The 60,948-nt window shown below is 40.2% G+C and overlaps 2 protein-coding genes and 1 long non-coding RNA gene across 5 annotated transcripts in view; 1 reads left to right on the top strand and 2 right to left on the bottom strand.

The window, feature by feature from the left end:
- Positions 1 to 478: 478 nt before the first annotated feature.
- syt2a (synaptotagmin IIa) lies at positions 479 to 45,814 on the bottom strand. 3 transcript variants are annotated; one of them, XM_042098730.1, is made up of 10 exons: positions 45,453 to 45,814; positions 33,191 to 33,233; positions 16,414 to 16,621; positions 15,825 to 15,982; positions 8,589 to 8,729; positions 7,865 to 8,032; positions 7,137 to 7,304; positions 6,632 to 6,749; positions 5,847 to 5,980; positions 479 to 5,613 (listed from the first exon to the last, which is right to left on the bottom strand). In XM_042098730.1, exons 3-10 carry the CDS (start codon positions 16,592 to 16,594, stop codon positions 5,398 to 5,400), a joined length of 1,284 nt encoding a protein of 427 aa, XP_041954664.1. In that variant the 5' UTR covers positions 16,595 to 16,621; positions 33,191 to 33,233; positions 45,453 to 45,814; the 3' UTR covers positions 479 to 5,397. The 3 variants fall into 3 exon arrangements, with proteins under 3 accessions (XP_041954664.1, XP_041954667.1, XP_041954666.1); XM_042098733.1 differs by having other exon boundaries at positions 8,589 to 8,720; positions 45,453 to 45,811; XM_042098732.1 differs by lacking the exons at positions 33,191 to 33,233; positions 45,453 to 45,814 and adding an exon at positions 29,376 to 29,601.
- An 8,591-nt stretch (positions 45,815 to 54,405) lies between these two features.
- The window catches only part of LOC121713618 (basement membrane-specific heparan sulfate proteoglycan core protein), a 32,562-nt gene continuing 26,019 nt past the window's right edge, over positions 54,406 to 60,948 (bottom strand). The window contains exons 9-21 of the mRNA XM_042098323.1: positions 59,785 to 60,045; positions 59,351 to 59,632; positions 58,943 to 59,206; positions 58,555 to 58,833; positions 58,187 to 58,456; positions 57,611 to 57,892; positions 57,215 to 57,487; positions 57,025 to 57,126; positions 56,800 to 56,856; positions 56,599 to 56,667; positions 56,307 to 56,360; positions 55,299 to 55,355; positions 54,406 to 55,179 (exon numbers count right to left, since the gene is read on the bottom strand). Coding sequence (XP_041954257.1) covers positions 55,175 to 55,179; positions 55,299 to 55,355; positions 56,307 to 56,360; positions 56,599 to 56,667; positions 56,800 to 56,856; positions 57,025 to 57,126; positions 57,215 to 57,487; positions 57,611 to 57,892; positions 58,187 to 58,456; positions 58,555 to 58,833; positions 58,943 to 59,206; positions 59,351 to 59,632; positions 59,785 to 60,045 — 2,255 coding nt within the window. The 3' untranslated portion in view covers positions 54,406 to 55,174. The remainder of the gene's footprint in view (positions 55,180 to 55,298; positions 55,356 to 56,306; positions 56,361 to 56,598; positions 56,668 to 56,799; positions 56,857 to 57,024; positions 57,127 to 57,214; positions 57,488 to 57,610; positions 57,893 to 58,186; positions 58,457 to 58,554; positions 58,834 to 58,942; positions 59,207 to 59,350; positions 59,633 to 59,784; positions 60,046 to 60,948) is intronic.
- The window catches only part of LOC121713619, a 23,469-nt gene continuing 22,795 nt past the window's right edge, over positions 60,275 to 60,948 (top strand). The window contains exon 1 of the long non-coding RNA XR_006032893.1: positions 60,275 to 60,342. This is a non-coding gene — a long non-coding RNA (uncharacterized LOC121713619). The remainder of the gene's footprint in view (positions 60,343 to 60,948) is intronic.

Below are 60,948 nucleotides of genomic sequence, written 5' to 3'. Positions count from 1 at the left end.
CAGTAGGTAAGACTTTAGTTAAAGTAGGGGAACTTTGGGGTGATTTTCTTTACTCTTCTCTCTATTGTACCCTGCTGAGAGAAAGCACTCCACATCCCCACTCATTCATTCCGGCTTCATCCGCATCTGGTGGTTTGTTTTCTACACTGTCTTTGTCATCTGTCAAACTGCCATACAGAGATTCATACCACTTCGAAGATCAAGGATGTACTTTTTTCTTCTCTTGAGGAAAACCACCCTTCACAACATCACATCACTGTATAGACAACAAAACATCCGCCTCCGCAAGCGCAAAGACCATGCAAAACTCCCACATACACACAAACTGAGTTCTGTCAGGAAATATATACCCCACCTCTGTTACAAAAAATACAAGTTTTCCAAGTAATCAATGGTTATATACTACCAATATATATGTATATAGGTTGTATGTTATAATACTGTATGAAATCAGTCAATGATCACAGAAAAACCAAAATATTTAAAAGGCCTTTATTTTTTATATTTGTTTAGTACAGAGCTTGTAACAGTTATGTTAGATTTGTGTTGAGATATTTGGCTCCCTTGAGGTCTTTACAAGGATTGCTGATGCTCGTCAACTACACAACCAGGTCATGAGAAGTTTATGAGCAACATTTTTGCAAAGTGTCCAGTCAAGGGCTAAAGCATGCAATCCACACTAGGCACGACATTACCGACATGAAAACACGTACCACAGCACTTCTAGACAGGTAGAAATATGGCCCGAGGACAACGCCGAATAGTCCTCTGCCTCTCAAAAAAAAGCAAAACAACAAACAAACAAACAAACAATCAATCAATCAAACAAACAAATAAACAAACAAACAGAAAAAACCCCACAAGGCAGTATAGCGAGAAGAAAAAAAAACTAAAACTTTTTTAATGTGTTAAGTCTATCAATGGTGATGCAGTGGCAGAAATGTGTTCCCAAGGATGGCAGTTTTCAGCACTTTTTTGCAGTTTGACAGACATTGCAGATCAGGCTAAGCTTTTATGTAATGCAGGCTAATGTAGCTTCTGGTCTAGGTCTCAAATAACTTTTTAGTGTGCACCATGGAAAACTCCGCAAATGTCCCTTTCTTTATTTCTAACAGATGTCTGTTCAACTTTGCAACATTGACATGGTAAAAAAGGAGAAAGCAAGGAGTGTTTAAAGAATGTTTTCATGGGATAGAGTTTCTTCCATTGTTTTATATCCCAACTAACTTGTCACATTACTACTAAACACACTACTACTAAATTAAGACAGACATAAAGCAAAGAGATTAAAATATAAAAAATACACATATTGCTGCTCTGAACCTTTCTTGCCATCTCTGTTCCGTTTATAGTAACACAACCCATGTGATACACATTCCAACTTAACTGTGCATTGTAGACATGGCCACCATGACCAAATATAAATAACGCTTTCTTTTTTTTACAAAAGGTAATTCAGAATTGGCTATGACAGAAACATTTAAAAAATAACATCTAACTTCACAAAGTCACACCACTGAATATCTAGGAATGCTTCACATAAGAGAATCTTGGTCATGCTGACACTGGCAGGTTGAAGTGCTTTCGTACTGCTCTGCAACCATTTGCTGTAAAGGGCCTATGCTTTATTGATTGGAGCTAACACAGACTCACACACATACATACAGAGTCCTACTGGAAGCAAAGCATTTGATGTCACCTGGACTGTTCAGACAACTTGCAACTGACTTATATTGAAATCAAGGGCTCCTTTTAAATAAGCACACACATGGTAAAGATCCTGAATGATCTCTCTTACAGCTAAAGCCACAGCTGAATAGACCACTACTCATGTTACTGTCAGCCAAAATGATAAGCATTTGCACATTTCAACATGGCAAAATAAATATATAAATAATAATAATAATACATAAATAATCCCATATATTAATAAATAGATAAATAAATACATACATAAGAAAACAAAGCCTTTCCATCATTCTTGGAGTCAGAAATGGAAAGGAATCATACTCAGGACAATAATTCATTGCACGTGCGGCCCAAGCTAAATACACACTCAAAATGGAATGTTTACGAAACACACAGGCCTTAGTGAATGGACTTTTCAATTAAATCTACACAACTGAGCTCTCTGTCACTAGTGCTCAAATCTTATGGCTTTATTTTATATTCAACTATTTGTTTTCATGCACACCTGCAAACATACCGCTAAACACACATTATGTGCACACACACACACACGCGCACACACACACACATCAACATTTACACACACACACACACACACACACACACACACACACACACACAGTCACAAAGTTTCATATACATACAAGTTTATGTATGTATATTGGCTAGTAAAATGCTGTAAGTAAAACGTGGTCTGTAGCATAGGAAATTACAACATAAACTTTAGAAAAAAGCTAAAAATAAGGGGACTCCAAGGTTCAAGGTTTTTTTTTTTTCTTATATGGGATGGTCTCCTTGTGCTAACTTGGTAAACTTATTACCAATGTGAAAATCACTATTAACGTTGGTCCAAAAAATCACTTCTTTTAATGACATAATGTCAAAACAATGGCAGTGAACGAGATATATCATTGGCACAGATCATACTATAAGTGATAAATCAACCCCTATTTTCAACATGACAACCAGCCCATACAGTTTAATAAAGTCACTTAAGCAGATGGCAGTAACCAGTGTGCTATCACATATTTCCAAACATACAGTATATATTTTGTTTTCTGCATGAGCTTCATACAGTCAGATCTTGGAGTCCCCTAGACTTTGATCAACATATTCGTCAACATATTTGTCACTTTTAAGAACATATTTGGCAAGAGGACATACAAACATTGACCTGTAAATCATGTTCAATATAAAACAAAAGTAGTTACAAACCAATAAATAAAATGTATACATCAAAAACAGCAAGCATGCGGCTACATCTTCATCCTACATGAAATCACACTTAGTATTTTTAAACAACTTTGCTTATTACTGTACTGGATGTGTAGGCCTGGATAGAAACTGACCATCAGTTTTATTCACATTCTCTCCTAAACCCATCCAATGGAAAATAAATACAGATTTAGTTTCTTTTCTTTTTTTAGAAAATATACAGTGCATTTTCCCCCACTCCAGTTTGCTATTAAAATGACAAATGACATCTACTAACACACAATACATTTTTGCATTGTCTCTACAACATGCTCATTTTATAGTACTTTTATAGAAACATGCAGTTCAACAGGTAGGAACTATGCATATATAGAGGCAAAACTACACACCTATGTGGTTATTTGATTGCATTTTGGTGTTTTCTTTTTATTGTGTTAATTCTGAGAAAAAGACGGGAGACACCCAACTAAACTTAAAGGACTGAGTTGAATCTAAAGAATTGTGGCCCCTTGCCCAAAAAGCAGATGGGGATACTACTATAAACATAACTAGACTATAACAAAAAATAAATAATGGTTGACTAAATTATAAACAAATCTTTCTTATGGTCCCCGAGGATACATACAGTAAACCATCAAAACTGTCTACGTATTAAACTGCACTTATCTACCCATTGATTGCAACTAATTATTCTTGAATTACCTAACTGTCCCTCTCATATTACCACTGAGCAGCGCTTAGCAACATTTTAAATAAATTAATTAATTAACTTCAACTTTGACATCAGAAGACTCATCAAGCACAACGTATAAATTTACTCAGGTGATCAGATATTTGGCGCTTAGTTGGCATTAAAACAGATCTTAACAATTTCACTTTATCAAATATTGAAAAATATTTGTGTATTCCAATTGACACGGATAAACCTCCAAAGCGCAGATGTAAAGTTCACACCTATTAAATTTGGCAAACTGTACATTACACTTTCAGCCATGTATAAATGTCATTATTCCAAGCAACAAATAAAATGCCAAAATGTACTCAGGCTACAAAGTAAAGCCCACAAGCTTGTTCTGGCTTTTTTGTAGCATTATCAGCTGTTTTGTTGTCATTTTGTGACAAATATAAAAACCGTGGACAAAAGACGAGTCGAATTCAGTATGTGTTGGTTATACACAGCTACACAGAATGTTGCAAAACATCAGATACCCGCAGAACATACAGTAGTTACATCCAGTAGTGCAAGTAGATTCAGCAGTTTGGTAATTGGTGTATGCAAGATACACAAGTAACAGTTCCCTACTCCAGTACCTTCCCAGGGAAAAATAAATAAATTCATGAATATTCAAAGTAATGTCAAAACCACTGTATACACAAAAGAGTAGAATCTACAGTATTAGACATAAAAAATTAAACTTCAAATAAGTAGATATCTAGGATTTAGCAGATCTAGCTATTTTGAAACACATGAGTGAGTTCAATTAAGCGCTATAAGCCACCCGAGGTCACTGTAACAGAAATGGCAGTAGATGGTGGACTGATATCCTGATTGAATTCACCCAACAGAATCCTGAATCATAAGGTTTCCAGTGTACTCATAATGTTGAAAAGTATATAATAAGTAAATGACATATTTAAAGTGCTTTAGGAATAAACATGATAATTTCATGTGAAATTAAAGAGTAAAACAACATTAATTTGAAGGCGTCCCTGGCAGTTGAGAATTGCTTTAATGTTACAAGGCTTGTCTCCTTTTTTGTCTTATAGACAGGTACAGGAATTTTTTTGAAGTAGAACTCATAGAAAGTCAAGAACTAGAGGCATTGCTCTTGAGCTTTTTTTTCTGCAAGCATAGAATGTGAGAGGTGGTAGATTGCAGGCAGTGGAATAGACACCTGACGGTTGATGATGCACTTGCTAGAAACATCCAGTTCTCCACATTTCTGTATGATAATGGTCAGGTAAAGCTCAGTGAAATAAAAACTGTGCTATTAACATGTGGTCAGTCTCAGTTAAGGAGTCGCCAGTGGCAGTTTATATGATTATTATTATTTGCTTATTATTAAATTTACTATTATTATCATTATTCTGAATATTGTTCATATTTTTATTATATTGTTTTGCATATAGATATAAATAACTTACAACCTTATATCAATTTGCCTGGAATTATGGGTCTATTTAAAAATGACACAGTGGCCTGTTTACGAAGTGTTGAATCAGTTGACTCTGACTGATCTCCCAACTGAAAGAGATTCATGTAATCAACCTTCTGATTATCCACCACGTGCTCTGTCCATGCTTGTGTTTCTTTCTGCAGGGGCACATCTGAAAAAAGTCTCTACCAATCTATGGGAGCCAGTGGGGAGCTGGAAGGGACTGACTGTTGAGCTTGTGTTTGTGTGTGTGTGTGAGTGAGGTGGAGAGGGTGTGTGTGTGTGTGTGTGTGTGTGTGTGTGTGAGTAAGGGTGTTGAGTGAGAATGTGTGAGTGGTTACTTCTTGGCAGTTATGCCTGCCAGTTCTGCGTCCACCTCTTCCTCAGGCCTGAGCGGGTGCCACTGGGCGATGGGGCGACGGGGGTTGGAGGTCATGTCTGACCAGTGCTTTTGGCCACTGCCCGTGGCCTTGTTGCCCACCCAGATCTTCCCGATGGCGTCGTTCTTGCCAATCTTGTCGTAGTCCAGAACTGTGATCACAGCTTGGATTTTCTGCACCACAACATACCAATTATGCAATCAGTGTGGTCGAACAAGGCTGACATTATAACACAGCTAAATTAAACAAAATTACTGAAATCATTCTGTATGTCTAGGCGGATTATAGTTGTTCAAAATAGGACAGTATTTTATCCAGATAAGCAGTACCAAAATAGACTCCTAAAGAGATGTGATAAGTCAAATCACCACTAATAATACATATTTTAAAAGGAACTGAATTTTACCGGCATCATGTCCTGTGGAATCTCAAAGCTGAAAGATTCGTTGTAATAGGGATTGAGGGTATTCTTCTTCACTGTAGTCTTCTTCTTTTTCAGCCTCTTTCCATTCTGGAGTAGGTGAATCTTCACATAGGGATCTAAACAAAGCCAAAAGGGGTCATGAGTCAGTGCGCTTGGCAATCGAAAAATGGCACCATCGTTTTATGTTCTGTTAGAAGAAATCTCCAGTCCCGCATGTTTTAATACAAACTCAGCCATTCTCTAATGTGACGTCAAACGTAACCTGGCATCCGTTAGCACTGTTAGCGCCGTTTTTAATTAGGACAACCATTTACGCTCGCGCTTGCACTGATGTTATTGCATTATTCAGTATTTTCAGTGCTATCGTTTCTGTATACTGCCAGCTGATGGCGCCCACGTGACCCTAGCTCGTGGGAGGACCGCTGCGGTTGAAGGAAGAGGAGTGGGACTGCGGAGTCAGCACGTGAGTGTAATCATTTCTGCATGGGTAACGGCAAGACTAAAGGGATGTAGTGACGTGTGCGATGCAGCAGAGGACACGGCACTAAGCACATGGACCAGGCTAGGCAATTGTAAGGGACAGGTCAAAATATTTTACCAAACGTTATACATGTATCCTATGCTGTCCATAGGCCTATAGCTTAGCATCAATTTGTGTGGAAATAAAATGTAATATTATGGAAAAGACAGCATGACATGAGGTCGATCGCTCTCTGAGTGAAAAGTGGGTTCGCTCTCTTTCCCTCTCCGAGTGAAAAGTGGGTTACCTGACAATCCTCCCACGTCCATCTTCTTGAGATTCTTAGCCTCCAAGATGCAGATAGTGAGCTTGCCGGCCGTGGGCACATAGCGCAGAGAAACGCAGATGTCACCCAGTTTCTCCGGCTGAGTTTTTGAGTGGGTGGAGGATCCGTGGAGAAAGATATTTTTATATGCACATATTAGTCACTTTAGTCATTTCACATTAAGTAAACGCATAGGCATAGGGACACAAAAGCAGGCAATAAACAGGCCTATAGCCTCTTTATAGGCTAAATGAAATGCCCAGGAGAAACGTATGGGATAATCAATGTTATGCCAATGTTTATATCTGCTATTTTAATAGCTTAAGAGCAATAGCTTCCACTTATTGATTTTCTTGGTTAACTTCAAATAATTCCTTTAGCTGCAGCTAATCTGCAGCTTTGTAAGGAATTATCTTACAGCCAATATAGGCTACTATTTTCATTTTGGAGCAAAAAATGGCATTTGAATGGTGTTTCATGTGTTCACCTCTTCCTTTTCAGCACTGTCAAGATCCCTCCATTGCTCAATGGGCTGAGCCAGGTCCAGGGTGTTCATGGGAATCCTGATTTCTCCAATGATGTCGTGTTTGGAGAAGCGGTCAAAGTCAAACACCTCCATAACTAGAGTCTTGCCACCCATTTCTTGGAAGGGGATCTAACCAGGAGGAAGAATCAGTTGAGCATTATCAGCAAAGCACGGATGTAAGTTGATCTGTCCATGTGTGTGCACACTGTTTCACCCCCTCCAAATCCTGTAACACCTCACTGTCCAGATAATGCTCAAATGGAGAAAGTGCCTGGAAATTGCAACTTGATATTTTCTAGAAAATTCCTGTGAATGCTTGTTCTCAAGATCAGTTCTCAGGTCTGATATAGAATTTAATGTGTCCAGCACAGTTCAGTGGTTAAAGTGTAGGAAAGCGAAATCCAAACCATGGCCTGGGGGTCACATATCCAGCAGTTTCAGAGGTGTGTTTGCTATGTTTGGGGGCCATTGAAACCTTGGATTTCTGAACATAAGGTTGCACAGTATAATGGGAAAGGCTCAACCACTATGCATACATTATATCAGTATGACAGAAGCCCTAATCCCTTAAACTATGAAGCTGCATACAGTATGTTAAGTGCCTTAAAAATGGGAGAGGAGTGAAAGGGAACATTCAGATATTCTTGTTCATGAAATGGTAGGTCTATGTGGGAAACAGTGACTCCTACCTTGAAGGCGAAGGTCTCGTTGAAGACTGGGTTAAGCGTTTTCTTGTGCACCTTGGTGTCATATTTATGCTTCTTGTCAGGGAGGACGAAAACCTTGACGTATGGATCGGAGGTTCCGCCGCTATCCATGGAGAGCAGGTCTGCTGCTTGTAGGATACCTACAGAGAGCTGGAAGAGCAGGAAGAGAATAACCCATTATGGGATGAACAAAAGTGTACAATGTGATTACCCAGAGCGTAGTGGAAAAGCCACCGAGCTGATGCCACACACCCATGAAAAATGGGCCAGCCCTGTGCATCTGCAGTGTTAGATACTGTCTCCCGCTTCCCACTGCTAGCCTATTCCATCTTTCCTTCTTTATTGCTGTCACTTTCCCTCTGTGCTCAGCCAGGGTGAGGGTGCTACAGCATAGAGGAGGCTAGTGATTTTTGGAGTGCTCCTCTATTTCTCAAAAATGGGAAAAGTCACCGAAACATCATGGGGTGGTGGTGCTGTCAGGCGACATTAGAGTCACAGCACTCGCCAGCCATATTCAGCACACTTGGGTTAATGACCGCATAATGTGTCCTGTGGAGGCGAGACAAGGCAAGCCTCAAGAAATATGCCGCACACTTCAATGAACTCCCATCAAATACTACACCCTAACAAACCCTTTGAAATAGTTTATGCAACAGAACGGCCCACATCATGTGTTCTCTTGTTTGTTCTCTACAAAACAACAGACCTTGTTGTCACCGAAGTCGTAGTCCAGGGAGAACTGCAGCTTTCCGAGCTTCTCTTTCTCTTTTGGCTCCTCTTCCTTCTCCTCTCCCATCATCCCTTTCTCAGGAATGTCATCATCGTCGTCATCATCATCCTGATGTTTCTGTTCGGGAAGGGATAAGGAAGGAGAGGAACTATAGGTTAGAGGTCACATAGAGGAATATTGTCTTCCAGTGTCAGTCTAAACTCACCTACTTGGTCCACAGTACCTACCTGGCACTCGTACAACATAACCTAAAACTTACCTGGCAAAAGAGCACCCATACATAAACATATGCCATATGTTCAGCAATGACCTTGTTCGCAACATGACTTGATTTCACTTTTTGTCCTATCATGACACCATTTTTTGGTAACTCAGAATTCTCAGTCAAACATGCAGTTACCCTCCATTACTTCTATCCATTACTTGGCTGAACTCATAAGAGTATGTCTTGGGTGGTTAAAGGAAAATTCTGGTATTTAGCACTTTGAGTCCCTTTTCTGGTTTGTTTAGGATAAACTAGAGTGGTGGACACTGAAATTTTGACGATTGGTCCTGTCTCAACTTTTCTGACTCGTTTTGAATCGCCTTTGACTACTTCAGAGTGGCTGCTACAGGTATGCACAAACATGTCTTACCTTACCGGCGGAATATTGACTGTTGCGCCAAACGCAAATCTAAAATGGGGTGGTCTGTAGCAGCTACATTATTCATGGGTGTGGTTTGGGCGTAACGTGCAATAAACCAATCAGAGAATCATCTTACATTCCCTTTAACAACAGGCATGCTTGTTCCATAGCGGATTGCTATTATGATGGCGGATTTGCCAGGCGCAACCAGGAACGGTTCACAGTGCTATAGTCAGTTGTGAACAGTTTGCTATTGATTTTTCCTCTTGACAAAATGTAATACAGAAATGTCACTTTCCGATGTTTTGGGATCACTCTCACTGAATCACGAGCTTATGAATGCATGGTGATATTTTTGCAATGTAATCTAACATTACCACACTATAGACAATGCAGATCTGCCAGATAAGCTCTCCTCTCCCGTGCTGCTGCTGGGGCATTTGGGTTAAATGGAATCGGCATGCAGTTCGTCTCATTAAGTCCTCTAATATTTCCTAATTTATGTCATCAACACATCCGTGATTCGTGGAAATGTGTTCGCAACACAGGCGCCCAAGCAAGCGCTCCTGCAGGTGTAAGCTACGGCTGTACTAGAAACACTTTCCAAGTTGACCTAACTTTCCAACTCTGCACAGTATCCCATTAACTGCATGACAGTGGGCTATTTACAATATTTATTTTATGTAAAGTAGAGCTTATTTAAGTGAATTCACAAACTCGACTTCAAGGCCATCATGGATATAAAACGGTTTTTGAAAACAACGAAAGGATGGAGGGAACATAGCAAAGTTTTGGAGTTATTTCAGATGGGCTACAACAAGGTAGGCAAATTTGTGGTGCTTGTCAAAACCTTAGCGCTGCTGGAGTAATGCTTATAGGCTGATGTTAAAGCACACACGATGTTTAAAGCCATACACAACGGTAAATTGGAACAAAACTAAAGGTAACTTTAGCCTTTATAGGGCTGTATAAAGTTGTCCAAATTAATAGGTCGTAATTAGGCGTTGTTGTTGTAAAGATATTGCATGTAGATGTACTATATAGGTTACTAATTTTTTAGTTGACCAATGCACGAACAAAGCCGGAAACGGACAAATATTATCAAGGCTTTGAATGTTTCCATCTGTGCACAGGGTGTCTGTAGATCGGTCTGCATAGCATTCATTTCTGCAGGCCTGTGGCCATGTATGCGCCCTTAAAATAGCATCTGAATTCGCGCCACTGACTTTAGACCAGGATGTTCCTGTTCTGTGGCGGAATTGTTTTCTGAAACTGCAAAATATCAACAGGGACCGTTTGCGCCGGAACACGCCCCCTCTTTTCGCTGAAACGCCCCCGTGGGCGCACATGTACCTATGGAGGGAAAATTCCAATATGCGCTGACTGCAAAATAGGAAAGACAAAAGCCAAAAGTATACAAAGTCAATTGCGCTGGTGTGCAAAATAGAGCCCTCAATGTTCGTTTTCAAAACTGTGCAACTCACCGAGTGGTTAGTGGTGTTTGTTGATGTTCCAAAACAAGTAGCATAGCGAAATACAGTTTCTGTCGTGTTTTATTTGGCATTTTGTAAAATCCCATTGATTTCTGTTGGAAGACTCATTGCACGTTGATATTACTGTGCCAACGTCTATGCTTCAGGCTCAAATATTGAGCGGAAGTTTATACACAGTTGTGAGGTGTCTGAAAAAATAGTTCCACAATAGCAAATAAGACAGCTGGAAATCATACATTGCGCCGATATATTTGATTTTAATAATCAACGAACACCACTAACCACTCGGTGAGTTGCACAGTTTTGAAAACGAACGTTAATGGTTGTTTGTGCATGCCTGTAGGCAGCCACTCTGAAGCAGTAAAGGCGATTTAAAACGAGTCAGAAAAGTTGAGACAGGACCAAATCATCAAAATTTTGATGTTCACCACTCTAGTTCATCCAAAACAAACCAGAAAAGGGACTCAAAGTGCTAAATACCGGAATTTTCCTTTAAGAGTATTTTCTTTCCTTTAACAAAAATACTTTTGGTAAAGATGAAACCAAAATAAAATGATACAAGAATAAAATATTTTTTTCTGCGAGAAAAGGGTTTGCATGATCACTGGATCGACAGATCTAACCTACGACATACACACATTGCATGCACACATCTGGCACATTCAACACTAATTCTAATTCAGACATAAACATGCCTGTGTTTGAAGTCAATACAATATGTAATTATACTCTCATACCAATATTGTATTAAATTACATTCAAAATTATATGCAGACTTTCGGTAGAAATCACCTAATTACAATAAATTATCTTGTACTAATTATCACAGTTGACATGCAGTGGCTGACTCCTCTCTGCCATGTAATTAGGGCCTAATCACAGCAATTGTTGTGACCAATATTTTGATCAAAAGTGACAAGAAAATTAGTATTTGTATCAAACTATATTGTGGGGTACTGGACTGACTGGGATGATGTTTATGCTCTTATCGGTATAAAACAGTAAACTCATATAAATGGAAGAAGAAAAATCAACAACAACAGCAACAAAAACACAACCAAAATTGAAAATCAGATCAGTTGAACATGATGATTGCCTGCCCACCATCCTGGAAAACAACAACAACAACAAACAACAACAACAACAACGTCAACAAAAAAATAAATAAAATGCATCACGTTATATGGGACACAGAAACAGAACTGCATCATAACGGAAAAGAACTGTGCTGACTCCTCACTCCTGTATCTCATAAAACAGTCAAGAGTATAGTAGTAGCTGTGTGCTTTTCTTCAGTTGATTTACTTGTAGTTCTACATTGAATATCAATGAGTAAAAAGCATGGACAGTGCATGCTCAATCAGAACTGAACCTGTCAGAAATAACTCAAAATGTCAGAGGTTTGACCAACTATGGTCGCCGCTGAGTTTGGTCTGGCTGCCAGAAGCACTTACTGCACAGCCACTGGCTGGAGCTTTGCCAAAATGGCTGGCCAATTTTGAATTCAGTTCTTTATAATATACGTGTATGATGCTGTCCATGCTTTGTACGGGTATTGCTACAGTAGTTATACTGTACATCTAATTATGCAAGTATTATTTATGCGCTAAGTATAAAAAGTATAATATGTAAGAAAGATTCTAAAAATATAGCCCGTCTCACTATGGCCTTGGTGCTTCCATAAACTGATCACTGATGTTGTCGAAACCTGCTCTGCATCAGGAACAACAGCACAACAGAACACTAAAAATATACCTACGCACATAAACACATGCACCCGCACACACACAAACATACACAGATACGAGATACTCTCACACACACATACATACAAAAAATATTACATTTTAATATCTGTGCATGCCAAGCCGCAAAATGCAAAAATAAATAATATGAAGAACTAAACATGGGGAAAGTCAGTGCATATATAATTGCATTGTTCTTCACTAATCATCATGAGACCTAACATGAATTTTCAAAAAGGTAATGCATTATAAGACTGGAATGCAGTACCAAACCTTAGGAGTTTGGCATTCCTCTAAAAATGTGAATTGCATAAAACATTCATAAGACTTCATGCTATTTAGGGAGCTCAAACCATTCATTATTGCAGTGGTGGAAAATGGACTACGAAAATGGTGAGGGAGACATTAGCCGTCATAAATGGCTATGTCAGATCAATTTGTGTGCAAAGAAAGGGTTGAAAATTAATCAGTACATGAAACAGTAAATTAATGCCAAGGGTTTGGCTGTATTGGAATATCTGTCAATGAATTAGAATAGCTTTGAGAAAAGTTAATTCAGTGTTTTTGGTTCAAAGTACCTTTCTCAATTCAGAAGTTGCTACACCGTTTAACAAGACTGCCCTTGCTCAGGTTTTTGATTGCCTGTATATTCAGGTCACTGGTCACACCAGTGGCAAAACAAAATCCCCAAAAAAAATCCAGAAAAAAAGGCCTGACTAGAGTGAGCATCTATGAGCTTATCAGCAATCGATGCAGGCTCATGAATGCACTGCACGCAAATCAATGACGCTGCAGCAAAATGTCTGAGAGGCCCAAGGGCAGTCTTGTCACTGTGGCAGATAACAAAATAACACTCTAAAATATGGAGACTTTGGAGCCTGGGAGACAGGAAATTAAATGGAATATGCTCGAAAAAAAATCACCTAATTGGCTCGGAATGTAAATGTTCCACCCCACCAATTTAATTATGTCACCTGCCTCAACAACTGAAATGGGACACATCGACTAAATGCTCTTTACACTCAAATGGGTCATTAAGGAAAGTTACTCTCAAGTCAGGTTGTGGTCATTCACTGGTACCTAGTTAAAGGGCATGGGTTGGTACTTGTCAAGAATGCAAAAAGCTTCGCCCAGCAACCCCATTCCTTGGACATCATTAGTTTGTTCAGAGGTTTATAAATCATGTTTGATAATATGGATACCATATGATAACAGAATTATGGCTGGGTTTGGTTTATGTTAAGTAAAGATGTTTTGTTTATGTAATTGACAAATAACCAACCACACCCTTTAAACATGCATGTTAGTGAATACTGGTGTGTTGCATTTGTGCACATCATTCAAACTATCATATCAACTAGATAGATGGGTTATCAAGATCAAAAAACCATACAGTATGCAGTTCACTCTCTCAAGTTATTGGTTCTGAGTCTTCGGTCAACCCAAAGTTCTAGAACACTCCGCGGTTTCTCAAGGCATTGCAATTCTTTGTGGCAAGTCATAACAGTGGGATGCGAAGCAGCTCAAAACCCGCCCTTAGCTAGTCAAGCACCCCCAGAACCTAAAGCTTGCAAGGCTAGAGAAGGCCATAACACTCATTCCCATAACCGCCCCCACAACCCATCCAACCCACCCTCAACCACAAACAACCACCCATCCCCCCACCCGCCCACTCCCCTCCAGCCTAGCACCCCTCCCCTGGTTTGCGCTTACATCAAGCGGCCAGAGAGGGGCGCTGTGAGCCGTTCAAACCTACCGTTGGCAGAGAAGTCCCCCACAGTCAAGATACATGGCGCACACACAAAGACAAAAAAGCAGGGAAGGATGGAAGAAGAAGAGAGGTAGAGAAGAGAAGAGGTAGAAATTGAACTCACAGCAGACAACCAAGAGATCAGGGAGATCACAACAGATGCAGATACAGTCAGATACACAGCAGGGCCCGTGTGAGAAATGACCCCAAGTCCATCCTAGCGTGTCAGTAAACGGCAATCACAGATACATTACTTCTCATTAGCCTCTGTGGCGAGGCAGTGGAAGCTTAAAAGATCACAGTTGCAAATGTGATAATGGGTTGTGGGATGTGGGGGAGGGGGGTAAGAACATATCTCATTTTCTATCGAAGAGATAATGTTTCTATTTAATGTCATTATCTTGGAGAGTTGAGCGCGTTGGGTGAGTCTGTATTTATTGGAATTACTGTTCTGGCACTCATTTCCAATCAATCAGCAGGGAGGGGTGTCATTTCTCACTGGTTCCCCAAAGCACAATAAATCAATCCCACCAAAAGATTCACTGCAATACAAATTACCGAAACACCACAGATGAAATGAAAGCACAACAACTCTAATTCTATGAAATATTTGCTATTACATAATGGAAGACATCTTTTAACAGTCTTCTTCAAGTTCAAGATCAAGTTCAAATTTATTTGAATCTCATTCTGTCATTAGTGGTGGTCATTCAATGTGCGTTACACATTGTGAATATAATCAACAATACGCTTTCCAATTTTATTAGCATCTATCAAATTGTATTGCTTAAGATATAAACATATTTGTAGTTGCATTCTTAATATTTTGGCAGTCAATTCTGGCATAGCCTATGGCACTTTTTGCATGACCCAATTTACAAAAGATATGAAAAGCTCTGCATATGTGCTTTCAGTTTTTGAACACTTAACACAGGACTCTGTCTAATAGTCTCTTACGAGACTCGTTGAATGACGATGATGGTCTCTGCAGGTATCATGTGACACAGGACTCTGTCTAATAGTCTCTTACGAGACTCGTTGAATGACGATGATGGTCTCTGCAGGTATCATGTGACACAGGACTCTGTCTAATAGTCTCTTACGAGACTCGTTGAATGACGATGATGGTCTCTGCAGGTATCATGTGACACAGGACTCTGTCTAATAGTCTCTTACGAGACTCGTGGAATGACGATGATGGTCTCTGCAGGTATCATGTGACACAGGACTCTGTCTAATAGTCTCTTACGAGACTCGTGGAATGACGATGATGGTCTCTGCAGGTATCATGTGACACAGGACTCTGTCTAATAGTCTCTTACGAGACTCGTCTGTCTAATAGTCTCTTATGAGACTCGTTGAATGACGATGATGGTCTCTGCAGGTATCATGTGACACAGGACTCTGTCTAATAGTCTCTTACGAGACTCGTCTGTCTAATAGTCTCTTATGAGACTCGTTGAATGACGATGATGATCTCTGCAGGTATCGTGTGAGGTACACATATTTGCACACTCTCCTGTGTGTGTGTGTGTGTGTGTGTGTGTGTGTGTGTGTGTGTGTGTGTGTGTGTGTGTGTGTGGGGTGACCGGCCATACCTCGCCTTTCATGTTCTTCATGCCCATTTCTCCCTTCCCCTTCTTGCCCTTCTTGTTTTTCTTCTTCTTGCAGCAGCACTTCTTGACGATGCAGAAGCAGCACGTGACGATGAGGAGGACGGCGACGATGGCAATGGCCGCGATGGCCCAGGTGGGCACTGTGATGGAGACACACACACACACACACACACACACACAGAGTGAGATATAGAGATATAGACATAAATACACACAACACACACACATACACACAGAATGACACACACACACACAAACAAAGAAATGCGCATACACAGAGTCCACAACTTGGTTATGAGAGCCATACTGCTCTGACATTATAATTGGGTTTTCTACAAATTAGATTTTGCAATAGCCATTAGCAGCATCAGGCCTTTGCTTTTCAATCAACAATGGATCGATACAGAATAATTTAATTTGAATGTCAGACTGTGGCTGGGAAACAAGTCTTTGCCATTTTAATTACAACCGCCCATCCTTGTGCTTGGATTTAAAGGTGTTACATGAACATGACATTAGGCATTAAAAACATAAAAAAATACATTAAAGACAAACAATACATGTCACTCACATGGAATTTTTGTCATCTCATTGAGAAACTTGTTCTTGATATCGCCGAACATGTCTTTGTTGACCGCAGTGGAGTTGTCGGCCGGCGTGGAGCTCCCTTGGCCTGGGGCCACCGTCATGGCGCCCGTGGGCTCTGAGCCTACCATGGCTTCTGGCTTGGTTTTCAGCAAGTTGAACTTCATCTTCACTGGCTAGGCTGTAGTCAGTTCCTGTAAAACAAATAGAGCACGGCCCCGTTAAGTCGACTGAATGCTAGAATAACACATTTTGCTCGGTAACATTTTAGTCAGAAAAACCCATGCCATTGCCATTGTTGAGGAATTTCACCCCCACTGAACCAACCTAGAGTTAGGCAACAATATCAAGGATGGATGGATGGATGGATGGATAGATAGAGATTGATAGAGATAGATAGATACTGTAGATAGGTAGATAGATAGATAGATAGATAGATAGAGATAGATAGAGAAAGAGATAGATGGTTATGGTTATGGTATTTAGCAGACAAATAACTACCCTGGAAGTCCAGAGTTCTCGCGAGAGCACAATTTGAATTGTGCCCGCAAGATACTCTGGCCACGAGCAATGATCCAAATTTCTTCTATCTCTCGAGCGAGAGGGACCAATCAAATCGGTGTATGCGGGACAAAGGCGAGCTACACTGATGACTGACACTGATGAATTGTTGTGATTGGTCGTAGCGTTATCCAACTGCGTGCAGTGAGAGTTTCAAATGCATGCTTGGTGCCGCCCCTCGAATTGGGCCATTTTCATTACTCGTGGCCAGACCCTTAATCTGAAAGATTCCAGGGTCTGGTTTACCAGGCTAACAAATAACAACAATACAATGTAAAAGTTGGTAAAACAAAAACAACAATGCCAATTCAATCAATCAATTCAATCAATAGCCTAATGAAAATATGTTCTATGTGTGTTCTATAGGCCAAAGTGAGAGATTTAAATGTAATGCTGGCCACTATAGGGAGCCAGTGGAGACTAACTAGGAGAGAAGTTACAGTACATGTGTCTAGGGGTGGGCGATATGGACAAAAAATAATATCTCGATATTTTTTGTGATTTTGACGATAACGATAATTAGTCGATATCCTTTAAAAAATAGTTTTTGTTAAAGTCTGAGTTACTTTACAGCTCATTATTTATGAATAGCATCATTACAATAATAACCAATAACCTAACCTGTGACTTTTTAACCAAATCAACCAATGCATTGTCACATTTCCAATTCTGCCCCCACTTGTGTGTGTGGCAATGACATGGTCTCAGCTACATTAGAGAAGATGAATAGGCCTAACAGTTTCCCAAGAGAAAGTCTGAAGCCGAAGTTCCTTTCAAACCTTTACATAGGATTCACTGTAAAACTAAGCAGACCAACAGAGTACATCTCAGTTATTTCCTTCTATGTTTTGTTTAAGAGCAATCATGTAGCATTCCAAGTTACAGAATAGAAACTAATGCGTTAGCTTATGGCTAATGTGAGAAATCCCATAGAGATGCTAACGGTTAGCATAATCGGTAAACGTAGAGTCCATTTACAAAAGAGTTACATGAGAATAGTTCTTTGTTTACAACTGACTCAAAGGCTAATGTTTTCTCTCCATATAATACCGTGTAGGAAAAAACGTGACTGTCTCATCAATGCTACTTGAACAGAAGTAGCCGCATAAAATCCCAAGTAGGCTACTCTCGCTGCACAAAATAAACATTAGGCATGCATGGGTCAACGTTTTAGGTTGTGACCCACTAGTGATCACGTGACATTTGCTCTGCTGCCAGCCAGGGGCTTCTCCCGCATACATCCTGGGAATGTATGAGTCTTCAATGCGTGATTTCGAGTGTTTTTCCCCATAAGTAATTTAAATACTCGATAATGTCAATTTGCACATCGTTAAAACAACAATAACGATATTATCGCAGACGATATATATCGCCCACCCCTACATGTGTCCTCTTTGGCTGATTGAAGACCAGGCGTGCTGCAGCATTCTAAATGAGTTGTAACAATCTCACTACACAAGCAGGTAGGCCAGGTAACAGGCCAGCTGGGAGATAACCATGGCCTGTACATGAAGTTGTGTGGAGTCTTGTGTCAGATAAGGTCTGATCTTCCTAATGTAAAAGGATAAACCAACATAATTTTGCAATTGAGACTACATGCTCAAGTCTAAGCTAAGTCGGTCATCAATTACGATGCCCAGGTTACGTGCCAATCTAGTTGGGGTCAGTGAAAATGAGTCAAGCTGGATGTTAATCTGTTGGGGTATAGCTGTTTTAGCTGGAATCACCAAAAGCTTTGTGATATAGATAGATAGATAGATATTGATAAAATTGTATTGCATGTACTGAAAATCTAGAATAAAATCACACACCAGTGCATATAGGGGCAGTTTTCAGTGTGGGCAAAAGGAAAGTCCTAAATGCTGGGTCATGCTTGGTTAAATAACTGGAATTAATGTGTGGCCCTGCAGGACGCCTTCACAGAGCACTGAAGGGCTCAAAAACTTAACTTCATTTAGACTGCAGAGGGCTTTTTAATGTATGTAAATGAGTTGGAAAGAGTAGGATAAGTAGGGATGACTAACGTAATGAGAGGGCACTTTCCCCACTATGAGTCCACTGAAATGACAGTCATATGAGCAAACAAAATGGATGCCACATTTTTTCCAACTGTCAATTCTCTGCTCCAGTGATGGATAACTTGTTTGTCCAGAGCTTGAATAAATGCTGACAACTATTGTTGGAAAGCATATGTTGGTAAATTTGTATGAGTGATATAATATTACACAGTATTACAACACATGTATTATAAAACAAATGTTTCAGAGGTATCTACATGTATTAACAATTGCAGGCACATGTTCTATGTGGTACATCTGTACCCTTTTATATGTACGTGTGTAAAGCAATGGCTGATGAAAGCGCTCAGGCGTCATGTGATGTTCATCTGGAAGCCACGCTGAGTGACTCATCTTGGCCCACAGGCCAAAGAAGTGACCCAAAATGACAAAGTTTCCAAGCAGACTCAACATGACCTCCATACAACAACAACGAGAAAACTATTTTCATCCTATTTATTCCACAGCAACATCTCAGCTCAGTGATGGTGCAGACGACTGCTTCCTGTCACTTTGGCTCTGGTTTTCTACCAAGCAGGACAAAGTCACAAGGGAACTCACTCACTGAAGGTTAAGCTGAGACAGGTATAGGGTGATTGAGAAAACAGCGTTGGCAAGCAATCAATAACTGGCTGAATGGTTTCATCAAACCACTGCTTCACTCTCAAGCTGAACTAACCTGATCTAACTATTGCACAAAAACAAAACAACACACAATCAAGGAATGGGTTGGTCAGCATTACTCTGTCTTTGTTAATCAGTAAAAAAATAATGACACCTCAGGCCAACAAGAACACCGCTGACTGAAATGGCAAAATTTCTGAATCAATGGGGTTCAAACTGAGCATGGTTTGACTAAATGCAACAACTGCAATAAGACTTTAAAAGCAGATGATCAGGACACACTGAAATCGACATAGACCTATTGGTCATACCAACAAATAAAAAGATGCCAAAGGATTCATATGTTTACTTCTCGTTTAGGTGGTTCCCCTCATAACCGTGGGAAAACCGAGTGATCCTGGGCAGCTGTTGTATTACAGTGCAGGTACCCTGACAATAGCTAATTAAGGAACTACAACCCGAGTGCTGGGCATTTTGTCCTTCTGTTTCAGCAGCTAGCCTCCGGTTCTGCATCACAGCTGTTAGGAAAGTCTCACAGGGTTGTTGTAGGAGAAATAACAAGTGCAACGCCTGCATTTTAATGACTGATAGATTACAGTATATCTGGCACTGTCCTATTTTCAATAAATCAGGCAGTGAGGGAGGTGTATTTGTGTGTGTATGTGTGTGTGTGTTAGCCTAGAAATCTAGACGCGCCCCTAGCGGTAGCAAATTACATTTGCTGCCCGGGCTAGTCTAGCAACTCTCCGTTGGCTTGTGAGCTCCAGAAATCGAAACTTAATCAGGCCAATGAAATCGTGTATAGAGTCGTTAGGTGGGCTTAACATAATGATTGATGGCAGAGTTGCAACGGTTTGGCTTGAATTCCCTGCTACTTGAAAACAAATAAGATGGATGTTGCTGTTGGCGAACAGTGTGACACGAGTTAAGCTTTTATTAAGTTGGCAAACGTTTGAACTAGCCAACTAGCTCCGCTGGTGGGAAACGCATGGGACTCATAGCGCTGCAGCTGTCCTATTGCGTGCAGAGGGAATTTGAAAGACAACTGATTATCCCGCCCCTCGGACTGAGCACTGCGAACGGTGAGAGCCCAGACCCTACATTTTAATGTGGGTCTGGCTCGTCAGGCTATGTGTGTGTGTGTGTATGTGTGTGTGTGTGTGTGTGTGTGCGCATGCGTGTGTCTGTATGAATGAGAGAGTGAACGAGAGAGAGAGAGGATTAGTTGATTTTACATATGAGCCTTATTTCGCAGTGGAAAGCTTCATCAGGTATTAGGTTTATCAGTTTTGTGACACATTCTGCATATAAATGAACATGATGTGAAATATTCTGACTTGAATAAAGGCTCAGCTTTGGCAGCCTCATCTTTCCATATAAATCTCAGAGCTTAGGAAAAGTTACAGTGGTGTTTTGGATGTGTAAAATTAACACACCAAGGTTACTACTACTATGATGCTGTAATATGTACAATCAGATCTAAATAATTAATTTCATAGACTAAACTATTAAAAATAAAACCAAATGTAGCCTTTATGGCTTTCCTTGGCTTTTGCCCATCACCAAATTAGTAACATTAAGCCAGGGAGCTGTAATTTGGTTTAATTAAAAGTAGTAATTACTTCTCGGTAATTACCCCATGGTCCCAGTCACACACTAACTAAAGCTCACCTCTGTCATATAATAACTTACTCAAGCAAAATGAGTCCAGCATTTCTCTAGCAAGCTTTTCCCTAAGAAAGTCATCATCACTGGCCATTTGGTCAGTAGTTGTTTATTTTCAGTGCTCATTTGATGTTTTCCTGTGTGGCAAAATATACATGTTCATTTGCAAATACATGTCATAGTTCATTTCACATTTCATTCTTATCACCCACAAGTTATTGCAGTACCTCCTCTTCATGATATCACGCCCCTACACAAATCACTGCCTGACCTCTGCACTACCATCCCTACACAAAGTCATTGCCTGTCCTCTGCAATAGCCTACCTTCATAATGTACCGCTGCAAACCCACCAAAGGCATCTGGTATCCTCTGTGTTTTCTCACCCATCTTTGACAAGGATGCGTGCATGCTGCCAAATTGTGTTGCCTTTGCTACAACTCATGCTAACTGTTCTAGTGTACAGTAAAGTATAATAATAGCCTCTATATACACAGAGATCATATATTGGACTGATATTTTTGCAAGTGCGTTATCCGTGAACTGCAGTACAAGAGATGAAAGACTTAACCCTTTCATATAAGAGAGTTTCATTGTACATGCACAGCGTTCTCTGTTCAGTCTATGACAAATTGCTTGACATTTAGAGGAAACACAGCTATAACAATGTTTGCATTTTGGTTGGTTTATCTTTGACTAGCGCCAGACAAAGGTGGTTGGGTTTTGGTAAACATAACACAGTGCCACCAACTCCCTTCCTGAAGTCAACCCACCAAACAAACAGCAGGTGAAAGCAAATATGACCTTGCTCAGCGAGGGGCCAATGATAACCTTGGAACCAAAGACAACCTGGCAATGACATGGCTGACAATGATATTGGACAATGGGAGCACTTTGTAGATTAATTTGACTCGGCTCTACATGACGTCATGACAGTTTTACAAGGTGCTTAGAGAGCACCAAGACAAAGATCTTATTTCTTTGTTTCTCCAATTTCCCCAAGGGGGATGGGGGATACATTTGGCTGATTGACATGATATTGGATTTGTCTCCATTCTGTTCCTAAGATATTCCCTCAATGCTGTTCATAATATATTACACAAAATTGGAAATATCTGATAAAGAGAATACTTTACGAAGAAAAATGCACATCTGCAGCAGTGAGCAATCTGGAACACTTAAGACAGTCATGACTACAGGGCTCCGAACCGGTTCAAGGAACGAAAACGAAAACCGAAAACGAACGGAATTTTACGGAATTTTACGAGGAGCAGAAACGGAAACGAAAACAAAATGGTCTTCAACTGTTCCGGAACAGAAACGTTATTCTGAAATCCACAAAACCGGTTAATAACGTTTTTTTTTCGTTCTCTATATATTTTATAAAATTTCACAAAAGCATATCCTATGTCAGGGAGACTATTTCCGGTTGTGCGAAAAACAAGCCCGCATCTACACTGTTAATGTGAGCCAACTAGGCCTACCTATCCGTCTGCCACTTCGGATCTTAGGCCAGCTCGTAGCGTAGGCTACTGAAACTTATTTGGAAATTGTTTGTAGCCTATGCGTAATAGCCTATTTTGCCTGTCCACGCCTTGTCGTTTTAAAGTCGGGATTTGAAATGTTTGCGCAATTATAGCCTATTCTATGTAGAAGAGTTAAACGGAAAATTTGAGATAGGCCTTGTCAGCAACAGACAGGTTGGAAATTATAGCGCAAGCCTTTGAAGAAATCCATATGGATAAAACCAGGTAAGGAGTTTAGCACGTATCCAGAAATATTTTTGATAAGAAATTATTTATAGGCATAGGTTAGGCTTACAGTAAGTCTGTAGGCTATGGGATGGATAGCCCATCTGAATGTTTTTGGATGCCGCCTGTGATTTATTATTTTTGGGCATAGCTACGGTATAGGCTAAATCAAGGGGAAATAATGAGTACGTCTATTCTAAGGTAAAGTTCGCAAAAATAGACTTGATAGGCCCGCCAAACACTGCCGGAACTTTAAGAACGAACGATATTTTGCGTTCCGAACCGGTTCAGGACCGATATGTTGGTGGCGGAACGCATGCAAGAACGAAAACGTTAAACATAGGCCTACCTGAACCGTTCGGAACGGAACGTTTGAAAAATAATTTCGTTTTCAAGCCCTGCATGACTATATAGGGAACAAACAGACAGCCGTTCCAAGTGCACACCCAAATGAAACACGAGTGAAGCTTTACAACAAAATGGCAAACATTAGAGGTTTACTCAAGGGTTAGCTCTGACTCCAAGAGGAGATTTAGTAAATCACCTGACTCCAGATGCAATCGAGCTTGAAAAGAGGCTTGGAATGGCAATACCTGGAGGGCATTCCTTTCACAATGATGATTTAATTTGGCTCAAGAGCAATCATGGCAACATAGAGGGGGTAAACAATGGAAGTGGGGTTGTGTAGGTGTTACAAACACTGCAGTAGCAATATATTATGGAGCTAGATTTGTCTCAATAATATTTGTATATGCGCAGAGGGGGATCCACAAATATTTCTTGATTTGCATGTGTGTTTTGTTATCTACAAATAAAAAAAACATATTTGTAACTCGTATATTGATTTTTACAAATATAGATTGTAAATAAAATGAAACTGAAAATTTCATTTGTGAAATGTGATTCTGCATTTGTGGATCACCAGCACACGCATTCTTCGCTTTCCAAAGTTACGTGTTTTTGAGACGTTCTTCACATGAAGGTCACACAAATCCACACGTAAATAGGCCTACTTTAATTCACCGGCACACACAAATCGCAATCCAGTAGATGGCGACATCCACAAATAACAAACTAAAAGATCGTAATTCTTGATTTCGCTTGCAAACTGACGGTTTTATGCGTTTACTAAACAAAGATTATGGAAATGAAACACCACTTTTCCATCAAAAAGCTTGTTGTAAAAGGCATAACTTGTTAGATTTAAGAACTAGGTTCGCTAGCTCTGTGTGTTATGAGCAAAGAATCTTTGGTTATGAGTCCCATAGAACAACACTGCCCTCTACTGGATTAGAAAGTGTCAGCAGGCTACTTGTGGATCTGGGTGGCTTCTCTGCGCAAAGTTTGTCTCAAAAATACATGATCCAAAAATGCTGATCCACAAATGCGAAAACGAAAACTGTGTGTGCTGGTGATCCACAAATGCAAAATTAGATTTCACAAAGGCAATTTTTAGTTTTACAAATGCCATTTCATTTACAAATACACATCTACAATTGTGAAAACCAATTTACAAGTTACAAATATGATTTTTTTTATTTGTGGATGTCAAAACATGAATGCAAGTCAAGAAATATTTGTGGATGTCGCCATCTACTGGATTGCGATTTGTGTGTGCCGGTGAATTAAAGTAGGCCTATTTACGTGTGGATTTGTGTGACTTTCATGTGAAGAACGTCTCAAAAACACGTAACTTTGGAAAGCGAAGAATGCGTGTGCTGGTGATCCACAAATGCAGAATCACATTTCACAAATGAAATTTTCGGTTTTACAAATGGCATTTTATTTACAAATGCACATCTATATTTGTAAAAATCAATATACGAGTTACAAATATGATTTTTTTATTTGTAGATATCAAAACACACCTGCAAATCAAGAAATATTTGTGGATCCCCCTCTGCGCATATACAAATATTACTGAGACAAATTTAGCTCCATAATATATGCTTCAGTGAGACAGATTGAGATTATCCCCCCATGCTCACATGTTCAATCAAGTGACAGGATTAAATGAACAATACGAGGGAAAAAGATGCACATGCACAAGATGCATATGTTTCATCAAGTGACAGGATTAAATAAAAATAAGAGGAGAAATCACAGAAATTGCTCGAAGGCCAGAATTAGCAAGGCTCCATTTCAGAGAAAAACTGAAATCCTAAATCTGAAGCTAGCTTCATCTGACAGGCCAGTGAAAAATGCATAGAGCTCATTTGAAATCAATAATACAGCCAATGGACATTCCTATCACATCAGATTAGATTTAAGTCCCTTTGGAATACACCAGAGATTAAAACATATTGATACTGTTTAATGTATTACTGTTAATTAACTGAGATGACAGCTAATTTTAATTTGATTGATTGGTTCGCACATGCACAATCATCCCTGGAGCATGGCTGAAATGCATACAGCAAAATAGGCCCAGAAAGTCTTTTCCAGACTGAAAATAGATGTGTCAACTCAAGACAACCGATGTGAAGGCAATCACTACATAGACAGCTTTCCGTCATTGTTTTGGGCACAGGTCCCAAAAAATCTCTCAGAAATGGTAGACACTTGTCTTCTGATTACCCTAAAAGGAACATTTGTATGCCTTTCTTTTGGTTAAGACACAATAAGCGCTCCTTAAATTTGCTTGTGACGCAGCTGTTATCAGGGCCCATTAGTAAGGCTGGGTGTGCTCCCATTTGAATGTGACGTCCACAGTGATATATGCACTGTTCCCTCCTCCCTCTTTTGTCCCAGGCAGATTAATCAATCAGACGAAGAGATAGGAACCAATCTTCATTTAAAGCTGGGAGAAGCTAGCCAAATGAGCATTACTTCTGCAGCAATGAAGATAGCTCGAATAGTAAAGAGGCTATACGAGGAGAATGTTATTAGGGTTTACAAATTCACATAAATGCTACAGGATGCACTACCGTAGATGTCTGCATAGACCGCAATTTCTTAGCAAAGGAAGGATTTAATGACAGTAAAATGCATAGTATTAAACATATGAAGCCACATTCCATATCGTTACATAATTATAAAGAACAGATAGTGGTTAATGCATACTAACTGTTTATATAAGATGATATGAATGATCAAGCTCACATTACTAAACGCATTTTTCAATGCATTTAAGAAACCTCATTTGCTTTGATCGGGGATGTAGGAAGCAAAGAGACAACATCCTCCCCCAAAGTGAAAGGCTGCTTTCTCTACTGGTGTCAAGCGCTCTCCATTGCTGTTAGCTCTGAAAGTAGTGTGAGCCAAGAAGAAGTTTTTTTTTTCCATTACCAACCCCATTCCACATGCTGGGCAGCAGTCAGTAGCTCATAAAAACAACAGCTTCTGCACCCACATGAATTTCACACATGCAGAGACTCTTCACCAAACCAAATTGCTGGTTCTTCAAAGCATGTGTCTGTGTGTCAGCTGTTCTGCACTGGTGCTACTGAGTTTTAAAGTGCCACGCATCATAATCTGTGAACCGCTGAATGCTAGTGCATGCACCTGATGACTGTCTGGGTTGGTGTGAAAAATTGTAGACTGTAAGCATATGCCTTGGAGTATGTAATAGCATCCCAGTTCAAATTGTACTGTAAGTCACTCAAGTCCCTATATTCTATAGAATGTCATGTTGTACGTATATGTGCATTTTGAGATTGAAATGCCATTGACAGAGTGAGTACAACAATACTGAAGGAACTACTGGAGGTCTTTTCCAAAGTCAAATGTTAAGGTTAGAACAAAAGGAAACCTTTAAGCTCTGTTAAGAGCAGGATGTTTGAAAATGCCCCTGCCAGTCTATAAAGACATGGCAATAGACATCTTTTTATCTAGTCAAAAACAAAGGTGCAAGGAAACCTTGCACATTTAAAGTATTTCTTGACAACATGTTGTCAGGAGTTGGTTTAAATGGGAACAGAACACTCATCCAAGAGGTTAGGCAGTTCCAGAATCAAAATGCTGCACTACTTTCCATGAAATTTTGGTGGGTCGATCAGTCATTGATTTGCTTTTGCAGATTGCATGTTTGCATGGTAGACAGTCCCTGAATATGCATTCATTTCATACCCTTCAAACCCTACTGGAGAGCACAATCTAAAATGTGAATGTCCCATTAAAATAACTGACATGGCAGTCTTGAATGCACAGCCAGATCCACTGATATTTGATTTACATTAAATGATACAATACACATGGCCGTTTGTTGCGAGGGGGCGCTGTGAATATGACCGTGAGATTGATTGGCTGTTGGTGTGCATTAGAGCATCACAGAGACGTTCCTGCCTTCAAGGGCTGAAATAGCTATAATTACTATTCAGCACATTACTTAAACAGCCAGGGACATCTCGTGCAGAAATATCTATAGCTGGCTTATGTAACAAAAAATAAACAGTTCCTCTGTTGTTCGGGTCCTCTTGGAGTTGCTTTACACATCAGTAGAAAGTAATAGTACCCATATGCAAGCTGGTTTTGTGTGAGCTCTGAGGTAGATGTCCCCTTGTGTTTAGTATATTTATGTTCCTGAAGCTGGACTCTTCTGTGCCCCACAGTATGGGACAAATGTACCTAAGACAGCTCTGTCTTTGGGGCACATTGGATGTTCTTTTTCTATCAGGTGCAAAGGAGGAGTCACAGGAGTCCTGTCCAGTCCCACAGTGGAAGTTTCTTTCTCCAAAGCTCTTCATGACTCATCTTACTCTGCTACAGAGTGCATAAAGTGTGTCTATGTGAGTCCAAATGTATTCATCTTAAATTTCCCAAAGTAGAAATAAAAAAAAAAAATGGAAGTACCATATAATGAGGAGTGGTGCTGCTCATTTCCTGCCAGGACTGCCAAAGTATATTACACTGGATGGTTATTTTAACTCACTGTTCAATTCACAAGATACTAATATATTTAGTATATTATAAGATGGAAATTCATATTAATATGCAGAACAGAGCGGATAAGATTGATTGCTAATGAAAACTATGGCATAGGCTGTGCTGCAAACAACCTAGATTTGACATTCCTGTTTCTGCACAGGGCTTGCCTAAGGCTTTTCTGACATTTTCTTTTTTTAAAAGTTATTTCACATTGATATTTGACCTTATCCTCAATCCTTTCGGGAGGGGTATGTGAACCCCCACCTCTTTGGGACTATTTAAAGGCCTTCCGCTTTGAGTTGTTATTTGGCATACCCTGATGTTCATCCATGCATGAACCAAAGGTCTCCCAAAGCCTTATTTCACCCAGAATAGACTGGCACAGCAAACCTGAGAATTCTTTTTTTTCCCTCAGTGGAGCCAGATCATCTGTTATTTTTCTGACAAGTACGTTGATTAAGTCATTAATATTAACAGCTCTATTAATTAATTCTCGCCATATTGAAATCATCTTGTGCTGCAACACACTTCACAAGACAGCCTCTCGTCTGTCTATTAAAAATGTGACGATCTGACATGGCCTCAAACTGCACTTGTACTCTTGCAGAGGGGTTTCATCATGTCTCAGATAAAAGCCACCCCAAAAACTATTACACATAGAAAATATCACACACACACACACATTTACGCACACACACACTCACACAACCGTAAAGAAACACTATGCACCTTTCTCACTAACTGGTTGCTGGTTCACTCTTAGGGAAGAGGTGCTGATTGGGACTGGCTCGGTTCTCACTGGAGCTCACAGCTCTCACGGCGCTGGGCTTGTTGGTACTCATCACCCGGCGGGTGAGCCGAGCAGCTGTCAGCGGCCTGCACGCTGGACGCTCTCCAGGAAAAAGGCACCCATGTGTAGACAGACAAACTACCCTCCTCTTTTAAAGTCAGGCCTTACGCCGCACGCAGACACATGGACCACATGTCATAATGCAAAAACGCCGCCGTAACGCCGCCGTAAGACAGATAAGAGAGTGACCAGCTGGAGCTTCAGAGAGAAGCATGCAAGGAGTATCAAGTAAACAGTGAGAGTTCAAAGGAATCTGCGTTAAAATAATATTCATGTCATTGTTCAAACCATTAGAAGCTTGGTGCTTTAAGATAACATTCGCGCATACTCAAAACAAACAAGTTGATACAGCGTGCATTATGATTGTATGAAACAATTTGTACTGTAGGTATGAACATGAAATGCAGATGAACAGCCAGTTTCAATCTCTTCCTATTGCCATGCTACTCTAGCCAAAATCAGACCCTTATGCCATATCCTTAGACACAGTATCCCCTTAGCTTTAAGGAAAGCTTTCAGTTTGCACTGTACTGACTAGCAAAGACAAGCATCTGCAGCATGGTTTTGGTCCTTACCACAGTGTTTGTTTTTTCCCTTTTCCTGTGATCTTATCGTCTGTCTCAGGATGGCCCATCCACTATAGAGAAGGCACTTGGGGGGCTTTAGTGTTTGAGCTCGCCGTGTTCTGACTGTTCTCCCATCAGCCTGAGCAACTGCAGTCCTTCTCCTCGCCTCAGTCTCACTTCTCTCTACTGCAGCAGGACTCCCTCTCCCATGCACACACACACACACACTCTCTCTCTCTCACACACACACACACACACACGCTCCGACACTCGCACGCTCTCCTCCTCCCCCACTCACTCACCCACCCACCCTTTCTTTCCCCTCCCCTCCCTTCTCTTCTCTTCTCTTCGTTTCCCTCTGCTTGCTTTTATTTCCCATCTCTCTGGTCCTCCCCTGCTCTCCTTCTCCCTTTCTCCCCCCCCCTCCATTCTTTCTCTTTCACTCTCTCGACTTTCCCCCCCCCCTTCTCTTCTCCTCCTCCGTTTGTTCTTTCTCATCCCCCGTTTGCTTACTCGTGGATTCTTATTGGTGATGCTGCTCACACGGCTCACAATGCAGTGTTCCGAAATGGTCCATCGCCGAGGGGCAATTTTTTAGACGGATCAATATTTAAAACCGGCACAAGGCACGTTGAGTAGCCAGTCTTTTCCCGCTCAGTATTGTCCAAATGTCAAAAGACCACTGACATGGCAGGGAAATACAGGGAACTGTAACCACCCCAGAACGATGGACTGTACCTGAAAACTGAGCTGCAAGGGAAAGAGAGAGAAAGAGAGAGGGAGAGAGAGAGGGGGGATTTCTGAGGACAGACTGTTAAGAGGAGAGCAGGATAGAGAGGGAGTTAGGCGGGAGAGACCGTGTCGGACGTGGAAAAAAAAAAAGTGAAAGGGGGAGGGGAGTGGCTGGGAACTCACTGCAGCAGAAGAGCCTGTGCAGCAGTGTGTGAGAAAGAGAGGGAAAGCAAGAGAGAGAGGAATGGAGAGAGAGAGAGCAAGAGGGAAAGAGAGAGAAAGAGCAAGAAAGCGCTCACAGGGATGCTTCCCATGTTTGAAGACACGAGCATGACTGTGTTACATAAATAACAGACCAATTATTATGCACCTCACACTGGTTCATCATTTCCATTATCCTTTTGCATTTCAGACCATATGGCTATGATCTTTTAAAGTAATGTTATTCTAATACACCTATACATGTCTTATGTTAAATAATGTAGTCACATTTCCTGGTTATATTTTAGCCTGTGTGACTGACCTCAATTCAGATTATGTGTGATCTAAACTCACACCCCGCACTTCATCACTGCTCATGTAACATGCATTGCAGACATACTGCTTCTATCAAATGTTCGTTCTACAATGGGGTTTGCATTTGTTACTACGATCTCATCACATTAACAGAGCAGCCACACAAGGGGTGAGGGAGAGGGCTTCCTTCAGGCTTCCATGGTGTCACGAAAAATTATCATCCCCGCCTTAAGAGGGATGGCTTTCTTAACAGCTCGCAATGAGCACTTGAAAATGGAATCAATAAATGGCTTGGCCATTACAGGCGTACCAGAAAGTACAATGAGATAGCTTTTCTCCGAATGCCCTCTGTGTTAAATGATAAGAGCTGCGTGAGAGTTTTTTTTTTCTTTTTTAAATCAATCCTTTGATCATGTGCTGCATTTTAAAAGATTTTCTCAGCTATAGACCCTTTCAACTAGGTAAACAAAAACAATGCTTGAACGTTCTATTTGGGCCCCAATCTACTTCCTCTGCATTAAGATAACATATGGAATGTTAAAAAGGAAGTCTTGTGGGGCCAACTATGATGCTGATAATGGAACTCTCTTGAAAGGGTCCATTGACAAAGAATGAACCGAAGCGTTAGAGAACATGACACGGACGGTGGTGCCTCCATCCCTGCAATGTAGAGAAATCACTCAATAATTAATTGCCACTTTCAAATGTGGAAAGCTGGGATGAGGGCCGACCTATATTCGTTTTTCTCACCGCTTCGGAGGAACATAAACTAATGCTTTCTGTTGTTATATTTTGAGTTGTTATGTAATGTCTGGTTTGTGTGGTTTATCGTACTTGAGAGCTGTTCTGTACTGTGAATAAAAATGAAAACTGTTGCAAAATGTAGAAACATCCATTACTGTGTCCAGTTTCTTATTTGGGTGTTGAAATGACAAACAGCCCTGCATGCCTGGGCTAGTGCGGCATCATAGTGACTAAGGGTTATTGAGCGCCGCTGGATTTGTGACACACATGGGCAGCCCCAGCTGAGTGCAAGAACTTATGAAGCGAGACGGTTTAGATGGAGCTCACAGCCGCCGTTTCTGCTACAGCAAGCGTGTGCTCACACCAAAGGCATCTTGGTCTACTAGGGTATTACAAACACCTTATTGATATTTTAAAAACATTCAATTTGTCAACATCGCTGTCCTCTAAGCAGCACTATCATGAACAAAACTGATCATGATGCTAATCATCATCATCAAGAACAACAGCAACAACAACACCATCACCATCATCATCATCATCAACAACAACACCATCACCATCATCATTATCATCATCAACACCATCATCAGCATAATCAAAAACAGCAACATCAACATCAGCCAATTTGTTTTCTTGGCGCACCCATGTCATATGGGAACGAACAGTAAACATCTATTTCTTTCCTATGTGAGACCATACTTGACATAACTTAGATTGTGTGTGGCGAACAATATATTTTTCTAAAAGAAAAAGGCTGCCTATCCCTACACACCTCTCCAAGTCATATACTGTATCATACAGTCCTACATCAACACTCTACATTACATGCACTCGCCAGGCAGAGCTCTCAGTCTATCAAAGCATATTCACCATGGTGGCCTCTCTACTCAAGCTCCAGGATAGAGAGAAACTTTAACCTGTCTAGCATCATAAAGCATGGCGGAGAAAATTTCTCTCTGGAAAATATTTCTTCTGAGCTTTATTAACCTGATATGGCGTGAAGGCAACTATCCATCATTGAAATTACTCTAATTAATCAGACTCCTACACAGCAAATTTCATAATAAATAATGGGGCTTTGCTAGAGTCTGCAGTGCCAATAGGGAGTCTTGCTCTTGGATAAATTACAACATGTTGTCAAGGAGAATTGATTCTTGGTGTGAATGATTTACATATTTTAGAACATAGTGTAAGGTGATTGCTCTACGTGATTTGGTGTCACCACCATTGTTGCTTGGATGTGGATTTGAGTTAATATATTTTATGCTTTATTATATTAAAAGAAACCCTTTACATCTCTCCAACTTCAGCATTGTCAAATGCATGAAAATGATAGGTTAACAATAAACTACATCACAGCGCCAAACTTTTGAACATCTGGGAAATGGGAGTGAGTCTGATAAATATATATGAAAGACTTCTAGATATGAATGGAAATAGTGACAGAGAGAGAAGGGGTGCAGTGGGGTACAGTCAGATTGTTAAGCACAGTGATAAGGCACTTCTTCTGCCTTTTAGATATGGCAAGACACCTTGACAACAATGCCCTTTTAACTCTGTGAATTTCTCAACACAGGCAAGATAATTCCTGCTGGCACAAACCTAGGAAATGTGTTGAATAACCCATGTTGCCATAAATTCAATGTCTGAAGTAATACAAATGAGACTTGCTTCAGCTACCCACCAGCATAATGATATAACATAAATTGAGAGACCGCAAAGCCTTTCCTGTTATCAGCCAGTATGCTGCTTAGTATGTGTATGTATAATGTGTCAGGATAAATTTCACATGATAGTGAAAACCTAGACATGGACAGACAAGTACTCACAATGGAAATGTGATCCCTGGTTGTTGGATAATCACAGTGAAATCTGGAGGGGGGGAAAAGGACAAAACCATTAATGACCAGCAGCACATCAACTATACATGACACAGTTGATGTCAGAATATTTATAAAAATCTAAATATCTGTCATAGTCGGGCTACAAATAAGTTTAAAAGACAACATCAAAGCAATCTGATAGTAATGGTTCTGCACCCGAGGCATGCTCGTCTGGGCACTGCCAATTGTGTGACATAGATACACAGAACAATTCTGTCAGATCAGGCCTGGATAACTGCATATGCCTTCAATAAGCATAATTTACTATGCATGAACGTCTGTAGATCTATGTATGAAGATAATATCTCTAAAACATAATCAAGATCTTGATTGATGATTGTATGCAAGATCCAATGATGAGGGACTGAGTTGCATCATATGGCTATATTGTATAACCATTTTGATTTTAAATTTTAGCTGCTTCCTCATTTCAATTAAGACAATCCCCTTGCTATGCATAATCTCCCTGTGCATGGAATATCAACATATTATCTGAAATATTCTTCAGACAGAAAACATTGAGACTCCACTTACAGTACATTTTAATACTACACCACCAAGAGGCCACTTCATTGCAAAGTAGCCAGTTGTTGCTCAGATTGATGTTTTTAATATTGGCATCATAGAATTACCAATAAGATTTCAAGAGTCTAGAGGGGCCTCTCTACATTGAGTGAACATATGCAGACTGTTGACTATTTGCATTGCTATCACTTAGCTGAATGAAGTATTTTCATACTGATTTTAAATTTCAGTTAAAGGCAGTTTTACATTTATTTATTTCACAGAAAAGGCCTTAGAGACTTAAAGGGCCTTATTATGGTCATTTTATAGAGTCAAAATGGTGTATATGCTGCTTCATCTACACAAAAGGGACTACTCTGAATGTGTGGTGACAGAAGATAGTAACACATGTTTCATAAGTAGCAGCAACTGGAATGACATTTTCAAGCTCTGCCATAGACAGTCAATATTTTGCCACTATTTCTCACATACTCTATCACCTGAATCTAATCAACCACCAATATGTCAGCACCAGGCTGTTCAAGGAGAGAAGCAAACAATCTTTTCTGCACACAGGCACATACAAATCCACAAACACAACCACTATATATATATATATATATATATATATATATATATATATATATATATATATATATATATATATATATATAGACGCACACTGAAATCCAGGTCTGCAGAATGACTGCCTTAAACCAAGAGCTACTTAATGAAATTAGCTTGTCTGCCAGCACTCATAAACAAGGGGGGAGAGAAAGAAACATAAAAGGAGTGTGACGGAACAAATAGGCAATCACACAGAGTTGTCTTTCTACTCCTCTTTAAATTGTTAATATTGGATCACCTTCTTCAGCGTAAGTGTCCCAAATGTGTCTCCCTTTGGGCCCATTAGGCAGGGGGGTTCATGGCACATTGCAAACAGAAAAGCAGGTGTGCATTTCTAAGAAAAATTTTATATAGAAATTGGCCCATGTAGCTTCAGATATCCATGAAAGTATACAGCAGTTTAGTATGGATTGATGTAAATATAGATTGCAATAGAGACTTTGAAACTCTTTGCCTTTTAAAACAGATTAATCTGACCAGTGTCATACGTTTCTGTTGTTTCTGTTTTTTAACATAGGTTTCTGTTCTCCCTCTCTCTCTAATTCTCTCTCCCTCTCTCTCTGCTTACATCTCAGTGCTTTTTGCAAAGATGGAAATTGAACTACAAATGAGATGTCACACAGTTTATGTGGGGGACTGGAAATACATTTCAGCATGTATTGGCCCACAGGCACCCCCATAGAGGCCAAAGCAGGTTCTCCATCTAAACCCAGCAGGTGAGCAATCTAAGAGCACAAACTCCTTACCTGGCCTCCACCTACTGCTAAATGACCCGCATTTCTTCAGTTATACACATATACATCGCAACATATACTTGTCAATTCTTGTGTTAATGAAAACTCTCCCTGGGTAGGTTATTGATTGACGACACCCAGATTTACTCTAACTGATAGGTGTCTTTTGTCATTTGACCATTTTGTTATTCAGATGTCGGAAAAGCACTAAGGGTCAGTTTCTGACTGACTGTGGGTATGTCTGATTGGTATTGGCATTTCAAGGCCAAATTGTATGATATCCAATCATATTGTTATTTTGATAATCCAGACTGTGGTGTCCACAGTCCGAATGCTTTAATGTGTGATGGATACCCATGCCATGCTTTGCCTTTTTCTGCTCTTAGCTGCTTGTCTCAGTGCTTGGGCTTGTTTGTGGGACACTGCGACTCAATGGTAATGGCGAAACTGACGACGATCCCTGTGCGTTGGCAGTCTGTTCACGCCAGTAGCCTTGTGCTATCATCTCCTTAGTGCAGCTACTATCTCTGTGTGGCACTGGACCCAAACATATGCTGTCTCCCACACACATACTGATGCAGTATTAGAATGTGCTTTTGATGCTCATGTGTCGGTTAAATATGGCAACTAGATCAAACATGTGAAAATGCTGTATAAGAGAGAACTATCCTTTCAATATAGGGATCTCATGCTTGCTGTACTGTATTATAAAGTGGTTGGATATTAGCCACATTTGCTTAAGTATAATTGCATACTGTAGACCCTTTCAACAATAAAAACAAAAACAATGCTTGAACTTTCTATTTGGGTCCCAATCTACTTCCTCTGCATTAAGATAACATATGGAATGTTAAAAAGGAAGTCTTGTGGGGCCAACTATGATGCTGATAATGGAACTCTCTTGAAAGGGTCTATACATGAGAGCACATGCTTTGGCAAGACTGGTTTACTATCTATTCCATATGAACATCTTAAGCTTTCTATTGTCAAGTGGTTGGATGTTATCAACTCCTGCCCAAACATAATTACAACACAAAACATGACCAAATATGTTTGTTACATTACATACAGCCATTTAGATTTCTGGCAGTGTTTATAAATATTGCATAAGAGAATAGGAAACAATTCAAATGAAAAACATGAAGTTAAGTGCAACCATGCTAAAACAGTAAATGTAATGGTGGAAAATTACAATTAATTAATTGTCTCTAAGATGACTCAATAGTCTCAAGTGTGAAATGTTTCCATTTTAAACATGAAAATATAAACATGGACAGACAACATACAGGGAAGATAAGCTTGATGCTTCAGCAGTGCAGTATCCACATAGAAAAGGTATGCTGCAAGGGCTGTCACACCCAGATTTGTTTAGCAAAGTCATTACTGCATATCAGCAAACTTTCAGAGAAAGACAGAGAACTGAGAAGGGAGAAAGAGATGAAGAGAGAGACAGAGAGGGATGAAGAGGGATAGGGAGAAAGAGATGAAGATGGAGAGAGAGAGAGAGAGATGAAGAGGGAGAGAGTGATAGAGAGAGAGAGAGGAAAACACAGAGAAGGATTCTGCTGACAGACAGGGCCCCCCCACCGTCAGCAATCTGCCATGTGGCCTGACGCTGTGGGCCTTCTCTGAATTAGCTTTTGAAAGATGCTGTTTTGTTCCGCCATGCCAGCTCAGCTTGCTGTTCCCACTGATGTACTGATGGGCGCGAGTCTATTTAGACCCTTATGGCTTATAATGTAAGGAATTTGACTTTAACAGACAAAAAACACTTGGAGGGCAAACTGATTTTCAGTGCCACAATACATCAGCTTGCAAGCATGTCTATTCTACAGTAAAGGTTGCTAGCAGTTTCAGAGTTGTATTTCAAAACACAACTTTGCACTGGACATTGAGACCTCGGGGACACACAGTGGTACAGTAAACTCACAGTCCACTACAATACCGCCACACTGTTTTCAAATGGCTAGGCCTCATATCTCTATATAGCACCCCTGCATTGCAGCACAGCTAACAGGATTTGGGTTTGTGTAAGTGGCCAGAGTCATATTACATGCTTCTCCCCTTTTTGCCACCGCCACACTGCGCAGCCCTGGCTTGTTACGGGTGGCCGCGGCCGCGTGCTCCCTGGCTGCTAGGTGCAGACGGCTGGCTGGCAGGCAGGCAGGAGCCGGGGGGGAGAGAGAGGAGCGTGGAGGTCACGAGTCTTTGGGGAGGCTCACATGATTTTCCGAGAGGATCAATTATTCAAGAGCAGCCTGCATTTGCTTGCACACTGACCCGGAATTATATGCTTAACATCGAGGAGTACATAAGAATGTCGGCCCGTACAGCAGAGAACCAGTTCCCATGAATAAATCTAGCTGTGGATAAGGAACTGGTTTCTTGTACAGAAGTGACTGGTCAATACGTTTTTAAGGGCCGAGCAGAAGCAATTTCCCAAGGAAAATCGGGTTTTTAAATGCATTACTACTATAGGCCTACCGCAACTTTATCATGTTACATTATGGCAAGCCAGGGAGTCAGTAAGAGTTAGATTATTCCCTGTTTTAGAATAAAAAGTATATGCACATTAGTGTGAGTCTGATGTAACATGTCTGCACAGTACAGTAGGCTATATTGTATGCAGCCTAAATGGGAGACTTCACACAAAGATTAGATCTGAATGAATGAATGGCTATAACCCTATTACCTCAACCTGTTCTTGCACTGAAATAGTTTTTTATTTTACCTTGTCTACATTACACTTCACTTTACTCCTATTTGTCTATATTATTTATGCTGGTCTCTAGACCTTACTCTTGCACTGTTGGACTAATGTTGGACTACTTTTTGCACCTCCACCATGACACTCACTCTCTTGAGCACCTTGCCAGGCACACATAACTAAGGACTATGGTTGGACTACTGTTTGCACCTTCACCATGACACTCACTCCCTTTAGCACCTCACCAGTCCTGGCCCTGTCACTACAAGCGTCTTATGCTTGATCACCCTCAAGCACATTGGACTTTCTTAATTTAACTTATATAGTGTATTTAGTATTTAGTTTTGTTAGTTTTCTTATCTGTCTTATCTTCTACTGTCTTTATTGTACAGTGGAGTTTAGTTATATGTTTATACTTATACTTATGTTTACCATTTCTGCTGTAAGTGCATGTTGTGTGTTATTTCTGTATGCTACTGAGACCCTTGAATTTCCCCTTGAGGATCAATAAAGTATCTATCTATCTATCTATCTATCTATCTAGATCAGTTTGTTTAAAATGGTCAATAGACAGCATCCTGATCTAATACAGAATATGAGTATTAATCTACAGTCCTTCACATCATACCTGTCCTCAGTAAAGTTCAAAAACAGCTCTGCCAGAATTGTGTCCTTTGCAGTGGGAAGAAATCCATCATGCAACCAGTGCCCTACTCCTCAAGATCCAACAAATAGCCCAGTTAATTCCAAATCAGCAAGCAAGATAAACAGGGATGACAGAACAGTAATATCACAGGTCATGTGATTTCTGTTTGTTTCTGTGATTTGGAATGTACTCTGGGTGAGTTCAGTGACACTAACAGATTAAGATGTCATTGCAATTTATGGAACTGCAAATTATCCTGTGTACTTGAAAACAACATGTTATAGGTGTATGCTAAATCCTTATTATGAATGACAGACATATTTAATTGAAGACCCCATTTTGGGGTATTTTGTGTGTCTTTTGTGTTCAATTAGCTGCTGTATCTCCTGATGTGATTAAAGGCTTTGACCTGAGTGCCTTCTGATAATTAACTGAGAGATCGCTTGTAAAATAGAAGGAGTCCTATTCAATTACTGTTTCATTAAAACCCAAATTACAAAATGACCTCAAAAGCATCTTGGCACAGAGGAGAAGTATGTGGGACAGTCATTGAATGTTCTCACTTATAATTAAAAGAAGAAATATCTACCCTATGTGTAGTCTTTTACTTTAATTCGTAACATTATGACCCTGCTAAACATTATTCAAATAATTTTCTGAAGTATGCTTATTAGTTCCCACATCATCATGTTTTAATATTCACCAGAGCAGCCCACGAAATGCAATTGTCATGAGCTAGGCCTTCATCATACCATAGTTCAAATAATTACTTTATTGGTCGCCTACCACATTGAACTTTTCTACCGTACCACACATTTGACCTGTTTGTCTGACAAAGACTAATGAAGACAATAAGAACCCTTAAAATTCTCAATGTTATGTTCATAAGCTAAATGCAGCTATTTTGCTGAGCGATGTAAACGAATTTGCCTGTATGTTTCATCAGTTTCCTTTTCCGCTGCTCAAATTGGTGCATTGACTCATCTGCGCCGACTTTCAGCACCATGTCTTGGACAGCTCCGCTGGGATTTAGTGATTGTTGCAGAGGTGGAGGGTTTTAAACTGGAACACTAGAAAGAATCCAAAGCTCTTCATTTTCAGTTGTTTCGGGTGATCGAGTAAAACCTACGAGTCTTTGAACGCACGACTGAGGCAGAAAATGTCTAAATAATTAAATAAGGTTACATTTTCTGCGCAGACGAAGGGAATCTCCATGGATAGACGCGATAAAGGAGAAAGAGGGTGATATAACGTATGCACCATGGACGTTGTGAATGTTGTGCTATTTTTATGTCCTATTAAAAATCAGTAAGCCGATATATGCTTCTTCGCACTGCGACAAAATACGCTGTCGCTCACAGAAACGTAGTTGCCCCAATGAATGTAGACCCCGGATACATGCTGCAGTGAGTTGATTTGTCGCGAGATTTTATGTCCATGCCTTTTCACGTTATCCTTACCATTTGATTGGTAAAGTTGTTATATAGGCTTCACTATACAATAAAAAGAACCAGTGTGTTGTCGGCTGATCCCAAGGTCTTTGTGACTGCTCATATACAGTATATTCCATACATCTTGGTGGATTATTCAAAACGACGGCTCAGTGCTTCTTTATCTTAACCGTAGCCTACGCTCCTGTTCCTTAATTGTACTTCTGTAACAGTGGTGCTCTAGTTGCGTTTTAGATGCATTTTAGAATTCAAATAACTCAAATAATTTATATGGCTTTGAGAGGCCTTATAACACATTGTTTTCTTTCAGAGCTATTCAATAAGGACACACTTCATGACAGCTCTCTCTCTCTCTCTCTCTCTCTCACACACACACACACACACACACACACACACACTCTGTCTCTCTCTCCATGTGTGTGTATTTGAGTATGTACACATTGATATATTTATATAGTCTACTTTAGCTTAGGTATCTCAAGACTGTTAATGTTATAAATGTTGGCCTACTTTGAACTGTCACAAACTTGAATCCATGGATACAATGAACTTACATTGCAGTTGACATTGCAGTTGAACTTCAACATGCAGTTAACATGCATCCTTTCAGATCTTCTCAGTTCATGTAGCCACATTAACAACAAACACCTCACATTAGACTTAGACCAACAATCAATCCAGAGCAAGAAGGAGACAGTATAAATTGATTCCTGATTTGTAACTCCGGGGCAACTGGATAGCTATCAGCGTTCTGCTGTGTCAGTGTGCAAAATAAGGTGCCTGAGGCAACACTAACGTTATTTGTGAACATCAGATTCAAATCAGAACATTATGCTATCATACCATTATAAGAATTACAGCAGTTGTACAAACAAATAATGTTCAGAAAGAAATTCATGATGACATGGATACAACTGAAGCGTAGGGACAGCTGTATTTGATTATTAAATGGCTCTTTTTATAAAAAAAAAAAAATCACAAACACAGATATCCCCACTAAAATAAACGGTATAAATGCTCAGTCACTTTTTTAACCAGCCTTGAAAGTAAACTTTGTATGTAGTTTGTATGAGCATATGAGCGTGATTAACCTTCAAACTAAAGTTGTCATCCAAGAAACTCAGTGGCTGAGTGTGCATGTGAAACTATTTTTAACAAATTCCTTTCTTTCATCTTTAGCAGAGACACTGTACCACAAACTTATATCCAGAACATGAAAATAAAGGCATGTTTGGATAAGAGATTGCCATGGAGTGGAGTATGGTTATGGTTATGGTATTCAGCAGCCACTTTTATCCAAAGTGACATAAAACGGTCACACTATCAACAACAATCCAAAGCAATAACCATCATATCGTCATAAATACCTTTGCTCATTCCTCCCAAGCAAATACTTCTATCCTTCTGCAAGAAAACCATTAACTGCTCTTGGTCGGTACCAGGCCTCAGGGTATTATGTGCCTATAGGACATCTTTAGTCTTCCTGGGAACAAGTAGTAATTATACAGTCATGTTTTTATTTGCCTTGTCAGAGTGAACAAAGCACAGAAGACTGCCAGTGGTTTCTAATGGCCTTCTTCACATACCCAGGAACCAGTAAACAAGGCAGGGCACAAACTTGTGAGTTACATAATAGGACCAAATATTCTTTTGGTTTATCAAATTGAAAAATTTGCCTAATAGACAATTCACACCAAATATGAGAGAGACAGTAGCCAAATACTGCAAACTCATGGTCATACTGTAACTAAAGAGATAGTTAGCACTGTATATAGATGGATATGGATAAACTGTATATATATAGTCATTCAGTACTTGTGTAATACAGCAGCACAGGTCTGAGGATTTTACTCTGGCCATGTGTATTTATATGAAATATATGTTAAGTGAAGTATCTGAATGTTTACCTTAATTTAAATGTAAACAATACATTTCAATTTTGACTCAAAAAGTGGGTGCAAGTGACTGTGATGGCGAAGAACAGTAAAGACACTGATAACTAAGCAGACACACAACATGGAGAGGGTCTGTGAAACTGATAACACAACGAATAACCAGACTTTTGTGGTTTCAAGAGGAAACAGAAACACTTTGCATTGCATTTTTGTCTTTTTCCTTATGACTCCATAAATCAAATTCCATAATCCTTTAACAAATGGTGATTAAGATTCATGGAAAGATATGTTGTGGTTGTGTGGGTAATCAGACATAATGTATGCACTTTCTTTCCACTGCTATTCCATATCCTCTCAGAAGGTGATGCAATAAAATGCATCTTAGCTTGCTAGCCTCTTTAGCTCAGTGAGCTCATTGTCATGAGTTGTAATGTTGGCCTACTGTAAGGTTCTAAATCCATTATGTGAGGTTTTATCCTGCTCACCATTCCTGTTTGCTTAGTTTTCTAAATAGGAATATGCTGGTCAAATAAATTAGGCAGTAGCTACTGGATCAGATACTGGACATACAGTACATGTTGCCATTTGACTAAATATTTGGCAAAATGGCCTGCGTTTGACACTGGAGTCAGCGATTCACATCCACATTCACATCACACATCCTTTTTCCAACTTGATACCTCCAGATAGATAGATAGATAGATATAGATAGAGTGCATATACACACATACTCAATAGAGGATGAAGAAATGGTTTTCCCAGAGCACAGAGAGTAGTGATCTGGATGTTCCCATCTCCCCTCTGGGCTCTCCCAGGCCCGCCCCTAGACCCTCCTCTAGTCCCTCCCACTGGATTAATTATGCAGCTCAATGCAGCACTTTCAGCCGGCCCAGCTGCAGCTGCCTCTACCTCCACAACCCCCATCCATCCATCCATCTATCCATCCTTCCACCAACCATGTGGTGGAGAGGGCGAAGCGCACCATGCACAACCACAAAATTCTGCTTGCAATGCATATTTATACACACACACACACACACACTCACACTCACACTCACACACACACACACCCATACACACTATTATTATTTGCATTATATAATTTAAATTTAAATTATTTTAAATTTAAATTATATAATATTATATTTATATTTAATCTAGCTAGCAGATGGACTGTTTGTAAATGTGTATCATGAATGTAGACACAAACATTCTGAACATGCGTGTAAACATGGATTTAAAAAACACTAAACATGCATTCACTAAAATGGATGATACAACAAACAAAATATGAGGGAAGACTTATGACACGGCTTATAGGGCTTTTATGCAAAGAATCTAATTTGGGACTGTGTCCTCTCTGGAAGAGCTCAAGTTCGTTCAAGCTCATTCGGAACAATGCTCTCGCATCATCATCACATCTGTGCATTGGGAGCAATTTCACCTGCCCACCATTACGCCTCTCTCTCTCCCCTCATCACGGACGCTGATGCACAGTGCTCTCACAGCCCCTTCCAGACAATGTTTCTGGCAAGACATACGATCCCTCATTAAGTGTTTCTGGATCGAATGCAACCACTAAGGCTTTTGTGCTGCACTCCGTGTTTGCTCTTTACCATACAACAGAGATGGCCGTTTGGTCTCGGAGAGATAGAGAGAGAGAGAGAGGGGGAGGGAGGGAAACAGAGAGAGAGAAGAGCTGGGGAGCAAATGTCAACAAAAGAACTGTTCAAACATGATCACTGAGGGCCTTCAGTTTGACAAACTCCTCACTGTGCCTTCTAATCTCCTCCTACTGTTCAATACAAATCACTACAACATGTTTTCACTGAATGTTATATCAGATAGAACAACAAAGTTAATGTTGAGTACCGGTAAACAACATTAAGAAATGGTCACTAAAACTGACACAAATAATACTATGCGATTGTTGAGGATCAGTTCAATGGCTCTAATGAAGCTCAATTGTCCTGACTATGACATTGTGTCTGACAACCCGCAATTTACAAGGACAATTAATGAACTTGTGCTCAACTAAGCAAATACTCTCAAAAAGAACCAGCCTACAAAGACCTGGGCAAATATGTTTACGAACCATCAGACAAGCATTGTAGACTGGACATGAATGAACAGGTCAGCTGCACCTTTTCTGACAACACCAGTTCTATGTTTGAGATCTTGATGGAAAAGTGAGATACATCATGCACAGTGCTCAATATTAAAAATAATAACACTTCACAAATATATGTTTTTGATCTGCTGAGATTTGAGATGAGACAACTATACATAACCTTTACATTTGAAGCATCTCAGCTCTTAACATGAGCTTTCATATATAATTTCCTCTTTAAAGATGCCAGTTTTACCAGAATATACCAGATGTCTATGTAACTTAAATTAAGTAAAAGCTGATTCCATAGAACTGACACCATGAATTTGTGGAAACATCAAAGCTCAAGATGATTACATAACATGGCAAGGTTCCACACATACACGCACACACACACACACACACACACGCACACGCACATGAACAAAACTCTTTCCCTGAGTGTTGTCACGTGTGACACCCACACAAGCCCCCTGAAATCTTTCCAGTAGCAAAACTTAGTTGAATCACTTAGTGCAAGGTCAGTCCAAGCATTTTCTCCAAAAGCCCTGTGTGGTCATTTTTAGCCTATAGAACTGGGTTGCAGTTGTTCTGTGGGAGCTGCAGCGATATGTTGCAGCGCTCGGAGCCGCGAGTACACCCACACTCTCCTATTCTAATCCTTCTTTTCTTCCCTCTTTCTCTCTCTCCCTCTCTCTGTCTCCTTCCCTCCCTTGCTTTTATGTGTCCCTCCATTGCTCTCTCTCTCTTCACCTGCCTGCCTCGTGTACAAGGAACAAAGACAAACACACCTGAATCTATCCAGAGCATTAGTCAAAAGGTGTCCTTGAGTTCTCGTTTTGGTTTTCCCGTCATGGCTGTTTTAAGTATTCTATGATGGCATTTTAGTTTAAAAGTTAGGCATTGCTTTTTGCCTCATTCACTTCATTTTCATATTGCTGATATCTAAAAAAAAGGCTTCTGATCTAAATATTATTCTAAAAGCGAATATTTCTATTAAGCTTCTAGGACAATATTATGTCATAGATCTTATCTACAACCTAGGGTTTCACTGCAAGGATTGTGTTTACTTTTAGAGTAATATAATCATATTTATTGTTGTAAGAAGCCGACTGCTGTTTATGGGACATCTACGTATGATGTCATTACATGAGAAAGAAAAAAAATTATGTATTTGTCCTTTGAAAACGGCCATCACTGGTAAAGATAAAGACAGACACATAATGTTTTCTATGTTTAACACAGAAATTGACATGAATCCACTTCCTCATACAGTGCTGTAGTACTTTCAGAAACCTGGTGTATCCACATAAACTTACATGGGACCTTCAGGAAGTATGATTTTATCGCCTGATGGTGTAGTGCAGCACGGCTTTCACAACTATCAAACACAGATCAGATGACCACACATCTGAAGACTCACATTCCTTACTATTCATATATTCCATTCAACACAAAAACAACATTATATGAAATATGATGCTTCACTACTTTGTACCTCTCTTTTCGGACGGGAGCTGAGATTGCTACTCACCGACAGTGTTTGCTGTGGTCCCCTGGATAAACTTCACCCTCACACAGGGTTTTGGGCTCCTCAAGATAGAAAAAAAAGTCCAGTGTCTTCTATCAGATGATCTCTTTTATTGCTCCGCTTTGAGGGAATTTTGTTGGACTGCAGCCCATGGAGCACCTATGTGCTATTCCTTTGCTTTTGACCTTATTATCTCACTCACACACTCACGCACACACACACACACTCACACAGGACCCAAGCTGGAGTGATAAATCGATTAAGATCTGCGCAGAAGAGGGGAAAAATTAAACATGTGTACACTGCAGTTTTTTTTCCTTGTCCACTCGCCCCTCTGCCGCTTCAGTGCTGCATTTCCTCACTCTGTTCTCTCATTGGCTGGGCTGCTCTTCAATATTGTAAGTCCTCATCTTTAATTGGGAGGGGCAGCTTTACAGTGCCTCAAGACCCTCTCTCTCTCACTCTCTCTCTCTCTCTCTCTCACTCTCTCATTCTCTCTCTCACTCTCTCTCTCTATCATGCTCTCTTTCTCTCTCCCCCTTTTGCTTCCTTTCTCTCCCTTTCTCTTTCGTCCTTTCTATCCAGGAGAGGACTGCTTAGCTCTGCAATTTTAAATGCAGGATTTAAAAAAAGACATGACGAGGAGGGGTCTGGAACACAAAAAAAAGAGTGTCAAATAGAAAGAGAGAAAGAGAGAGAGAGGGGGAGAGAGAAAGGTGCAAAGAGAACAAGTGAATGATCAATGACAGGACAGTGCCAGCTGGTGCAGATTGCAGGCAGTGCACACACACACACACACACACAACACCCCGGTCCCCGGGACAGTCACCATGGTTCTTTTTTTTTTCCCCGGACGGTGAAAAGCAGAACAGGCATAGGGGGAGGGGGAATGTGCAGAGAGGGGCATGTGTGATGCTCTACTGCAGTGTACGCAGTTCAGACCGGGTAGAGAAAGGGAGTGGGGGGTTGGGTGTGTGTGTGTGTGTCCGTGTGTGTGTGTGTGTGTGTTTATATGTGTATGTGTGTGTACGCACACACCAATGCCAAATAGCTGACTGACTTACAGGGGAGTGGCTAAGACCGAGCGCCTAATGCATTTCTCCCATGAATTATTAAAGTCCCTGAGGAGGCAGCTGAGCGGGCACACACAGAGGGCTCTCACGTGCACCATAAATCAAAGTGGGGGCGCTGCCCCAGAGGATGGGAATGGTCAGCACAAAAAACGGGGAGAAATTACAACATCATGTGAAGTGACCAGATAATCACATCTGACTTTACAGTGCTTAGGTTTGGAGGAAAAGGTTTCATTTTTTTTTTGTGATGGGATTATGTTTTCTCAATGACATTGATACAAAATTCATAAGCAGAAGAATAACCGTCTGTGAATTTTTATGTCATGGGACATTTTTCTGATAGGGAAAGGAAATCTCATATTTTTGCTTTACACTGATGCCATTTGAAATGTGTGCAAAGAAGTCTGCTTCAGGGATTTTCTGAAATAAATATTTCATATCGAGAGTTTATGAGAAATTAAAGTAGGGTGAGAAAGGAGGATTTCTCAAATTAAAGATTAGACATTTACTGAAAACATCACGAATGGCATTAATTGTAATCTATTAATTTGAAAAGGAAATGAATGTACTATTATGCACCCTTATTTCTGTATTTTCTGGACACCTAATTCTCTTCACTTCACATTCTAATTCTAACATTAGCACTTAATAGAGCAGTTGAGGTAGATCCACTATTCTTTGTTTATATGTAACAACACCATCCCCTAGTGGAAAGACAACTACACAGCACTGCTTCAATTGCTGTAGGCTCTACACAGAACCTGCAAAATGGGTACAATTAGAGAGGCGGGGGTTGAAAAAAAAATAAAGACGCAATTATATAAAATTGATCATGTTCAAAAACCCTAGCGGAATTAGTACAACGCCTTTGGGTGTAATCATTTACTTTTGTGACTTTTGTGACAAGCATTTCTCCGTAAAGAGAAATTCCATTGTGTGGTGCTGTTTGTATGAATTCTATTCAAGGCCGTAATCGTAATATACTTAGAGGGGGACATGAGGGGACATCCCCAATATTCATCTATGCTCAAAATGTCCCCTCATTATACAGACATTATAGAGACTATGCTACAATAGCATTTCACTCACCGCTGTTCAAAATAATCACTTGCAGATGTAACCACAAACTAAACATACCATAATACATTCTATACTTAAAGGAGAATTCCGGTGTGATATTGACCTAAAGTGTGTTCAAACATGATACCGAGTGTGGACGTATGTCTCATAGCCCATCTCGGCTTGTCCCCTGCACTCCAAAATCTGGCGCTAGTTAGCCGATGCTACCAACAGCTTTTTCAATGGTGGTGCTTCAGCATCGGGCTAGCCATGCAAATAAATCACTGTTTTACACCATTTATGAGGCTCAATGTATCTCCACACTTCATTGGTAGACTTCCGAGGGCCCTGACATTTATAACGAGACATTGAGAACTTTGAAAAAGCACTGGTAGTTTACTTACAAGACGATTTATACAGACAGTATCTTCACGAAGTTTAGCGTTTGCAGCCATCTTGAATTTAGTCACGATAAGTCGAGCGACGAGTAAGAATGAACAGGTATGATAAGGGATCGGATTCCAAAAATAATTCAGTGGAAATGCATGGATTCCAGTTAGCAGCAAAAAAACTAAATTCAAGATGGCTGCAAACGCTAAACTTCATGAAGATACTGTCTGTATAAATCGTCTTGTAAGTAAACTACCAGTGCTTTTTCATGTTTCAACACACTTTAGGTCAATATCACACCGGAATTCTCCTTTAAAGGTACACTATGCAGGTTTACAGTAGGTATTTTTGGCGACTGTAGAGCTCCTTCTAGAGTTCCGATGTACAATATTTATATATTACTCTGCTATTGCAGACTGATATCATGAACTGTGTATGTATGACACGCCAATGGCCACTAGTGTGTTATTTAACGCATTGGGGTGTTTATCAACGGCATAACCAGTGATGCCAGTAACGCGTTACTTAGTAACCGTTAGTCTAGTTTGACCACTTTTTTCTGTAACGAGTAATCTAACGCGCTACTATTTACAAACCAGTAATCAGATTAAAGTTACTTATCTAAGTTACTGTGCGTTACTATTTTTGTCATTTTCCTTAATAAAAAGATATATTCTTTGCTTTCTTCTTGTCTTGGGGATTAATGTCATGTAGGCTATATGCTCACGTTTTCAGCATGAGCACAATTCACGTGTAAAACCACACAAACGTAAACAATGGAGGGAGAGAGAGAGAGAGATGCACATTTCATCAGTCATTACTTTGAGTTTGTGTCAGCTAAACATGACAACATTAAGGTACTTTGTACATTCTGTGCTGGCGACAAAGTGCTGTCTAGCTAGACATCCCAAGTCTCCCGAAGTTTTGGGAGTCTCCCACATATTGATATCGGCTTCCTGATGCCCACAAATTACATAAAATCTCCCGGAACCTAGAGTGAACAAGAGCACGCAAGCCAGACCGGACTTCAAATCGCGTGTGCATATGAGCTTAACGCGCACACAAAGGAGAGGGGAGAGAGAGGAGTGGTGCGTTTGTGCCTGAAGCGCATCCAAAACAGAGAGCATCCTGGTCTGTTTTGCTAAATCAACCAATCAGTTCCAATCACCAATCAGTCGCTAGGCTCCAAACTCAGCACAGTGATGCCTTCTTTGCGATCTCTGGTGACTTCAACCACATTACACTGGATTCCACCCTCACAAACTTTTACCAGTTTGTTAACTGCCCAACTAGGAAAAACAGGACAATAGATCTCATGTATGCAAACGTGAGGGATGCTTACAGTGCCACCCCCCTTCCCCCACTGTGGACGTCGGACCATAACCTCATTCATCTTCAGCCAATGTACAAGCCAAAAGTTCAGAGGCTACCAGTTGCCACGCGCACCTTCAGGAAGTGGACACCGGAAGCGGATGAGGCTTTGAGAGACTGCTTTGAGTCCACTGACTGGAGTGTGCTACTGAATGGAGAGGACTTAGAGGAGGTCACACATTGCACTACTGACGATCTGAACTTCTGTATGGACATTGTTGTTCCCACAAGGACTGTACGCTGCTATCCAAATAACAAGCCTTGGATAACCAGTAATGTCAAGACCCTTCTCAATAGGAAAAAGATGGCGTTTAAGGAGGGGTACATGGCAGAGCTGAGGCGAGTACAGGGGGAACTCAAGAATAAGCTGAAAGAGGCTAAGGAGGACTACAGAAGGAAGATGGAACAGAAGCTGCAAGATAACAACATGAAGGAGGTGTGGGACTGTATGAAATCTATCACTGGCCTTAAGAAGATCAGCAGCTCTGTGGAGGGAGACCTGGACAGGGCGAACCAGATGCTGCCCCCCCCCCATCATCACTGCTGATCAGGCTATCGCACCTCTCCCCCACATGGTGACCACGAGTAGTGCGGCAACAATGGCTTCAGCCAACGGCCATCAGTCTCTAGCCACAAGACAACCCTCTCAGAAGCACCCCTCCTCCTCCTCACCCTCCACTCCCCTCACCCCCCCCCCCCCCCCCCCCATCATTACAGCTGGTCATCAAGTAAGTTATCTTTTAAAAAAACTTCATCCTCGGAAGGCAGCCGGGCCTGACAGACTGTGTCCAAGGCTGCTCAAGGCCTGTGCTGCTGACCTGGGGGAGCCACTGAAGCACATCTTCAACTGGAGTCAACGTCTCGGACAAGTTCCAACACTGTGGAAGACATCATGTCTCACCCCCGTCCCCAAGAAACCACACCCAGTGAGCTTAATTGACTTTAGGCCTGTCGCTCTAACATCACATGTGATGAAAACAATGGAGCGACTGGTCTTAGGTATGCTCAGATCCCAGGTACGCCAGGCACTAGACCCGTTACAGTTTGCATACCAGGAGAAAGTGGGCGTGGACGATGCCATCCCTTATCTTTTACACAGGACACATTCTCACCTAGACAAGGGGAAAAGTGCTGTGAGAATCATGTTCTTTGATTTCTCAAGTGCTTTTAACACCATCCAACCCCTCAGACTGGGAGACAAGCTCTTGCAGATGGGTGTGGACGCTCACCTGGTAACCTGGATTACAGATTACCTGACCGAGCGACCACAGCTTGTCAGACTGAAGAACTGCCTCTCTGACACTGTGATCAGCAGCACCGGAGCGCCACAGGGAACTGTGCTCTCTCCAGTCCTGTTCACCCTGTACACATCTGACTTCTGCTACAACACCGAGTCATGCCACATGCAGAAATTTTCTGATGATACTGCAATTGTGGGGTGTATCAGGGACGAGCAAGAGGAGGAGTACAGGAGCCTGGTGCAGTGGTGCAAACTCAATCATCTTCAACTAAACACTTCAAAGACCAAAGAGATGCTGGTGGATTTCCGCAGGTCTAAGCCCGCTCTGCTACCAGTCTCCATTGATGGGGTCAATGTGGAGGTGGTAAGCACCTACAAGTATCTGATATATATATATATATATATATATATATATATATATATATATATATATATATATATATATATATATATCAGATAACATATATCAGATATAACAATTTCTATCAATAGGCCTTCCTTATTTGGTGTACTTAGACATTATTGAACAAACATCTGAATTTCAGTATCTAAGTAGGTTAGGTGGGATGTCTGCTATACATTGCTGTTAAAATGCACTTCCAGTATAGTGAGTATTGGCAAAACCAGTTATCATTTTTATGTTGAGGCGGTGGGGGTGTTGTCGGCAGCTGCTGAAAGTAACTAATAAAGTAACTTGTAATCTAACTTAGTTACTTTTAAAATCAATGAATCAGTACTAAGTTACTTTTTAAAGGAGTAATCAGTAATCAGATTACTTTTTCAAGGTAACTGTGGCAACACTGGGCATAACCTAACCATAACCCTAACCCTAGAGGGCGCCATATACATATACTTGCCGTTGACATACACGCGGAAGTGAGATGATAAGGGGCATGTATGTTTACGCGGCGTTGACATACAGTACATGCAGATAGCTCAAAATGCCAAATATCTGACTTTTTACTCCACTACATTTTGGGACAGCTGAAGTTCCTTTTGGAAAAAAGACTGTCCAAATACATGTGTATTTTCTATTAAGTGAGCTGGCGATACACTATGCAGGTTTACAGTAGGTATTTTTGGCGACTGTAGAGCTCCCAGTTGCGATGTACAGTATTTATATATTACTCTGCTATTGCAGACTGATATCATGAACTGTGAATGACACACCAATGGCCACTAGTGTGTTATCTAACGCATTGGGGTGTTTATCAACGGCATAACCTAACCATAACCCTAACCCTAGAGGGCGCCATATACATACATGTACTTGCTGTTGACATACACGCGGAAGTGAGGCGATAAGGGGCATGTATGTTTACGCGGTGTTAACATACATGCAGATAGCTCAAAATGCCAAATATCTGACTTTTTACTCACTACAATTTGGGACAGCTGAAGTTCCTTTTGGAAAAAAGACTCCAAATACATGTGTATTTTCTATTAAGTCAGCTAGGCTTTAAATAATGGTGTTGCCTTACCTATGTTATTGTTATATCCACTATATACTGTAACTTGTTGACCCCTTGACCATAACTAGCCTGATGACGCCATCGAGAAAATGATGATAGACAATGATAGATTGATTGAAAGAATAGATTCTTTGTTGATTTTGTCCTTGAATGAAGTAAATGCAACTGTTATAACTGTCATAATACATTTCAGGACTTTTACTTTTGATACTTAAGTACATTTGAAGGTACTTTTGTACTACCACTCAAGTGAAAATGTAAAAGGAGGACTTCTACTTAGAGTAACAATTGAGTTGTTGTGTATCTCTACTTTCACTCAAGTACAGGATTTGTTTACTTAGTCCACCACTGCAAATTGGCTTCGTAAAGGTGAAAATATTACATACCTTTAATTAACCAACAGCCCATTACACAGAGTTAGGATTCTAGGATCCTTTTATGGCTTCCCATCAGTTGTTAATGAGACATTTAGTGTTGCAACACTTCACTTCATGATAACATTAACCCATTCGCGCTGGATGCTGCATGACGCAACATTCTATCTCCCACCTGATGCTGCATAGCGGAACATTGACTCTCCCGCTGGATGCTGCGTAGCGCAGCATGCTTTTTATTTCATGTTTCTAGGTGCTACAGAGGCTTAGATATTACATTTTGGTAGACGTTGACAATTTTTAGTATGTTTTCAGAAAACCCTCAGGAAATAAGGTTATTTAGTCTAGAATGCCATAGGATTCTTTAGGCGTTTTTAGCAGGCATTTTAGGAGTAAATGGGTTAATGTCTATAGTGATTTTGCGACAGAACTGTAATTGTGGAGAGTAATATTTTGCTAAATGTGTCAATAATTGCATGAAGACGAAACAAATATTTTTGATTAAAGTGGGTTCTCATCTCAATCATGGCCTATGATGCTACCTGTACTGTGTATAGGGCCTACAAGAGATTAGTCGATTTGGCATAATGATGAACAGCAGACATTTTTGACATTTGGCAGGTCCAGGAGTTACTGACATTAGTTAAGATTATGATTCTGCTAAACATAAGAATATTCAAGTTAGCATACTGAGAGTGCACTAAGTGATCTATGTAAACAAAATGGACAGAAGATGCAAACTGGAACAGAAGTAGGTTTCAGGATTAAGGTAGATTGTCTATGTTGGTGCCATATCACTTTTTATCATTTATAAGTTAGTTAAACTCCAAAGGAACTATTCTACTAAAGTCATTGATAATCCAGATTTCATAATCCTGAAAATGGCATAAAAGTAACATTGATTACTTGATCCTGGATAGCAAAACATGGGATTCCCTTCAACTTTCTGAACAACTGGGTTCTGACATCAAGGCCCCATAAGGACCCATTTGATTCATGTCAGAATTTATGCCAACTAACATTTCCTCCAGCAGATGGCAACATCTTACTGGTAAATGCATTATCATATGGAGCATCACCATGGGATATGACTATCAAAAATGGCTACAGTATAGCCCAGGGGTGGGCAAACTGCGGCCCGCGGGCCGGATCCGGCCCGCCAAGCACTTTCATCCGGCCCGCTGAGCATTTCATGCATGCGTGCCGCCCTCCGGCCAATTTTCAAAACCCTTTGTGGCCCTTGAGCCAAAAAGTTTGCCCACCCCTGGTATAGCCTATATCAGATTAATAGGCCTCCTACTATGTTTTGCAGAAAACCACCCTGTATTTTGTTGGTTATTTTATTTCATCATTTGTGGTGTTAACTTGCATGCATCACTTTAGTAGTTCTAAACCGCACAGAGAGTTCCATCATTTAGGGCTGAATATGAGGTGGTGTGGCCCTATTTCGACAACTTTCAACGTTCAGATCAAAACTTATATCTTGTGAAGTAAAGGGTCAAAGGTTACAAAATCTGAACTGCTGAATCACTACCACAGTGTTTGGATGCACGCCAAATTTGGTGAAATGTTGTTGCGCTGCAACTGTCACATTTTTATAGCTGCTTGGACCCCAAGGATTACAACTGGATGTGGTGGATGTGTGTGTGCCTGCGCATGTGTACATTAAATCAGTTTAGGAGCAGCATCAGTGTGCAGACTCTATACTTTTTCATTTGTCTCACTAATATTTTTATCCAGTTCCTAGGATTAAAGGAATTATCCGGAGTAAAATGCACTTTAGATCAATTTACGGATGATTGGGAGTACATACGTTGAGTTGACATCAAAATCATGTCATTCGGATGTGTTTTGAGAAAGTTCGATTTTACCGTTTTTAGTGAAAACTCGTTAGCCTGGAAGTGACCCAGGCATGTCAACGTATGTACTCCCAATCATCCGTAAATTGATCTAAAGCGCGTTTTTCAACAAAACAAATATGCAAAGCAAATGTATTAATATGCCACACTGAGCTCAACAAACAGTAGTCACATAGCTACTAATAATGACATTTTACTACAGAATTACTGGTTAAAAGGAAGTAAACCATAATGACACTGACATTCATACAAAGATAAAAAGATATATATTTATGGGATATATATATATATATACTAGCTCACCCAGTTAGATAAGATGATACATACCCTTCTCGTCTGTGTGTGCAGTTACTCAATCTGACGCACCCTCGGTTAGCCTAGCTTAGCATACTTGTAGCTCATTAAGGTGGGAGGAACCAACCAGCCTATAGCTCCCAAAAGTGACATAAGAACTCCAACATTTCCTATCTACATGTTGAGATACTTACAATAGTACAAATACCAATGTAAAATGAGATAAAGTGATTTTCTAAACATATACATAGTTGGAACTATTCTCATTCAGGCGAAGCACTGCTACTTGAAATTTGCAGAAGTAACGCTGTAAAGAGCTTTTCAGGTGCTGCATGCAAATCACTCCAAATCAGTCCAAATAACAGTACTTTGTCTGAATTACAATATAGCTCCAGGACGTATACTTCATCACTGTGTATCATCTTATCTAACTCTGGGGTAGATCTATCTATATATCTATCTATCTATCTATCTATACAAAAGATGCAATAATACATGTTTCAAAATTGTTGATTTGCCAGGTTAAAATAAAAATGTCTCTATACTTGAGATGTGAGGTTGAAACATCCACGGGGCAGGTTATGGTCACAAGCTTAAACTATATTCAGATGGAGAAGAAAAGACAAAAGGGTCTTAGGCAGTTGGAACAATAATATACAACTGCAATCTTTTGAAATGTAAATTTATTTTAGGTTATGAAATGATTCCAATCAATACCTTTAAATGTTGTTAATTCATCAGATTCCTCTTCATTGTGGTTTTCTTCAGCTAGTTCTACAGAAACACACATTTTGTTAAAGTATCAACAGGCCACATGTAAAGAATGCTTTACAGTAGTTTTAACAGAATTTCTCTAAAAGTATGTAAGTAGACATAAATCAACAATATCTGAAATACTGGAGTTGTGTTAATAACATCTTCATATTTAAAGGGACACTATTGATTTATTTTTCTGAAACTAGCCATTTACTCTTTACCAGGTAACACCACCAACAATGCAGTTGATGCTAATTTTATTAGCACTGCTCACTAATGTATATCGGCATTACATTTCGCCATATTCTGATATGGGTTCTCCAACTTAGAAGCACAAAAGTTATCAGTGACGAGTGTGGGTGCCTAATGGGAATGACAAGCGTCTGTACGTCAAGGATTTCCCACAGCGGCCGATCAACAACCCCAGCCTATTTACCATAAAAACAAAATCACCTAAAGGAACCTTTATGGGCAAAAAGACCTCCATCACCAACAGAGCAGTTTTTGTGATCATTTCATTGCAATTATCAAACAGGCACCTTCCTTCATTGGTGTTTTGTTGAATTAGGCCTAAAACACCTCCAGAAGGCTCAACAGTGGTGTCTGGCATCCCAGACCCACCCTCCTCCACATTTATAATGGGTTCACTACCAACAAATACAAACAAATGTATTCCTGTTCATTGCTGTGGTAATTTATGATCCAGTCAGCATCACCAGACAAACTGCAAGCCCTTAAAGGAGAAATCCGCTGAGCATCTACATGGGAGCTCACGCACATGCCCCCAGAGTGTAGCGCTGTAGCTGCCTGGCTGCGTTAGTTGCTGATGATCAGCAACATAAACGGACAAACTGCAAGCCCTTGATGTGGGCACCCACAGATAGGCCTACCAACAAGTTCTTCAGTTATTCTTCTACAAAGTCATAACTTAATTATATAATGTCTCTTTGAGACAAACTGCATACTGACCTTCTTTCAGTACCCCTTCAGAAAGGCAAGGAGGATCTTCAGACTCAGTTTTTTCTAAAGGACAAGTATAAAAACAACAGCAATTACATACAAGAAGCAGCAATAAAGTGTAAGTCAATAAGAAAAAATGGTTCCCTGAGGGTATGGTGACAAATGAATTGATTGATTGCTGGCTCTTTCCAAATACATTTCTATACCCCAAATGTTTATATGGCTCTGTAATAAAGAGGGCATATTAAGACAGTTGCTGTTCTACAATTCTACAGTCCAAATATCAAGAAATGAATGTTACCAATTGTTAGTGGTTCATCAGTTGAGGTTTCAGCTGGGCATAAGTCTGTGTTTGAACCAATATCTCCACCTAATGGATAATTGAACAAAACTGCAGGTGAAGAAACGCACACACACATATGTGTAACATAAACATATTCTAATATATCCTAAATCATGGGTTGGAAACATTGTAAACACAAAGAATGTTTGTGCCACTTACGTGACTTTAATTCAGCCATGGTAAAAAAAAGGTCTGGTTCAGGTTTGCTCTCTTTATCTGTGACAGAGTTGTTTTTAAGTATAGCAGATAATAATTAGAATAAGAAACATTCAATTAATTAGTAATTAACTAATTGTAACATACAATTAGTGTGCATCATAAGCAACCTTTCTTAACAAATGGAAACACAAAACACAAACATAAGCACAATAAGAAGATATTGACCTGGCTTGCGGGTGAACTTCAGATAGACACAACCTAGAACAATGAGGACAAATCCAACAACCAAACAACCCGAAATGGACAGAAGGATTTGCCTTTTGAGAACTGTGGAGTCAAATGAACAATAGCACAAATGTAAGTCAAAGCACAAGCTCGCTATGTTATAAAATACATTTGCCATCTTTCAACTCACCAATGTTGTTTGGTATAAAAGCGTCACTACGCATGGAATATGTTGGACGGTTGGATCGGATCCCTCTGCAGCTATATTTACTCCGGTAGTTTTCCTTGGTGGCTTTGATATGAAGAGCTTTTTGTGTTTCATTTGCCATCTCCTCGTCTTCTTTGTACCATGTGTAGTTCCATGTGACGCTTGTATTATCTACCTCACACAATAATGTCAAGCTGTCCACAGAGAGGATGTCTGCCCACCCAGTCTCCAGGTTCACCACCATTGTAGGACGAGCTATACGGAAGGCACATGAAATGACAATATGATTAATACTCTTCCAAAGACGCCTTGTTGAAACTTTTCCAAATTAATTAAACTGTTGGGTTATTGAACTGATAGCATTGTATACAGACTTACCTAAAATCTTTATTTCTATAACTGTGCTAAGTTCTGACTCATACGCCCCTCTCTTAGTTTTACACCAAAATGCACCATCATCTTTCACAGAGGCAGATTGGATCGTGTAAGTCGCATGTCTTGGGTCAACGTCTCGGATTTGCTCTTGAAGATTACTTTGGAACCACTGATATTCCCAGTCTGTAGAATCAATCTTCACTTCACACATGAAGGTCACTTGTTCTTCCACATAAACAGAGGTGTAATTTGGGTGTTGACTCAAGGTAGGCACAACCTTATGGTCTGACAAAACAAGATAACCAAGTATTTAATTAAATACTTTCCAGGCATTTTAGTTTATGCTTTATAATACATGCTACATTACAACAACTATAATGAATATGAACTGCATTATGCTACCATGTGCAGATATCCAGTAATTACTGGAAAAATATGTGGAAAATATATAATCTGGTAATCAAATGAAATGCAAATAATCATATTTACAGTGACTGTGAATACTGTTGTTACTGACTACAGTTTCTACATTTGTCAGCTCCATGGTAAGTGTGAAATTAAACTCAAACAGATATTTACCATAAACATAGATGCTAATACTGTCACTGACTACTGTTTCCACTTGTCGTTTGTGGACTCCTTGGCAAGTGTATTCTCCAGTGTACTCGGTGGCAACAGAGCTAATTAAAAGTGTATCGGTATTTTGACCATGGAGTGGTTGTTGTTTTCTGTACCATCTATAAGTCCATCCTGATGAAGAAGGAATACCATTGCACTTCATGCTCACTTTCTCAGTGGGGAAAACTTTAGCCCATTTAGACAGCCGCTCCAGTTTTGGTACAGGTGGCTCTGCATAAGACACAAAGGAAAGATAGAACACTGTAATGGGGAATTGATGATCTCAATTCCACCATTCCCAAAAGTAAATAGAATCTATTTCTATTTACCTTCAATTGACAATCCATGTGAGTCACTGTATCCAGAGAAGAAATTCTCTCTTTTGACCTGACACTTGTATTCTCCATTGTGAGATCGTTGAACAGATGATATTGTAAACACTCTCTCACTGGCCTGATTGACTGGAGTTTTTTGGTCACTGCCTTTATACCACATATATGTCCATCCTTCTTGCTCCTCCGTAACACCGCAAGTTAGTGTGACATTTTCTTTTGTGTAAATTGGTGGCTCAGTGGGATCCACTGACAACAAGAGCGTTGGCGGATGGCCTGAGATCAACAGAAATAGATTTTGCACATGAACATTTCAACATACTTTTTTGTATCACTGAGAGAAAAAATGTGTATGAACTAAATTAAATAATAAAAAGGTAATTACCATAAACATGAACTCCAATGGGATTGTTAAGTTGGGTTTGCAAAGAGCGGAGGGTTCCAATGCATTTGTAGACTCCAGAGTCTTCAGTGTTTGCAGACTGAAGGTTAAGCATGCAGTCACTGGTTTGTAACTCTTGGTCATCTCTGTAATATTTACAAATCCAGTCTGGAGAAGGAGGCTGAATGTCACATGTCATGTTCACAACCTCAGAGGGGAAGAATTTGGTCCATTTGGTCTGCATGACCAGTTTTGTTTGAGGCAAATCTAGAGGACAGAAGAAGTAGACACAAATTACATGTGTTTTAGAGAGGGTAACATACGTGAAGTGAAGGTATCATTCATGAACATTGAAGGATCAAAAACAAAGCAAGCACATATGAATAAAGCTGTAAGCAAGAAACTATTTACCCTTGATTACTAATGGCAAAGAATCACTATGTTCAGATTTGAATCCGGCTCTCTCGACTTGACACCAGTATGATCCATTATTAATGGGTGTCACAGAGGAAAGGGTGTGCTGGCTCTGAGACCCAGTGTTGGTGGTAGGGTTTTTGTCTTTGCCTTTATACCACAGATAGGTCCATCCCTCTGAATCTTCTGTAATACTGCACTTAAGGGTGACACTTTCATTTGTGTAGAACACACTGACAGACGCAGGTTCCTGTGTCAATTGGGGTTTCGGTCTGCCCCCTGGTAGTTAAAAAACAAGCACTTGGTCAAAAAGACAGATCACAGTAATGTAATGTGTATAGCCATTAAGACAAATGTTGCACTCACTTAAAACTGCAAGATTAATGTTATAACCATACTGCTGATTGAACCGAGAGAAAAATCTGAATTACCATAAACATGAACTCCACTGGGGTTGCTGGGTTGGGTTTGCAAAGAGCGGAGGGTTCCAATGCATTTGTAGACTCCAGAGTCTCCAGTGTTTGCAGACTGGTTAAGCATGCAGTCGATGGTTTGTAACTCTTGGTCATCTCTGTAATATTTACAAATCCATTCTGGAGAAGGAGGCTGAATGTCACATGTCATGTTCACAACCTCAGAGGGGAAGACTTTGGTCCATTTGGTCTGCATGACCAGTTTTGTTTGAGGCAAATCTAGAGGAGTGAAGAGGTGGACAAAAATGACATGTGTTTTAGAGAGGGTGACATACATGAAGTGAAGGTATCATTCATGAACAAAAACAAAGCAAGCACATATGATCAAAGCTGTAAGCAAGAAACTATTTACCTTTGATTACTAATGTCAAAGAAGCACTATCTTCAGATTTGAATCCGGCTCTCTCGACTTGACACCAGTATGATCCATTATTAACTGGTGTCACAGAGGAAAGGGTGTAATGGCTCTTATTGTTGGTGATGGGATTTTTCTCTTGGACTTTATACCACAGATAGGTCCATCCCTCTGAATCTTCTGTAATATTGCACTTAAGCGTGACACTTTCATTTGTGTAGAACACACTAACAAATGCAGGTTCCTGTGTCAATTGGGGTTTTGGACTATCGTCTGGCAAAAAAAAAAAAAAGAAAAACAAGTCAAGGAGACAGATCATGGTAATATCATGTGCAGAATCAGAAAAAAACAAATGTTGCACTCACTGAAAACTTCAAGATTTATTTCCTCGCTGGTATTGGTTTTTACACCCCGCTGTTTGTGCAATCCTACACAGGTGTGCAGCCCAGTTTGTGGAGATTGAATAGAATAGCTGCCATTGTCTGCCCTGCCGATCTCTTGTCCATCTCTGTGCCACTGGTAAGTCCAATCACTCGAAGCAGGCTGAATGTCACACCTCACCTTCACTACCTCTGCTGGAAAGACTTTAGTCCATCTAGACACCACAGTCAGTTTTGCCTTGGGCGGTTCTGAAAGGAGGATGAATGAGGTTGATGTTAAATGAAGATTATATATGCAAGAATGTATATCTGTATGTTTGCACAACATTTAATGGCCATAACAGCAACTGATAAGATAAATTAGTTGAATTTTAGAGTGGGTGACAT

Source organism: Alosa sapidissima, chromosome 7 (assembly GCF_018492685.1).
Source record: "Alosa sapidissima isolate fAloSap1 chromosome 7, fAloSap1.pri, whole genome shotgun sequence".
Taxonomy (NCBI): domain Eukaryota; kingdom Metazoa; phylum Chordata; class Actinopteri; order Clupeiformes; family Clupeidae; genus Alosa; species Alosa sapidissima.
This window is presented reverse-complemented; position numbering and strand designations above follow the sequence as displayed.

Excerpts from the sequence above, each read along its gene's own strand:
- syt2a (XM_042098730.1), bottom strand. The coding sequence starts at position 16,594 with ATGAAGTTCAACTTGCTGAAAACCAAGCCAGAAGCCATGGTAGGCTCA. Across the intron at positions 8,730-15,824 it reads TGAAGAACATGAAAGGCGAG|AAACATCAGGATGATGATGA; the intron begins GTATGGCCGGTC and ends CTTCCCGAACAG. Across the intron at positions 6,750-7,136 it reads ACAGTGCTGAAAAGGAAGAG|CCGGAGAAACTGGGTGACAT; the intron begins GTGAACACATGA and ends TCAAAAACTCAG.